Source organism: Herpailurus yagouaroundi, unplaced genomic scaffold (assembly GCF_014898765.1).
Source record: "Herpailurus yagouaroundi ecotype Mexico unplaced genomic scaffold, PumYag 140, whole genome shotgun sequence".
NCBI classification, from domain to species: domain Eukaryota; kingdom Metazoa; phylum Chordata; class Mammalia; order Carnivora; family Felidae; genus Herpailurus; species Herpailurus yagouaroundi.
The window spans coordinates 36,049,330-36,121,418 of record NW_024412395.1 but is presented as its reverse complement, the minus strand read 5'-3'; the positions used below and the strand labels follow the sequence as shown (position 1 = coordinate 36,121,418).

The 72,089-nt window shown below is 38.0% G+C and overlaps 1 protein-coding gene and 1 long non-coding RNA gene across 2 annotated transcripts; both read left to right on the top strand.

Annotated features, from left to right (window-relative positions):
* Positions 1–18,708: 18,708 nt before the first annotated feature.
* On the top strand, positions 18,709–20,050 carry RPRM (reprimo, TP53 dependent G2 arrest mediator homolog). The gene has a single exon (XM_040475108.1). It carries the CDS (start codon positions 19,134–19,136, stop codon positions 19,461–19,463), a length of 330 nt encoding a protein of 109 aa, XP_040331042.1. The 5' UTR covers positions 18,709–19,133; the 3' UTR covers positions 19,464–20,050.
* A 5,039-nt stretch (positions 20,051–25,089) lies between these two features.
* Positions 25,090–41,909, top strand: LOC121030242 (uncharacterized). The gene is made up of 3 exons (XR_005790131.1): positions 25,090–25,102; positions 35,350–35,360; positions 41,799–41,909. It is a non-coding gene; the product is annotated as an uncharacterized LOC121030242 (long non-coding RNA).
* Positions 41,910–72,089: the final 30,180 nt, after the last annotated feature.

The following is a 72,089-nucleotide window of genomic DNA, read 5'->3' as shown; positions in this document are numbered from 1 at the left end:
TTTATTTTTTCTATTATATTTTTTTATTTTGTAAATTTTTCATTTTCTATTTTACTTCCGTGATTTCATTTTATTCTATTTCGTTGTATTTATTTTCTCCAATTTTCAAAGTTTTCCTTTCCCACCCCACCCCCCTTTTTTCTCTAATCCTTTCAACAACCAGACCAAAACACGCCTAGGATCTAGCATCATTTATTTGATTTGTGTGTGTGTGTGTGTGTGTGTTGTTTTTAATGTTTTAATTTTAATATTTTTTTTACTCATTAATTCCTTTTCTTCTGCCAAAATGATGAAACAAAGGAATTCACTCCAAAACAGCAGGAAGAAATGACAGCCAGGAACTTAACACAGATACAAACAAGACGGCTGAACCAGAATTTACATCACAATAATAAGAATACTAGCTGGGGTTGAAAATAGATTAGAATCCCTTTCTGTGGAGATAAAAGAAGTAAAAGCTAGTCAGGATGAAATAAAAAATGCTATAACTGAGCTGCAATCTTAAATGGATGCCATGGTGGCAAGGAAGGATGAGGCACAGCAGCAAATCAGCAGTGTAGAGGGCAAACTTATGGCAAATAATTAAGCATAAAAAAAGAGGGGGAATAAGGCAAAAGAGCATGATTCAAGAATTAGAAAATCAGTGACTCATTAAAAAGTAACAACATCAGAATCATAGGGGTCCCAGAAGAGAAAGAGAGAAAAATAGGGGTGAAGGGTTATGTGAGCAAATCATAGCAGAATACTTTCCTAACCTGAAGAAAGACACAGACATCAAAATCCAGGAAGCACAGAGGACTCCCATTAGATCCAACAAAAACTGACCATCTACAAGGCATATCATAGTCAAATTCACAAAATACTCAGGCAAGGAAAGAATCATGAAAGCAGCAGGGGAAAAAAAAGTCCCTAACCTACAAGGGAAGACAGGTCAGGTTTGCAGCAGACCTATCCACAGAAACTTAGCAGGCCAGAAAGGAGTGGCAGGATATAGTCAATGTGCTGAATCAGAAAAATATGCAACCAAGAATTATTTATCCAACAAGGTTGTCATTCAAAATAGGGAGAGAAAAATTTCCCAGACAAACAAAAATTACAGGAGTTCGTGACCACTAAATTAGCCCTGAAAGATATTTTAAGGGGGACTCTCTGAGGGGAGAAAAGATGAAAGAAAGAAAAAAAAGCCCAAAAGCAACAAAGACTAGAAGGGACCAGAGAACAGCATCAGAAACTACAAGCATCATAATGGCAATAAATTCATATCTTTCAGTACTCACTCTAAACGTCAATGGACTCAATGCTCCAATCAAAAGATATAGGGTAACAGAATGGATAAGAAAACAAGATCCATCTATATTCTGTTTACAAGGGACCCACTTTAGACCTAAAGACACCTTCAGATTGAAAACAAAGAGATGGAGAACCATCTATCATGCTAATGGTCAACCAAAGAAAGCCGGAGTAGCCATACTTATACTGGACAATCTAGACTTTAAAATAAAATAAACACTGTATCAAGAGATGCAGAAAGGCATTATATGATAATTAAGGGGTCTATCCACCAAGACCCAACAATTGTAAACATTTATGCGCCACATGTGAGAGCACACAAATATATAAATCAATTAATCACGAACATAAACAAACTCATTGATAGTAATACCATAATAGTAGGGGACTTCAACACCCCACTCACAGCAATGGGCAGATCAACTAATCAAAAAATCAACAAGGAAACAATGGTTTTGAATGACACACTGGACCACATGGACTTAACAGATATATTCAGAACACTTCATCCTAAAGCAGGGGAATGCACATTGTTGTCAAGTGCACATGGAACTTTCTCCAGAATAGATCACATACTGGGACACAAATCAGGACTCAACAAGTACAAAAGATTGAGATTATACTGTGTATATTTTCAGACCACAACACTATGAAACTTGAAATCAACCACAATAAAAAATTTAGAGTGAAGACAAATACTTGGAGACTAACATCCTACTAAAGAATGAATGCGCTAACCAAGAAGTTAAAGAGGAAATTAAAACGTACATGGAAGCTAATGAAAATGATAACACCACAGCCCAAAACCTCTGGGATGTTGCAAAGGCGGTCATAATAAGGATGTATATAGCAATCCAGGCCTTCCTAAAGGAGGAAGAAAGGTCTCAGATATACAACCTAACCTTATACCTTAAAGAGCTGGAAAAAGAACAGTAAATGAAACCTAAAATCAGCAGAAGACAGGAAATAATAAAGATTAGTGTAGAAAGCAATGCTATTGAAACCAAAAAACTAACAAACAAACAATAAGTAAACCAGATCAATGAAACTAGATGCTGGTTCTTTGAAAGAATTAAAATTGATAAACCACTAGCCAGTTTGATCAAAAAGAGAAAGGAAAGGACCCAAATAAATAAAATCAAGAATGAAAGAGGAGAGATCACAACCAACACAACAGAAATAAAAACAAAAATAAGAGAATATTACGAACAATTATATGCCAATAAAATAGGCAATCTGGAAGAAATGGATAAATTCCTAGACACATATACACTACCAAAACTGAAACAGGAAGAAAGAGAAAATTTGAACAGACCCATAACCAGTAAAGATTTTGAATTAGTAATCAAAAATCTCCCCAAAAATAAGAGCCCAGGGCCAGATGGCTTTCCAGGGGAATTCTACCAAACTTTTAAAGAAGAGTTAACACCTATTCACTTGCAGCTATTCCAAAAAATAGCTTCCAAAACTTCCAAACTCATTCCATGAAGCCAGCATTACCTTGATTCCAAAAGCAGACAGAGACCCCACTAAAAAGGAGAACTATAGACCAATTTCCCTGATGAACATCGATGCAAAAATCCTCAACAAGATATTAGTCAACCGGATCCAACAATATATTAAAAAAATTATTCACCATGACCAAGTGGGATTTATACCTGGGATGCAGGGCTGGTTCCATATCTGCAAAACAATCAGTGTGATTCATCACATCAATAAAAGAAAGGACAGGGGCGCCTGGGTGGCGCAGTCGGTTAAGCGTCCGACTTCAACCAGGTCACGATCTCACGGTCCGTGAGTTCGAGCCCCGCGTCGGGCTCTGGGCTGATGGCTCAGAGCCTGGAGCCTGTTTCCGATTCTGTGTCTCCCTCTCTCTCTGCCCCTCGCCCGTTCATGCTCTGTCTCTCTCTGTCCCAAAAAGAAATAAACGTTGAAAAAAAAATTAAAAAAAAAAATTAAAAAAAAAAAAAGGACAAAAACCACATGATCCTTGACAAAAAAGCCAGCATCCTTTCTTGATAAAAGAAAGTAGGGTTAGAAAGCTCATACCTCGAGATCAAAAAAGCCATATATGAAAGACACACCATTAATATCATCCTCAATGTGGAAAAACTTAGAGCTTTCCCCCTAAGGTCAGGAACAAGACAGGGATGTCCACTCTTACCACTGTTATTCAACATAGTATTGGAAGTCTTAGCCTCAGCAATCAGACAACACAAAGAAATAAATGACATCCAAATTGGCCAGGAGTAGGTCAAACTCTCCCTCTTCGCAGATGACAGGATACCCTATATGGAAAACCCAAAAGATTCCACCAAAAAACTACCAGAACTGATTCATGAATTCAGCAAAGTGGCAGGATATAAAATCAATGCACAGAAATTGGTTGCATTCCTATACACCAACAATGAAATGACAGAAAGAGAAATCAAGGAATTGATCCCATTTACAGTTGCACCAAAAACCATAAAATACCTAGGAAGAAATCTAACCAAAGAGGTGAAAAATCTATATACTGAAAACTACAGAAAATTTATGAAGATAATTGAAGAAGACACAAAAAAATGGAAAAAGATCCATGCTCCTGGATAGGAAGAACAAATATTGTTAAAATGTCAATACTACCCAAAGCGATCTACATATTCAATGCAATCCCTATCAAAATAACACCAGCACTCTTCACAGAGCTACAACAAACAATCCTAAAATTTTTATGGAACCAGAAAAGACCCCGAGTAGCCAAGGCGATCTTGAAAAAGAAACCCAAAGCTGGAGGCATCACAATTCCAGACATCAAGCAGTATTACAAAGTTGTAATCATCAAGACAGTATGATACTGGCATAAAAACAGACACTCAGATCAATGGAACAGAATAGAGAACCCAGAAACGGACCCACAAACATATGGCCAACTAATCTTTGACAAAGCAGGAAAGAATATCCAATGGAATAAAGACAGTCTCTTCAGCAAGTGGTGCTGGAAAAACTGGACAGTGACATGCAGAAGAATGAACCTGGACCACTTTCTTACACCATACACAAAAATCAACTCAAAATGGATGAAAGACCTCAATGTAAGATAGGAAGCCATCAAAATCCTCGAGGAGAAAGCAGGAAAAAACTTCTTTTACCTTGGCCACAGCAATTTCTTACTCAACATATCTCCAGAGGCAAGGGAAACAAAAGCAAAAATGAACTACTGGGACCTCATCAAAATAAAAAGCTTCGGCACAGTGAAGGACACAATTAGCAAAACTAAAAGGCAACCGACAGAATGGGAGAAGATATTCACAAATGACATATCAGATAAAGGGTTGGTGTCCAAAATCTATAAAGAACTTATCAAACTCAACACCCAAAAAACAAATAATCCAGTGAAGAAATGGGCAAAAGACATGAAGAGACACTTCTCCAAAGAAGACATCCAGATGGCCAACCGACACTGAAAAAATGCTCAACATCACTCATCATCAGGGAAATAGAAATCAGAACCACAATGAGATACCACCTCACACCTGTTAGAATGGCTAACATGAACAACTCGGGCAACAACAGATGTTGGTGAGGATGTGGAGAAAGAGGATCTCTTTTGCACTGCTGATGGGAATGCAAGCTGGTGCAGCCACTCTGGAAAACAGTATAGAGTTTCCTCAAAACATTAAAAATAGAACTACCCTACGTCCTAGCAATTATACTAATAGGTATTTATCCAAGGGACACAGGTATGCTGTCTCGAAGGGGCACATGCACCCCAATGTTTAGAGCAGCACTATCAACAATAGCCAAAGTATGGAAAGAGCCCAAATATCCATTGATGGATGAATGGATAAAGGAGATGTGGCATATATATATATATATATATATACACAATGGAGTATTACTCAGCAATCAAAAAGAATGAAATCTTGCCATTTGCAACTACGTGGATGGAACTAGAGGGTATTATGCTAAGTGAAATTTGCCAGTCCGAGAAAGACAAATATCATATGACTTCACTCATGTGAGGACTTTAAGATACAAAACAGATGAACATAAAGGAAGGGAAGCAAAAATGATATAAAAACAGGGAGGGGGACAAAACAGAAGAGACTTCAATATGGAGAACAAATGGAGGGTTACTAAAGGGGCTGTGGGAGGGGGGATGGGCTAAATGGTTAAAGAACTTAAAGAGTCTACTCCTGAAATCATTGTTGCACTACATGCTAACTAACTTAGATGTAAAATTTTAAAAAATAAATTAATTAAAAAAATGGTCCATAAATGTTTCCTGAATAAATTTTCTAATTACTTGTCATAAAAATCTTGGAGGAGGAGAAACGGTTGGTGGATAATGGATTTGAGCAGTGATGTTAGTAGGTAACTTGCCCAATTACATCATCACACTGACTTTTAAAAACATCTTTAAAGATAGATTTGTCAACTGCAGAATCACAGATATGCATATAGTAAACGCTGGACTATTTGTTGCCACTCTTATCAGTGTACAAATATAAAAACAGTACCACTCCTGCTTGTTATCTGAAAATAAGTGACCTTCATTGTTTCCCTCCATAGTGTCTACGAATTTGCCAGAGACACATCTCTTCGTGAGTTTAAATACACAAGTCTAAATTCAACATGCTATGGGCAAGACTTCTTTTCCTCCTTTGCTTCCAGAATGATTTCTCCTTCATATTTTTATATAAATATTTGAGGGAAACAGCACTTGTCCTATAGAAACAGAAGATATAATCATGACTTGGAGTCACTGAGCTGAAGCTGAGAAATTGGAGAAATTGCATCTTTCATGCGTCTTTGCAGCCACCTGCTTCTCCCCATTTTCAGGCTGGTGCAAGTCCTGTTTCTTTAATGTGGGAAGGGATGCACCAGTGACACTAAAGGCTTTATGCAGCTCGGTGCTTTTTTCACTTTAAAATCTAAATCACACAGGCTTTAAAGAGTGGGCAGAAAAATCAGTATGAAATAATGACAAAAATTTCATGGAGGCAAAAATTGTCTATGCTGCACATCTAAAAATAGGATGCTATAGGTCTATAATGTATCATTCTGAAAACTTCTCCGCAAGTTCAGTGGTCAGGGCTTTTTAATCAAACTTGGGGGTGAGTTATTACATGCTTTTCCTGGACCTTTATTTCAACAACAGTAAAAAGGTATTAACAGATGAGAACATAATGGCTGCTACTCATTGTGTTCTTCCACGTGCCTGTGCACTGACAGAAAGCTCTGACTCAAAGAGGTCACCTATGTGACACAAGGACAGTGTTCACTCTCCTCCTACAGAAAGAAGTCAACAGTCACCAGATGGCATCAGGTCAGAAATCCAGGGAGTCCATTTAAATAAAAGAGGAAGACGCAAGCACTTGGTTTAATTTTTATTGTTTACTGCTGGCTGTTTTTCCTCTGAACTATAACAAAATCGATGCAAAAATCAAAAGATAAATTAGAGAGATGCAGTCTTTATACTTTAGAAACTTAAAGTTTAAATATTTTACTAAATATGAATGTTTACATATTATCTGTTGTAAAGAAATCGATACCTGAAATCTCTTATTTCAGTTCTAAACTCTAAAACTTGGTCAGTATTATTATTTACCTATTAGTGGACTACTTAAGGTAGGGGCAAACTTACCTTGTGCCAAAATAACTTCCAGATAGAGCATTGTGTTAAAGGTAAAGCAATGCCAATATTTTTAAAATGTTTAAAAAATAAAAAATAATATACAAGTATAATTCTGAATGAGGATGAACCTTCTAAGTTTAGAAGCAAAGAAAAAAATCCCTCCTTAGTCCATAGCTTTCTGAATACATAGCACATACTAGCTTTACTGATGGGAGTGATAACCCAGATAATATTTTTGGATAGGGTAAGGGGCTAATATGCAAAGCACTTCAGGCTACTTTTCCTTCTGCAGTGAATTCTGGAAGACACTCTTCTTTCAATCTCTCAGACAACTAATTCATTCTTTAAAAAAACTTTATTGAAGTGCAATTGCTATAGAAAAAACTGCACATGTTTAATGTGTACAATTTGATGAGTTTGGACATATAAAAACACCCATGATACCATCACCACAATCAAAGTAATAGACATATCCACCCCCCTCCACAGTTTTCTTGTGTCCCTTTGTTTTGGTTTTTGGTTTTTGTTTTGTGGTAAGAACACTCAATATGGGATCTATCCTCTTAGCAAATTCCCAAGTGCACATTACCATATTGCTAACTATAGGCACTATGCCTTGCCACAGATACTCATCTCACATAACTGAAATTTTGTAACTATTGAACCACTCATTTTCACCATGCCGGGTCCCCAGGCAGCTACTATTGTATTTGCTGCTTCCATAGGTTTAACTACTTTAGATACCTTGTATACATATCGTATGTGTCCTCTGTGAGTAGCTTATTTCACTTAGTCCAAGTGGGTTTTATGTATTGATAGGGTTGGCTTAACTTTGTATTTCACAGAAATTTTTTTATCTCATTTTGCTTCCTTCTTTATGCTAGGGTTTTATGGCTGACCAAAAGAATGAGAGTTAGATGTGTTTGCCAGTGTGAATGGATGATCAGCCTCCACCATCCGCTGCTCACCATTCTTTTGCAGAATTAACCAGGCAATTTACAAGGTGGATGTGAAAGGTCTCCTGGGGGGGGGTATGGGGGTGTTTTTTTCTAAATGTCTTCTGGTAGATGGGTGTATAATCTATATAATCTGAGACTCAGAACAGCTTTCCTGTAGCTGGCACCTAGTGAGGAAAAGAAAGCAATCCTGTCTGATGTTGCATGTAAAATGTAGATGTTGTATTTTATTAGGGAAACGGTTAATTTTATGATAGCAACTCGAGACTGTTTATTAGACGAAAAACTTATGGAAGAGTTTGCAACAATTTCATACCCTGGTTCAATGCCCTGACAGATGTTATGGGAGCATTCTACAAGATTAAGGCAGAGCCAGGTTGGAGTGTACATCCCCAGTGAGCAACCTACAAAAAGCAGCTGTGTTGGAGACATGTCTGAACCTGTGTCCCTAAAGTGGGTCTTATGTGAAAGAACTTTCTCTGGTAAGGTAATAAATATGTGCTTTCCCCTTTTAAAAAATTAAATAAATAAAGCAATGAAAAAAATCACAGATAAAAATGTCGATGCATGAAAATTCCACATACCCAAGAAGACTACAGCCCAATTCAAAAGGCAAATCAACTGGAAAAATATTTACAAATATTTCATATATGCAGTTAATATATTTGATACAGAAGACTTACTATAAATCAGTAAATCAATACAAATGATAAAATGTCAAATGAGAAATAGACAAAGCACCTGAATCTGAACCTGAAGATTGCAAAGTAGGACATACAGTTCCATAACACATAAGTGAAAATATTATCCGTCCACAATGAGAACATGCAATTTCAAACTTGCAATGGTAATTTAATTTTTTCAATCATAATATTTGGTGCTCAAGAACAGCATTTCCTGGGGGACTTGCTAAAAATACAAATTTATAGGATCCATCCCAGACCTACCAGAGCAAAGTCCCAGTGGAAGAATGCAGGAAGCAAGTTAAAAAAATTCTGATTCAATTGACTTGCAGTAGGACCTGGGAGTCAGAAAGTTCCCATCTCTGTCCTAGGTGATCTCAAGGCAAGTTTGAAAATATTACTCTGAGCAGTGGTTCTCAACCATGTGTGGACTATTGAATCACCTAGGGAAATTTAAGAAATACATATGCTTGGGTCCTGCCCTCAGAAATTATGAATTAATCTTTACGGATTCCATTTGGATATTAAACATTTTTAACACCTAGTATAGAGGACATGATAAATTGGTATTCATATGCTTTTCAAATGTGAGTGCAGATTGGTTACAACCATTTTTACAATTTGGTTGTGTGTTGCTTTTTAAAAAATAACATAATTTTCAGTAAAAATGGCAATTTTGTAAATTTCCTATCCTTGTAATCTAAATATAGAAGACATTTGTGAACAAAAAATGTTCCTCGTATGTAATTGGTTCAGTAACAGTATTTGAGAGTAAGGCAACTGCCCAGCTATAGGGCAATTGTTTAATAAACAAGGGTATTTTCACATAATGAAGTGCTATATGCTCATTAAAAATGTGCAAGTAATAATTTTTTAATGTCATGGGAAAATATAGGATTAAAGGGAAAAAGTAAAGTCTAAATTGCATTACCGTATGGTCAAGACTAAGTCAAAATATGCATAGTAAAGACACAGGAAGAAAAGTTGGCTTTTTTAAATACCTAAATGCATATATTTATTCTGGTGGTTTGGTGACATATTTTGCTTATTTCTGGCTTGTTTCTTATGTTCCAGGTGCTGAGTCCACTGTTATGAAAGAACATGAATGCTTACTCTTAATTTTCATATAATGTAACTTACTTTTTAAAAAAGCTTGCCCCCGGAAGATGGCGGCGTAGGAGGACGCTGGGCTCACCACAGTCCTGCTGATCACTTAGATTCCACCTACACCTGCCTAAATAACCCAGAAAACCATCAGAGGATTAGCAGAACTGAGTCCCTGGAGCCAAGCGCAGACGAGAGGCCCACAGAAGAGGGTAGGAAGGGCGGCGAGGCGGTGCGCACTCCACGGACTGGCGGGAGGGAGCAGGGGCGGAGGGGCGGCTCGCTGGCCAAGCAGAGCCCCCGAGGGTGGCTTGCAAAAAGCGGAGGGGACTGACGGACTGTGTTCCGACAGCAAGTGCAACTTAGCGTCTGGGAGGTCATAAGTTCACAGCTCTGCTCAGAAAGCGGGAAGGCTGGAGGACAAAGGGAAGGAGAGCTGCTGAGCCCCCGGACTACAGAGCTCAGTTTGGTGGGGAACAAAGGTGCTCACCAGCGCCATCTCCCCCACCCATCCCCCAGCCAAAATCCCAAAGAGAACCAGTTCCTGCCAGGGAACTTGCTCGCTCCGCGCAAACACCCAACTCTGCGCTTCTGCGGAGCCAAACCTCCGGCAGCGGATCTGACTCCCTCCTGCTGCCACAGGGCCCCTCCTGAAGTGGATCACCTAAGGAGAAGCAAGCTAAGCCTGCCCCTCCTGCCCCTGTGCACCTTGCCTACCCACCCCCGCTAAGACGCCAGATCCCCAGCATCACAAGCCTGGCAGTGTGCAAGTAGCCCAGACAGGCCACCCCACCCCACAGTGAATCCAGCCCCTAGGAGAGGGGAAGAGAAGGCACGCACCAGTCTGACTGTGGCCCCAGCGGTGGGCTGGGGGCAGACATCAGGTCTGACTGCGGCTCCGCCCACCAACTCCAGTTATACACCACAGCACAGGGGAAGTGCCCTGCAGGTCCTCACCACGCCAGGGACTATCCAAAATGACCAAGTGGAAGAATTCCCCTCAGAAGAATCTCCAGGAAATAACAACAGCTAATGAGCTGATCAAAAAGGATTTAAATAATATAACAGAAAGTGAATTTAGAATAATAGTCATAAAATTAATCGCTGGGCTTGAAAACAGTATAGCTGGCAGCAGAGAATCTCTTGCTACAGAGATCAAGGGACTAAGGAACAGTCACGAGGAGCTGAAAAACGCTTTAAATGAAATGCATAACAAAATGGAAACCACCACAGCTCGGATTGAAGAGGCAGAGGAGAGAATAGGTGAACTAGAAGATAAAGTTATGGAAAAAGAGGAAGCTGAGAAAAAGAGAGATAAGAAACTCCAGGAGTATGAGGGGAAAATTAGAGAACTAAGTGATACACTAAAAAGAAATAATATACGCATAATTGGTATCCCAGAGGAGGAAGAGAGAGGGAAAGGTGCTGAAGGGGTACTTGAAGAAATCATAGCTGAGAACTTCCCTGAAGTGGGGAAGGAAAAAGGCATTGAAATCCAAGAGGCACAGAGAACTCCCTTCAGACGTAACTTGAATCGATCTTCTGCACGACATATCATAGTGAAACTGGCAAAATACAAGGATACAGAGAAAATTCTGAAAGCAGCAAGGGGTAAACGTGCCCTCACATATAAAGGGAGACCTATAAGACTCGTGACTGATCTCTCTTTTGAAACTTGGCAGGCCAGAAAGAATTGGCACGAGATTTTCAGTTTGCTAGACAGAAAAAATATGCAGCCGAGAATCCTTTATCCAGCAAGTCTGTCATTCAGAATAGAAGGAGAGATAAAGGTCTTCCCAAACAAACAAAAACTGAAGCAATTTGTCACCACTAAACCAGCCCTACAAGAGATCCTAAGAGGGACCCTGTGAGACAAAGTACCAGAGACATTCACTACAAGCATAAAACATACAGACATCACAATGACTCTAAACCCATATCTTTCTATAATAACACTGAATGTAAATGGATTAAATGTGCCAACCAAAAGACATAGGGTATCAGAATGGATAAAAAAACAAGACCCATCTATTTGCTGTCTACAAGAGACTCATTTTAGACCTGAGGACACCTTTAGATTGAGAGTGAGGGGATGGAGAACTATTTATCATGCTACTGGAAGCCAAAAGAAAGCTGGAGTAGCCATACTTATATCAGACAAACTAGACTTTAAATTAAAGGCTGTAACAAGAGATGAAGAAGGACATTATATAATAGTGACAGGGTCTATCCATCAGGAAGAGCTAACAATTATAAATGTCTATGCGCCGAATACCGGAGCGCCCAAATATATAAAACAATTGCTCATAAACATAAGCAACCTTATTGATAAGAATGTGGTAATTGCAGGGGACTTTAACACCCCACTTACAGAAATGGATAGATCATCTAGACACATGGTCAATAAAGAAACAAGGGCCCTGAATGAGACATTGGAGCAGATGGACTTGACAGATATATTTAGAACTCTGCATCCCAAAGCAACAGAATATACTTTCTTCTCGAGTGCACATGGAACATTCTCCAAGATAGGTCATATACTGGGTCACAAAACAGCCCTTCATAAGTTTACAAGAATTGAAATCATACCATGCATACTTTCAGACCACAATGCTATGAAGCTTGAAATCAACCACAGAAAAAAGTCTGGAAAACCTCCCAAAGCATGGAGGTTAAAGAACACCCTACTAACGAATGAGTGGGTCAACCAGGCAATTCGAGAAGAAATTAAAAAATATATGGAAACAAACGAAAATGAAAATACAACAATCCAAACGCTTTGGGACGCAGCGAAGGCAGTCCTGAGAGGAAAATACATTGCAATCCAGGCCTATCTCAAGAAACAAGAAAAATCCCAAATACAAAATCGAACAGCACACCTAAAGGAAATAGAAGCAGAACAGCAAAGGCAGCCTAAACCCAGCAGAAGAAGAGAAATAATAAAGATCAGAGCAGAAATAAACAATATAGAATCTAAAAAAACTGTAGAGCAGATCAACGAAACCAAGAGTTGGTTTTTTGAAAAAATAAACAAAATTGACAAACCTCTAGCCAGGCTTCTCAAAAAGAAACGGGAGATGACCCAAATAGATAAAATCATGAATGAAAATGGAATGATTACAACCAATCCCTCAGAGATACAAACAATTATCAGGGAATACTATGAAAAATTATATGCCAACAAATTGGACAACCTGGAAGAAATGGACACATTCCTGAACACCCACACTCTTCCAAAACTCAATCAGGAGGAAATAGAAAGCTTGAACAGACCCATAACCAACGAAGAAATTGAATCGGTTATCAAAAATCTCCCAACAAATAAGAGTCCAGGACCAGATGGCTTCCCAGGGGAGTTCTACCAGATGTTTAAAGCAGAGATAATACCTATCCTTCTCAAGCTATTCCAAGAAATAGAAAGGGAAGGAAAACTTCCAGACTCATTCTATGAAGCCAGTATTACTTTGATTCCTAAACCAGACAGAGACCCAGTAAAAAAAGAGAACTACAGGCCAATATCCCTGATGAATATGGATTCAAAAACTCTCAATAAGATACTAGCAAATCGAATTCAACGGCATATAAAAAGAATTATTCACCATGATCAAGTGGGATTCATTCCTGGGATGCAGGGCTGGTTCAACATTCGCAAATCAATCAACGTGATACATCACATTAACAAAAAAAAAGAGAAGAACCATATGATCCTGTCAATCGATGCAGAAAAGGCCTTTGACAAGATCCAGCACCCTTTCTTAATAAAAACCATTGAGAAAGTCGGGATAGAAGGAACATACTTAAAGATCATAAAAGCCATTTATGGAAAGCCCACAGCTAACATCATGCTCAACGGGGAAAAACTGAGAGCTTTTTCCCTGAGATCAGGAACACGACAGGGATGCCCACTCTCACTGCTGTTGTTTACCATAGTGCTGGAAGTTCTAGCATCAGCAATCAGACAACAAAAGGAAATCAAAGGCATCAAAATTGGCAAAGATGAAGTCAAGCTTTCGCTTTTTGCAGATGACATGATATTATACATGGAAAATCTGATAGACTCCACCAAAAGTCTGCTAGAACTGATACATGAATTCAGCAAAGTTGCAGGATACAAAATCAATGTACAGAAACCAGTTGCATTCTTATACACTAACAATGAAGCAACAGAAAGACAAAAAAAGAAACTGATCCCATTCACAATTGCACCAAGAAGCATAAAATACCTAGGAATAAATCTAACCAAAGATGTAAAGGATCTGTATGCTGAAAACTATAGAAAGCTTATGAAGGTAATTGAAGAAGATTTAAAGAAATGGAAAGACATTCCCTGCTCATGGATTGGAAGAATAAATATTGTCAAAATGTCAATACTACCCAAAGCTATCTACACATTCAATGCAATCCCAATCAAAATTGCACCAGCATTCTTCTCGAAACTAGAACAAGCCATCCTAAAATTCATATGGAACCACAAAAGGCCCTGAATAGCCAAAGTAATTTTGAAGAAGAAGACCAAAGCAGGAGGCATCACAATCCCAGACTTTAGCCTCTACTACAAAGCTGTCATCATCAAGACAGCATGGTATTGGCACAAAAACAGACACATAGACCAATGGAATAGAATAGAAACCCCAGAACTAGACCCACAAACGTATGGCCAACTCATCTTTGACAAAGCAGGAAAGAACATCCAATGGAAAAAAGACAGTCTCTTTAACAAATGGTGCTGGGAGAACTGGACAGCAACATGCAGAAGGTTGAAACTAGACCACTTTCTCACACCATTCACAAAAATAAACTCAAAATGGATCAAGGACCTGAATGTGAGACAGGAAACCATCAAAACCTTAGAGGAGAAAGCAGGAAAAGACCTCTCTGACCTCAGCCGTAGCAATCTCTTACTCGACACATCCCCAAAGGCAAGGGAATTAAAAGCAAAAGTGAATTGCTGGGACCTTATGAAGACAAAAAGCTTCTGCACAGCAAAGGAAACAACCAACAAAACTAAAAGGCAACCAACGGAATGGGAAAAGATATTTGCAAATGACATATCGGACAAAGGGCTAGTCTCCAAAATCTATAAAGAGCTCACCAAACTCCACACCCGAAAAGCAAATAACCCAGTGAGGAAATGGGTAGAAAACATGAATAGACACTTCTCTAAAGAAGACATCTGGATGGCCAACAGGCACATCAAAAGATGTTCAGTGTCGCTCCTTATCAGGGAAATACAAATCAAAACCACACTCAGGTATCACCTCACACCAGAGTGGCCAAAATGAACAAATCAGGAGACTATAGATGCTGGAGAGGATGTGGAGAAACGGGAACCCTCTTGCACTGTTGGTGGGAATGCAAATTGGTGCAGCCGCTCTGGAAAGCAGTGTGGAGGTTCCTCAGAAAACTAAAAATAGACCTACCCTACGACCCAGCAATAGCACTGCTAGGAATTTATCCAAGGGACACAGGAGTACTGATGCATAGGGGCACTTGTACCCCAATGTTCATAGCAGCACTCTCAACAATAGCCAAATTATGGAAAGAGCCTAAATGTCCATCAACTGATGAATGGATAAAGAAATTGTGGTTTATATACACAATGGAATACTACGTGGCAATGAGAAAAAATGAAATATGGCCTTTTGTAGCAACGTGGATGGAACTGGAGAGTGTGATGCTAAGTGAAATAAGCCATCCAGAGAAAGACAGATACCATATGGTTTCACTCTTATGTGGATCCTGAGAAACTTAACAGGAACCCATGGGGGAGGGGAAGGAAAAAAAAAAAAAAAAAAAGGGGTTAGAGTGGGAGAGAGCCAAAGCATAAGAGACTGTTGAGAACTGAGAACAAACTAAGGGTTGATGGGGGGTGGGAGGGAGGAGAGGGTGGGTGATGGGTATTGAGGAGGGCACCTTTTGGGATGGGCACTGGGTGTTGTATGGAAACCAATTTGACAATAAATTTCATATATAAATAAAAATAAATAAATAAATAAATAAATAAATAAAAAATAAATAAATAAAAAAAATAAAAAAGCTTGCCCCCAAAAAGCAAATATCCTTTCTATGTCTGATATGCTTTTTTGAAAAATGTCTACTTAATATTTCTATAATATGCACAAATAGAGAACCAAGGAAAGGCTTTTGATATTACAATTGTCTGGTCCTACATCAAGACAATTCAACCTGTAGATCCAATGAATACTGATTACAGATGCCTATCAATATCAGCCTAGAATAGTTTTGTAAAACTTATTACATGCCATAGATATGTCTTCTGGAAAGAATAAACAAGTAAATATATTGTGAAATGCTGAGCATTTAACTTTCTGACAGTCAAAACTCTTTCCAATGAAGTAGAAGTCACTAGTTAAATAAATGTAACGGTGAGTCCTTCTATGTATCAATTTTTTTTTTTATTTAAAGTGTTCCACATCACTATCTATTTTTCTAGAAATTAGTTTTTTCTACACCCACATTTTAAAGGATTTTTTCCCAAATCTGTAAGATTTTCCTAGGAAATAGTTGAATAACAGAAGTAAAGCTGAGAGAAAAATGTTCATGCAAAATGCAAAATGGAAAGATAAATAAAAGATTTCTGCAGAAAAGCTCTAGCAGCCTAGTTCCCCTTAATTCTAATAACAATTAATATAATTTTTACCATAGCAGGTTTGTAGTTAATTTTGATCTAAATACTGCAAGCAATTTTATTCAACAAAATCTGAGTGGTGCAGGGTGGTGTGGAGGTGCAAAAACAGCCACATTCCCAGAGATCTGAACTAATTGGTGGGAATAGCTATTTTCCTCTTACTCACAATTTTGTGGCTGGTTAGTAGATAACACCAAAATAAAATAAAGTTATTTCTTTTAAGAATGTGATCTTGAAATCTAAAAGTTTGATGAGATCAAACCTCCCCTGAGCTCCAAGGTTTGATCACTTTTATACTAGCTTCTAACTAAGTAGTCTCAACAAACATACTCAAATTCTGAAAATGTTTCAATTAACATTTTAAGGAATTTTTTTTTGTAACTCAAGTCCTACTATGTGGGACCTTACAAATGTGCTATGTAACTCTATTCAGTTTTGTCACATAGAGAAGGAAGCATCCATGTCTACTCATTCACGCTCAACTTCTCCTAAACATACAATTGTGTGCAAGTTAATATCCCTGGACGTTGACCTCTGTTCAATTTTGTTCTTCTAAATTCCTACTATTTGCCTTTACTATTCATTTTAGTATCGCTTTATATTTTCTTAAATTCTTCCGTAACTTTTTCATATATGTGGTATGTTTTATTGTTAAGTACCATCCATATTAACTAAGATAGACTGTACAATGAGATTTAAATAATTTTTTTCAATCAATTAATAATACATTTGTCTAAAGAAGAAATTGTTGGGGCACCTGGGTGGCTCAGTTGTTTAAGTGTCTGACTTCAGGTCAGACTTCAGGTCATGATATCACAGTTGGTGGGTTAGAGCCCTGCTTCCGGCTCTGTGCTGACAGCTCAGAACCTGGAGCCTGCTTCAGATTCTGCATCTCCCTCTCTCTATCTGCCCTTCCCCCACTCACGCTCTGCCTCTCTCTGTTCTCAAAAATAAATACATGTTAAAAAAATTTAATAAAAAAAACAAAGGAGAAATTGTTGCGAGTATTCTTCAAGGCTAATGTAATCATGAACACTAGAGCAATAAACCAGGTGAATTACAGATAAGTCCCGGAAGTCTGGATCTTTAGCTAGTAAACTATCCTTAATATAAAAGTAGCTATTTAGAAGGATCTAAGTTTACTGAGGCGGATATATAATCAAGATCACAAAATTGAAAACTCTTTAACTAAAAAGGGAGTTCACTCTGCAAGGTGGTCATAAATTAGTAAAAAAACATTAAGGAAATCTCTGAACATGGAATAAATGATGTTTGGGGAGAGAAACATAAGTGGGTTTAACTGGCAATTAGAACAGAATTGATAATGGAGTTGAAAATGGCAAGACAGCTACTATGTTTTAATAGAAATGTAGTAAATGTATTCTGTCAAAAGTTTGGGCTGGGCTTCCCATTACTGGTTTCCACCTGTTAATAGTTGAAAGAAAAAATAGGAAGTAAGGAAGAGAGAGGGGGAGGAGGGGAGTGAGGGAGAAAAAAAAAGTAGAAGAGAGAAAAAAACCTCAAGTATTCTTCTAGAGCTTAAGAAACAACTGACAGGTTTATAACATTGCACTGAAACTACCAGAAAAAATAACAATGGGCTGAAGCCTCAGTCAGGCCCCTAAAACATCTGTAGCTTTGTTTAAAATGACTAAGATGAAACACATCAGTTTATGGAAAATGAGGAAGGCTTCCAGCAGTTGGCCAGTGTCCTAGGTGATTGATATTGATGAGCAATAAAACAACTGATCTACCGCCAAAGGAGAAAAACATTGCAAGCACATCCAAAAACCTCATCTGCGCTGAAGATTATAAGGGTGCCCACTCTGACCACCTTCCCACCCTCACCAGAGTGGTGACCCTGCTCTTGGCAACCACTTCCACACAAAGGCCACAGAAGAGCACCTCCTCCCCCTAACGCCTCAAAAATCTCTACAAACATCTTACAAAACCTTTACTCTTTATTCTTCCAATAGCTTCCTTCCTCCTTTTCTTTCCTTCCACTCTCCTTTTTCCTCCTTCTTTCTTTCCCTCCTACCTGCTTTTCTTTCTTCCTAAAATCCACACACACACACACACACACACACACACCCCTCCCAGATCATCCCTACTCCACCAGAACTCTGTCGCAGGCAAGACGGAATCAAGCACAGGCGGCTGGCCCGCGCTTTAGCAAGCACCATCTGGCACCTGCGATTCGTCGCCACTTTCCATCCGCCCAGAGGTGAGAGGGGCAGAAGGGAAAGGACGCGCGCCGAGATGGTGTGACCCAGTTCTTCGGAAACTTTCAGCTGATCGCAACCCCTCCCCCAACCGAAACTCTTTAATCATCCATCGAGCCAGAAAAGTACAGTCACTTCTGCCTCGTCTTTGGAGTTGGAAAAGAGGCGAAGCAAGGAAAGCAAGGAAAGGAGGTTCGCCCCTTTGCTTCCCCCATTGCCGAACGGCCGCGGCGCAGAGCCGCGGTGCGGCCGGAAGGGGCCGCTGTTCGCTCAGAGCAGCCACGCCGCTGCTGCCGCCGCCGCCGCACCTCCCACGGCCCCACTGGCCCAGCCCCGCCAAGTTCCAACAGCCCCCAGTCGAGCGAGCGCCGGGAACCAGCACCGCCCCGGCAGGAGCAGACGGCGCTCGGACCAGCCGAGCTGCGGCGTGCGTCGGAAAGGCTCCTGGGAAAGTCCCACGACCCGGGGACTTTGGAAAGGAGAGAGCGAGCAGCCCCGGCGCGCGCAAATCTGCAAGTGAGCGCTCCGCTCCCTGCCATTCCTCTCGCAACCCTAGCGCCTTCCCACCCCTCGGACCGGCGCATCCCCGGGCGCTCGCCGGCTCCCGCGATGAATCCAGCGCTGGACAACCAGACCGATGTGGCGGGCCTGCTCCTGGCCAACAGCAGCGAGGCGCTGGAGCGCGCCGTGCGCTGCTGCACCCAGGCGTCGGTGGTGACCGACGACGGCTTCGCCGAGGGCGGCCCGGACGAGCGCAGCCTGTACATCATGCGCGTGGTACAGATCGCCGTCATGTGTGTGCTCTCGCTCACCGTGGTCTTTGGCATCTTCTTCCTTGGCTGCAACCTTCTCATCAAGTCCGAGGGCATGATCAACTTCCTGGTGAAAGACCGGAGACCGTCTAAGGAGGTGGAGGCGGTGGTCGTGGGGCCCTACTGACCGGCCCTCCCACCTCCGCGACAGCCGCCCCAACGCCTCCCCACCTAGCCAGCCCGGCCGCGCCCCTCACCATCCGAGACTGGGCGAAGCAAACCTGTCGGAGTCAATTATTTCTCTCGACTTTTGCCTTTCGGGATGAAGCGACCCGTTTCTCGCTGGCCCTCTGAAAGCCCCCATTCCTGGCAGTAGGAGGAGAGCGCCCTGACTGGACTCAGCAGCAAGTGGCAAGAAGAGGGCAATTAGGGCGCAGAACTTTGGAAGCTGCCGCTAGCGTGGGATGCGGCGGGACCGACCCGGTCGACGGCCCTCCTCCACCGCAGGTGGGCCAAGCTCTCGGGGCAGGTGGAGAGGGCGGGCAGGGGAGAGACCCAGCGGCACCGATTGACTGGTGGCCCGAAAAGTGACCGGTGTATACGCCACGCAACAGAACTAATGGGGACACACAAATCAGTGTCAGGATTCGCGCCCATTCTCTCCCGCTCCTCCCAGCCCTGGCGGGAGAGACTATAAATACCTTTGATTGATTGTAACGTGCCGTTTTAAGGGATTTTGTGTTTGTTTGCTTGAATACAAATATTTGATAAGTCCTTTGTTGCCCTAGTGGCCTGTTTGCCTGCCTGGGGTTAGAGTTTTGTTGTCGTGGGAGAAGGGGTAGAGGGAGGGGGAGCCTGCGAATGTGAACTGGGTGATTTGTTTCTTTTATTGAATTTGCAACGGGGGGGGGGGGGGGGGGGGGGTTAGGGGGGGGGGGTGGGGAGGTGGTTAACGCCCTAGCTAGTGCCGGGGCGAAGACTTGGAATAGAACTCGTAGCTCGTGACTGCACGGTTTACGCCACAAAAGTGCTCTTGACATTCATGACACAGTTTTGAGTTTTTTCTTTCTTTTTTTTTTTTTTTTTCGTATTTAACATTTCCTTAATAAACGCAACATTTAAGTGTTTTGTTCCTGGCTTCCTGGTGGTCATTCTGGGCTCTGGGCAGAAGGGAATGCGTGGTGGTGAGGAGTCAGGTTACAGGCCCAGGGAATTCGCTTTGGAGAGCTGCAATTCAACTCGTGGATCCCGAGGAGGGACGAGGGTGTGGGCAAGACGGAGAGGCCTAGGGACTAGTCAGACGTGGCCAAGCCTCAGGCACAGGAGCCATGCTGGAGGAGCATCCTTTGTTTTCTCTAACAGTTAATATTTTATATTTCATTTAGGCTCAACTCTCTGAGCCAGGACAGACAACAGGAGGCCCCCGCGGGGAACATGACACTTCCGTGCAGGGCTCTAGTGAGAACACAGGGTTACACCGCTAATGAAGGGAAGAGATGGTTTGGCCAGCCTTCAGGGAGGGCGTCTTGCCCCTGACCAACGTCAGCAAGAGGGCGTCGGGATGCTGCCGAAGAATCAATAAATAATTAATGAATAAATGTGAGGAAAAGTAGCTGCTAAAGTACATAATGAGGCTAAGTCTCCCTGAGGTAAAACACTGTTACTAAAACACGGCATGCATTGTCTTTGCCATATTACATTTTCTAGGGAAAAGGCCTGGTTAAAAGGGGAACTCGATCTGCTTTTTTTACATTTGGAGTTCCCAACCCCAGGCCAGATAAAAAGGTTCAGAGGAGTTAGCCAAGGTCCTGAAGTCCTGTGGGGGTGGGGGTGGGGGGTGAGTATTACAACCCAAACTGGGAAGGATGGGCTGGAGTGGAACTACAGATGGTGGGAGGCACATTTAGGACTTAGAAATTGAACAGTGATGGAAAGAAGAGCCTAGAAAACGGTGAATGTGAAAGTAACCCATACAATACAAGAACTTCAAGCCTAAACTTGATAAGAGGGTTAGAGCAGCTTGTATTCACGCTTGGGGGTTAGGATCCTAAATATTTTCAAAAACATAAAGGATCCTCTACTATACTATACAATGCAAGACTTCACAACAGCAGATACAAGACTGACTAAAATTCAATAAAAATAATGTGTCCCATTTACTCAGGAAGAAGCACAACTGGTGGAAACATGTCCATTGAGTCAAAGATGGGGATCTAAAGGCTTGAGTGTCCTTTAACATCCTATCCCTATTACGTGTGGATTTCACTCTCAGATCTTGCCAGGAATTATGACTTCAAATGGTTTTTTGAATGCTGGTAGGTTGCAGGCTTGCAGAAAAGGATTGGGAAGTTTTGCCTGCTGTTCCTGTCTTTGCAGCTGGTAAGAGTTTGCTTATTTGTTTTGTTTTTGTTTTTGTTTTTTGTATCTGGGGAGGGGAGCAGAGTCAACATGTAGTTAAGGGTGAGTCATGGAAGACAGTTTACTTTTGCTAATGGATAGGACAGGAAATGCAGGCTTTTTATTTTAGTAGACAGTTTCTGTGGCACCAAGTTAATCTGCTGCCTCCATGTTTCAAAGAGAAACAAAACACAGCAACCCGTTCTCGCTGGGACAAACCAGACGTTTAAAATTAAACTCGGGTTTCTTTCGTGGCTGCCACATCTGCTGAGGGTTCCGTATTCCTACAAATTTATTAGCCCATCAGTGAATTCAGTGCTCTGGTGGAAATCGATTTGGAATCAAAAACTAATCAGCCAGAGTTTTTAGGAATCCTGCTATGTGTTCTGCTGTGCAAGGAGCATGCTTCTAGCGAGTTTCAGACAGAAAGGTTTCACACCTACGGGTCCATTTTCGCTTGTTTGTATAGAACAGACATTTCCATTGAAAGCCAAAGTCCTGAAAATTGAAAAAGGGGCCTGCCCAAGCTATTCTGTTCCTACCATCTCCCCTAGCAATACAATTTCCTTCATACTTGTTCCTCTTAATACTACTTTATACCTCTTTCCTCCTCCCTGCAAAAGAAAATTTAGTTTCTCCTTACCTCAACTATCCAAATTTATTCTCTTGCTCCCAGAAATTGTGATTGTCAGACAAACCAGAACGTGCAAAATTTAGTCCTTAGGTAAAAAAAGATATGTGAACAGAGCTATGTAATCCATGATCTATGCATTTATAGGGAAATGCACATAGTCTGAAAATATCATAGCCCTGGGGACCATTTCCTGCCAACAACTCTTCTCCACAGCCCTTAGATCCATTTGTTACTTCGAGAGATGCCAAGTGGTTCTGGTTTTTATAGATGAGGTGATGTGTGCAAGAAGCTTTTTACACTCCGTATTCCCTGATGGCCACACGGCAACCACTTTCTTTTGTCCCACACCACTCCCTGTCTCACCCTGCCTTTGGCTCCATCTCTCTCTGATTCTACAAATACATTAAATGAAACTTTTTAATCCTGCCCAGAGTGTATGGAGCATTTATCCTTTCCCACAGTCATGCTGTAAAGGCAAGTGAGTTTTAAAAGTCACTATCTGTTTTGCCTGAGAAAACAGTTTCTGCCTTAAGAGATTGGGAATTGAGACAGAAAGATGCAAACAGGCAGATTATATCATCCCACACTTAGGTCCACCATTTGGTCGGTAATTAGTGGGAAGTCCTGAGAGAGAGAGAGACGGCTTTCTGTAAAAGCTTGCTGCTTCGGACACAGTCCATGGGGAGGTATCTTATACTTCCTGAAACCCTTCTGGAAATACAGCAGGAGCAGAGAGAGGTTTTTGTGAGACTCAGCAAGTAGATTAGCAGGGTGGTAACCCCTCTCAGGCTGTGAAGACAACCGCTGATGCCACTGAGGCTGAGTGCCCTCCACCTGAGGGGCTTAGCCAATTGTTGATAAATGTTATTTTTCTTAGGATTTTAATATAGACCTTGCCACTCTCTCTGAAAATGTATTAAGAACTTGAGTTCTGGACACCTTAAGGGTGTTTGAGGGAAGTCAAAATATAAAGGTCATCCACCTGTCTTAGGTCTTGTGCATGATTATTGATTTCTGAGCCATCCTAACTTCTCCTTGGATCCAGAGTCAGTCCTGTGACTGTGTCTTCCTGCACTAATTAGAGTGGAAAGGGAAAGACATACTGGACTATGATGCAGGAAAGCTTTGTTCCAGTCTCTGAGTAGCTGAGTATCCTTATCCCTGAAATGAAAAAGATGAATTCTATAAGGACATTCCAATTCTATGGTTCTATTGAATTAGCTTGTTTAACATTTCCTTGTCCATTAAGATGTTCCATACATCTCTTTATGAGGTACCTTAGAAATATATTTTATCTTTGCAATCTTGGTCCTTTGCATAGACATGTTATTGCCCAGAGTCAAGTACTCTTTGACTCATAATGTGTTACTTGCAATAATCAAAGCAAAATTTCAGACACCCAACCAGGCCTGGGTAGACAGCAGTTTATAAACTGACGGAGCACACGTCATCTCACCAGTGCCTTAAATATTCCGGATCTCTATATTCTCACTGGATGGCACAATGAAAGCAAGCCCATCGAACAAAAACAGGAAACAACTGGCAAGCGATTTGTCTAGATCGTGCACATTCAGGATAATACGTGCTGTTGTTTACAGAAACTTCTTGGGTGTTTGAAGACAAATCAACAGCCAATTTTTCTCCCCCAAAGCATTTTTCCCCTCTGAGCCTCCGTGACAGCACACAGCAGCTGTTCCACATGCAGTTTAGAGCCTTCGTTAGCCTTGGCCTATTATCACTGCCCGGGGGGGGGGGGGCTTTGCAATGCCAGGAGAGGATTCCAGGGTTCAGTTTGTTCTGTAAGACTCAAACCTAGTTTGAAAGCCTGTTGAAGCTGCAAGTCTACAGCAATCCCCAAAACAGGAATCAACAAATCTTTTATCCACCTGCCAAATCCCATTTAGATATGTGCACAATAGCTCAAATGGGATATGTTTTAAAGTCAGTTCCAACAAGAGTAATTGTTTCCTAATCTCTGAATTTAAATTCTCAATGGTTAATTGCCTCCATGGCCAATCTCACAGTCTTCCTTTCCAAATATTTTTGTACTGCTTTAGATGCTTAAAATGTTTCAAAGTCTAGGATCAAATTTATAGCATCAGCTTAGGTTTAAAAATTCTTGGAAACTACAGTTTAGGAAAAAATAAAGTAGGTAATATTATTAGCAAGTCATGTATCATTTATGGTGATCATAATAGAATAGTCTAAATTTACTACTTATATTTGAAGAAGTCAAAAGATTTCAGAGGGAGCTTCTACAAGGACTGTTACAAAGATAACTAGATGCACTTTTAAATACGTCTCAGTAAGCTTACCAACAGTGGCTTGCTTCTAACCTAAATAATATATACTCAATGAGAATAAAAAAAAAAACATATACTCATTGACCTATTTATTATTTTTTGAAGGGCGTTTCCATCCCTAGATATATGTAAGAGTTGGCTTGCTGAAATACTTTTTGAGTGGGTAAATGCAGGCACAAAGTGATCAATACATTAAAGGTCAAGCTATCTGTGATAATGCTGGAACAAAACTCTGCCCTGCTCCCATTGTAAAACTAGTTTCCATTATACAGTAATATTTTCCAAACTCACCAGTCAAACAGATAGTGTTTGTCAAGCACTCATGTATACATGATACATTACAAGTTATTACTGAGACAATGAGATGATTCCTACTCATTTGAGCCATAAAACACAGGCACAGATAAACACACAGGAGGGAAGGCATGTGAACTACCCCAAAGAGTCAAATAATAAAGAAATTGCTCCTATTTACTATTTCTGGAATTCAGAGTGATATGAATATACATACATATTTACACTATAGCCTCCATGTTGGCACAGTTTATTACAAGGAGAAAATGTTAGTTTTTCTCATCAGATTTTTTTTCATATTTGCCTTCTGCCCTCACCAATTCCTCTTTCATTATATACTCCATCCCTCACCCACATCTAAAGATATACTGCCTTGAAAGATTCATTGATTTTTATCAGACCAAGACTCCACATGTCTGATTACTTTGGGAAAAGAATCCCTCTGGGATACGGAGTGTCTCTTTTGCTGTATTTATTTTCCTATAAATTGAGCAGGATCATGTAGTTCATATTCTAAATAGTATTGATTAAGGCAGGTGCACGTGCACTTACATACTCTGTCTCCCATATTTTATACTGATGAAACATAGCCATTCTACTGCAGACTGTAAGTAAGCATCACATATTCTCCAGCTGTTTTATACTATCTGTTTGCAATAAAATGACGCATAGAAAAGTTGCAATAGTCCCAAAATGTTGAGTGAATAAGATTTATGCAAGGTGCCTAGAGTCTTACAATACATCTCTATCTTGACATATATGTTTCAATCTTCATCTAAGAACTGGAAAGAAAAAAAGAAAACTAAAACCCCAAGGGACAGAAAAGTCAAAGATTATATATTGCACAAGCTTAAAAATCTTTAAATGCTAAGTTAAGAGAAATGAGAAAGGACCCTAAATTTGAAGAAGATCAATGAAAACAAGAAGAACCTATTAAGTCTCTAGAAATTTACAGGCGATTCTGAATTCTCAAAATGGCAACTAGGAAATTGTACATTTAGAAGACTTAAGAAAGGATCAAAGACTACCAGGTGAAAGAGCTAGGCAATGAAAGAAGAATGTGAAAAATTGTTAATTCCTCCTCCATTTCTCTCTCCTCTGCAGAGTCTCTCACTATTGCAAGCATCCTGTTATATATAGCTAGCTCAATTTTCTTATATCCAAAGGTCAAAGAAGCCTTGCCTGATCTTCTTATCTTTATCATCAATAAATATTTATTATTTAGTATCTAGTATAGGCATGCCTCTGCACTAGCTACTAACTTAGACCTTGGAAGGTGAGTGCAAAGTATCATGGAATTTAAAGAGGCCTTCTGTGATCCCATCCTGTCTTCTGCTTGATTTGTGTCTATGGAGATCTAGTTACATATGAGATACACATACTTGTGACTTTTCCCCTTACAGATGAAGTACTCTCTATTCTCTATAATTAATGTGAAGGCCTGGACTACTCAAACAACTTAATTTGACTTTTTCCCATGCCTTCAGGTAGCATACATAAGGCTCACTGTACATTATATATTCAAGCTCAAGATAAGCATGAATATGGAAGGCCTAAAGAAAGAGCTCCAAATGAATTTCTTGAGGCTACCTATATTTTTCTACAAATTCATCTTGGGAATACATGTTTTATTCATTTCCCCCACCATGAATTTTCAAGGCCTGAATAATTAACAAAAAGGATCAAGTGTGAAATTCCCTGCCTGACATTTCATAAATGAGCTAAGAAAAGAATGTATCCTTGTTCTGAGTAACATAAATATCTTCTAAATTTACAAAATGTTCAACCCAGAATGCACTACGTTAATTGAGACTCTTTGAGTTGCCATCATCATAAACCCTATTCAAGCTAAGGTTAAGTAAGATGCTGAACTTCCTGACTCAGGGGACTTGCAAGACCAAGGGTACAGCTACTTCAGCTGCACAAGAGGCTGATGTATCATGCCATTCTGATTCTTCCACAATCTCCTTCTTTCAGCAAAGCTCTTCCACCTAGAGAGAGAAGGGGAATAAAAAAAGACCCCCCCCCCCCAAGCCCACACTCACATCTTACCCGTCTAATGACTGTAGCAGAAAGAAACTCTCTTCCTGGGCGAACTCTAGCCCAGTTTGGACCATGTGTTTATCCCTGAACAAATCTCTGTGACTGGGGTGGTTGGAGGAAGCAAGGTGTCCTCGGTCACTGCCATTCCTGTGGTGAGAGGGAGAGAACACAGGGAAGAAGGGTCAGTTCTATTCAACCACAAGCCCCTGAGTCCTCACAGAAGAGATTCAGTCTGTTATCAGAAGAAGCAACAGGGCTGCTGGATATCCTAAAATGATTCTCACCTAGTTCAAAGGAACCAACACCAACTAGACACTGGTAGAGTCAAGTAATTGGACCTACAGCTCCTGACTCTTAACTTAGTATTCTTTTAAAAACCATTTATTCTATCAACTATCTTTCAGCAAGGCTCAGAAGCCTTTTTACATTTCTTTCATGATTCTGTGTCTGTGCTGATGTAGTTGCACAAGCCCTGGGTAGTAGCCTGGATTTCTGGGGCAGGCATTGCCACCACCTGGTACCCAGTGATAGGAATTTCAGCCAGTCGTCGGACATCCCCATTTGTCTATGAAAATAAAATCATTTGCCCACCCTACGTCTCGCCGGGCAGAAAAATGTCCTTAAGATGGTAAATTTTATGTTAAGAAAATCTTTACTATGATCAATTATTAAACAAAATGAACCAAATTTATTTGCTGCAGGACTTCTCTTCTAAGCTTTCTCGCTCTCTATGGGATAGATAAAATATTTAGCGTTTCCAAGTCGATCTGACAAACTCACTTTGATGGACTTTCTCTCATGACCCATCTTCCTTAGAAATGCTGTTTCTCTGTAAGTACATGTGATATTTTTATTGCCTTTCTTTGAATCCTTCTTTATTCTGTTTCTAAATTGTCCCTTATCTGAAATCATCCTAACCCAGAGAGCTGGCCCAGCTTTCTGATCCCACTTTGGGTTATAATTTCTGGGAGTTGGTATTTGGTGTGTAATTTTTTTACACCTTAACATTTGACCATTGGGGGCATACTTCATTACACGTTGGTCTACAAAATCTTGTTCTCACTCTGACACAGTAAAACATGTACTACCCTGATTTACTTGAATTGAGATCTATATTAAGGCCTGCTTGGTTTTTATTTTAAAAGAATGAAATATCTAAGTTTTTTATATCCTCTCAGTGAATAATAATTTTTTTTAATGTTCTTTTATTAAAGTTCTCTAACATTAAGAAGATTTATAAGTAGAAACTTTTAGGGATGTCAAGGCAATTAACCGTGGTAAATATAAGATACATCATTTTAAAATAATAATATATAAAGAACCAAATAGTAATATTGAAAATTTGAAAATTTACAATTGAAATGTATTCATTTTATTTTATTTTTATTTTTACTTATTTTTGAGAGAGATAAGGAGAGAAGTAGGGGAGTGAGGAGAGGAATAGGGAGAGGGAGAGAGAGAATCCCAAGAAGTCTCCATGCCCAGTGTGGAGCCCTATGCAGGGCTTGATTTCATGACCATGAGATCATGACCTGAGCTGAAATCAAGAGTCAGTCCCTTAACCTACTGAGCCATCCAGGGCCTCTGTATTCTCCATTTTAAAGGAGAATTTACTAAAATATTCCTTTGGCTTTGGGATAAACATCTACTTCAAAATTAAACCCATATTTACCTTTGTATGAGATTGCACACCTCAAATATTATAATACAGAGATTAAATTTTGCTGAATTCTTTGCATTTGTTAAATGTATTCTAATTCCCCATTCTACAAAGCAAAGACTTTACTGACTATTGAGATAAGGAAAAGCTATTCAAAGGTGGAAACTTCACTCTTTGATATGGAGTTTCATTTCATGCTTAATGTGTTGTGTAGACAAAAAAATATTAATAATGTTCCATGATTCGATGATTTTTGAGATAAAAATATTTTCAATTTTAATTCAAGGGATTCAGAAAGAGTGCTTAGACATTGGAGAAGTACTATAAGAAAGGTTTTATGACCACCAAGGGCATTGTCTTTTTAGAGCGTGGGTTACCTGTCAGGTATCAGTCGCTTAGGAAAAGTTGAATGAGGGATGCCTGGGTGGCTCAGTTGAGCATCTGACTTTGGCTCAGGTCATGATCTCACAGTTTGTGAGTTTGAGCCCCACATCAGGCTCCATGCTGTCAGCTCAGAGCCTGCTTGGAATTCCCTCTCTCTGCCCCTCCCCACTTGCATTTCTTTCTCCTCTCTCAAAAATGAATAAACATTTAAAAAAAGAGAGAGAGAGAGGTAAAAAAAGAAAGGTTGAATGAAGTTATAATTTTTTTATATTTCCACGTTTCAATGAAATTATAATGCCATAATATTAGGCCATTCTATAAGACTATCTTTCTTCTATCCTATGTTTTCAATTATGAAATGAAAAGTTATTATTTTAAGAGAATTTTGTTTCCACACTGATTCCAAAGCACGTAATCACAGTATAATATAGTCCTATTTTCTCTCTTCTCTTCTTCCTATTGTCTTCTAGTTGTATTGTATTATTGACATAGCAGATTTTCAAGTTCTGTTCATAGAAACTTGGTAGGCATCAAAAAGTTCTTGTTGATTACTGTCGTCATCATCATCCATTCATAGCAATGACTAATAGCTGCTAATATTAACCATAGTTGGTACTGTACACATGTTACTTCAAACTCCTTACATCTTTAGAAGTAATATCCCACTCCCACAAATGCAAAAATGGAGGGAATGAGGGTTGGTAGCTATTCCAAGGTCACATAGCTGAAATGTTCTTGCGCTAAGAGGTGAACCCGGATCTAAGACATCACAAACCAAGAGCACCTCCTGAATGTTATCCTGCTAATTCTTCTGGTGTCAGATTGACAGTGGGGCAAGTTTCAACTTTTTCACACACGGTGCTGTGTCATTGAAAACTTGTATCCACCCCTACAGCTTTGAGTAATGATTTCACATAGAGGAGATGCAAAGCAATTTATCATTCTGGTAGATCTAGAGTTTGCTAGTAGCAGATGGTTCTAGGAGGTGGGAATGTGGGTTTAGGAGGCAATTCAAATGAGCCTCAACTTGTCCAATTATATAGCCCTCTGACTTGGAAATGAATAGAGATTTTAAAAAACGATTTTCTCCCCTGAATTCTATAACCACCAAGGTCTCTAGTGTTCATTTATGTTGCTTAAACAATTTTTTGTTGAAACTCTGCTTATAATATAGTTGTGACTAAATTATTTTATTCTAAAACAGGGCTCATTTGCTTGATGTCAACAAATGTCCTTTAAAGTTATGAGACACTTTTGTACACTACACTAGCTTACAAAATTATAATTTACTTTATGGAGTCCTTATTACTATTTGTTCCCCTTCTAAGCACTTTTCATGTATTGGATCACACAGTCTTTACAACCATCTTATGAGGTAGTTTCTCTTCTCATTTGTGAGAAAACTGAAGAGCAGAGGGAAAATATATTGACTGACTAAACCTGGAAACTAAAAGATTCTGAGAGACTTGAGCAATGATCTGACTTTAACAAGATAAAATTTAACCTGGGAAAATACAACGTCCTGTCTTGGGTCTAAAACAGCTGTGCACGTATAGAATGGGGAAAATACAGATCACAAATACAAAAGATGTAAGCTGTTTTTCAAAAAGAAGGGCTAGACAAGTCAATGGAATATTGAGATAACCAAAAAAAAAGAAAAGAAAAACATTGAACTTAGCCTGCATTGATGGAAGTAGGGGCAGGTATGAGGCCAGCTCTATTCTGTTTCTTGATTATTCCAATCTTAGAGTGGTTCTGTCCTAATACCATTTTTTGTTAAGTTGTAAACAAACTCAATGTATTCAAAGAAAGCAACTATACTGGCAAGGGTTCTAAAATCATGTTAAATGAAAAACGGTCAAAGGAGTAGGTAGCAGTGTTTACCATTGAAGAAAAGGAGGGGGAAGCCTCAGGAATAATAGAATAGCTGTGCTCCAATATCTGAGGAACTGACATAAACAGGAAGAATTATATGTGTTTAGTATACGCCCAAGTAGGAAAATTGGCAACAGTGAGCAGAGGGAGCCACACACAGAGAGAGGTCAACTCTTAACCAGCAAGATTTTTCTAATAGCTGGAGCCTTACAAATGTAAAGTGAACTGCCTTTGGAGAGAATAAATTCCATTTTTGGATGCCCATTCAGGAGGGATATTACAAAGGAGATTCAAGAAATAGACTAGATGTTTGAGGTGCCTTCTAGTCCTGTGCTTTCATTATTCTTGACTCTTCCCTTTTGGATAGAAGACTGCAGGCACCTGGCGGGAGGCTTTGCTGTCTGGCCAGAAAGAGCAGCAGCCTGATCAGGGACTTTGGAGTTACAGGGTTTTGGCAGAAGTAGCAAGACCTGGAGTACAAATCAGAAGGCTGAGTCCTCTTTTCTCACTCGGATGCCTGCCTTTTCTTACAACTTGCCCGTTGTGCTAAAATCATCTTCTATTACATCTTGGCCATAAATATTGTTAAGTTTCTGATCTCACTTTTTAAGGCACCACTCTTAATTGGTTTGTCCAGAAGTTACACTCAAAATGACTTTGAAATTATTTTACTGAGGAAGGTGCAGACATAGCCTGTCAGCTTTCTCCAAGTTTAAAGGCTAGTTCTTACATTAAGCTCCCTGCCTCTAAAGGAAAATTAAGCTAGCTTGGGGCACATATTTATCCAAAACAAAAGGATCCCTGAGGTATGGACTCACGGATTTAACAGGATTTTGTTTCCTTACTATATAGCTAAAAAGGTGTTAACGGATAAATCATTCTTTCTAATGCAGCATAAGATGTGGTCTCTGTCACACTAAATAATCAGATATAAGAAACATTGCATTTATTCTGGGAAAGAAAACTTAATACCTTGATGTCTCAAGGCTTGAGAACACACACAGAATCCAGGCCTGTAATTATAGCATTGTGTTTCAGAATCTGCATAGCCCTGCAAAGAACACAGTCCCTGATGTGAAGGGTAGGAAGTTTTTGCCAGTGTGCTGTCAAAATTTCAAAGTGTCTTTCCACGATACCATAGTCTACCTCCTAAGGAAAAAAAATTTAATTAGTTTTCCAACAAGAGTAATGTTTTAGGCTAGATCTTTCCAGATGGGAGAGACATTCCTAGTAGACACACACACACTGGAGACACGAAGACCACCTTTCTGAAAGCAGATTGATTCTGTTCATCCCATTGGAAAGAGAGGATGTAGTAAGTTTCACTGAGAAGGAGACCACTCATACATCCTGAATCAGAATGAGCCCTGTTGGGGGTGCCTGGGTGGCTCAGTCGGTTAAGCATCCAACTTTGGCTCAGGTCATGATCTCGTGGTCTGTGAGTTTGAGCCCCGCATCAGGCTTTGTGCCATCAGCTCAGAACCTGGAGCCTGCTTTGGATTCTGTGTTTCCCTTTCTCTCTGCCCCTCCCTGACTCGCACTCTGTCTCTCTCTCTCAAAAATAAACATTTAAAAAAATTAAAAATTAAATAAAAAATAAAAAAAAAATCAGTCTCTTGGCGGGGGGGCACCTGCATGGTTCAGTGGGTTAAGCATTTGACTTCACCTCAGGTCATGATCTCACAGCTTCTGAGTTCAAGCCCCTAGTTGGGCTCTGTGCTGACAGGTCAGAGTCTGTAGCCTGCTTCGGATTCTGTGTCTCCTTCTCTCTCTGCCCCTCCTCTGCTTGCTCTCTGTCTGTCTCTATCTCTCTCTCTCAAAAATAATAAACATTAAAAAAAATTTTTTAAAGAAAATGTTATTCACTTAAAATTGGTAAAATGTCTTCTTAATGGTTTAATGCTTTAAAATAAAAGGAGAAAATTTGTGAAATCATAAGACGCAAGTTGTCTATTTCCCAGGTGACGCCACTCTTAAACTAAACACAACTTACTATTAAAAATACCCTGATCTAATTTCATACAGTCATGTGACCTCACAGTCCTGTATTCCAAAGTCACTGTATTTGGCATTCTCATCTTAGGATCTTGCTTAAATACCCCTTGCTATAATATAATTACATGCTCTGTCCTCAGAGTGGCCTTTGTTTTGAAATTCTGCCAGGAACGCCATCATCTGGGTGTTAGAGTTTGATTAAACATAGCCCCAGAGAATGTCTTTCAAAGGATACATTTCACCTGGTTTCCATTTATAAAACACAAAGTAGCATATGCTTTGAAATGACAATAAATCATCTTTAAACTTAGACTTAAAAATAACATATTATTTTGTCTTAAACTCTGATCAGGGAGAAAAATGCTTCCTAGAAGGAATCTTGTGGTTTATCTATGTCATATATCTCTGGGGCACCTGGTAGCACAGTAGTTGGTGGGAGAGGGTCCCAAATGTCTAACTAACATAGACAACTGGTGCTCATGACTTCCTCAGCTCTGCTGAATCTTCAGACCTTAACCAGACTCATTTCTGCCCAGTTTCTGAGCTGATTAGAGAGTATGATAGTGGCTTCCTGGGGACCAGCTGGTGGAATCTTATTGATCTTACAATATCTGGCATACTCAACACATTGAGAATCTTTGTCCCAAGAACCACAACCTTTCCTCTGAAGCCCACTTATTTGTCTAATCTACACAGATGGCTTCTGTCTAAATGTCTTGGCATGTGTGGTAGAGCTGGACTGATCGTTTTACACTGCCACACCTTTCCTCTCTCAGGGAACTGGAACTCTGTTCGGATATGCTCCTAGTAGTTGCTAGGACCATCTAGAATTGTGATGCCACCACCTCATTCCATAAAGCATAATGCTGCTTCGAAACTACTACTATTTTGTCCCAACATTTACAGTACATGCTTTGTGTACTCACGACAGCCAAGCTCAAACTCAAGTTAACCATACTCCTAACCTATTTGGAGGAGTCCTGGATCCCCTCATTTTGGAGTCCACGTTGCCATGGAGTTAGCTCCTCAACTCTGGTCCCTTGTTTCCTATTCCTTTCCCATTCCCCTGATGTGCTATGAAGACCCCCGTATGCTTTCAGCCCAGGTTTTATACATTATAGCATGCTGAGAGCCATGTCTGTTCAAGTGAAATGTACATTTCTGCTGCTTACTCTACCTGAGTACCCAGTGAGACTGTAGGCAACTAACAAAGTGTTCAATGAGAGGCTAAATGTTCAAACACAGAGGCCAGGAAGATGATTTAAGATGCTGTTTTGGTCCTGAACTTGAGAAACACTGGACGTGGCCACTCCTTTGACACACACTTGAATTTGGGGTGGGTCAGCTAATAAAAGCTCTTAAAAACATTACTCAGATAACATTGCATTGTTCTTCACTATGTAATGCTCCCACAATACTTCAGGGCAAGGTTAAATTACTTTTAAGTTCTTTATCATTCTGGACTCAATGGTTCACTCATCTTTCTTATTATGTAGATTAAATCAAGAGTTGATTTTTACGTGGAAGAAATTCCTAGAAGTAAAGAAGGTGAGGTTATAAATGATATTTTTAGAGAAACTTCTTTCCTCAAGATATTTAAGAATAAAAAAGAATCTTCTGTGTAGAAATATTTTATTAAATTTTATATTTAATAAAATGAGTCAGGAGAGTGAATCATAAGATTTCTGCAAAACCTTTCTAGTATCCTATGAAAAGATGTAGCTACTGTTTACATGCCAGTGATTGGGGATTATGGTTTCATGCAACAATATTCTGACTTAGCCTATTTATGAGCCAGGACCATAAGGGATGCTCCATCACTCTCATATTTACAGATAAATATGCCAGCCTCCGTTGTTTTTTTTGTTTGTTTGTTTTTTACTGCAAGACAAGTCTTCTGAACAGTGACAAATATTAAAATCCTTTGGGAGTGGAGGCTCAGTAGTGTGGCTCAGTGAGTCTAATTTGGATTCTATTTCCCTTGATTCTAGGGAATTGGGAAGGTGAGTGTGAAATGACTTTGGTTCCCGACACCAGTTGCATAGATTTATTTCAGTGATTGATTAAAAGATCACATGGTTTTGCTAAGCACTGCAACCCTGTATCAATCTTCAAGAGAGCTGAAACTGCCATTGATTCTGCCCTGCTGTCTTAGGAAGGAAATTCTGAAAGACTGCATCCAGCCGTTAATAGGCATAAGCCGAGTTAATAGTTGCTTCAATTGCTGAGCAGTGATAGGGCATGAAAAGAAGCAGGTCCAACACATTTCACTGTCTTCTTTAAACAAAAAGTCTTCATTTATTTTATTTGGTCAATTAAATTTAGATGCAGACAATATGAATGATTTTTGCAGCCAAAAATTAAAGGGATGCTTACTTTGGAAACATTTAACCTTGAATAACCAATTTGATATTTCTTTTAGGCTACTGTTTGATGCATGGGAGTGTATGTCAATTATTTTCTTTGTTATTTTTAATTACAGAAGAAGTGTGTGCCCTTGTAAAAAAAAATTCATCATAACAGAGGTTTATAAGGAAAAAAGTGAAAATCTCCACCTGCTCCATAAAAATTCTCAGGGGGTTGGGGTAACAATAGGGTTTTGGATTTAAAGAAAGTGAGAGAAGTACAAATACCATATGATTTCACTCATGTGGAATGTAAGCAACAAAAGAAATGAATAAAGGATAAAGAGACATATCAAGAAACAGATTCTTAACTATAGAGAACACACTGATGGTTCTCAGAAGGGAGTTGGGTGGGGGATGGGTGAAATAGATGATGGGGATTAAGTCCTGCCATTGTTGTGGGGCACTCAGTGGTTCAGTGGGTTAAGTATCGGACTTTGGCTGTGGCTCAGGTCATGATCTCACAGCTCCTGTGCTGACAGCTGAGCCCGGAGCCTGCTTTGGGTTTTGTGTCTATGTCTCTCTCTGTCTCTTCCCTGCTCATGCTCTCTCTCTCTCTCTCTCTCTCTCTCTCTCTCTCTCTCAAATAAATTAACATCAGAAAAATTGTTTTAAAAAGGAGCGCACTTGTTGTGATGAACACTGGGTGTTGTATGGAAGTGTTGAGTCACTCTATCGTATGCTTGAAACTAATATTACACAATAGGTTAACTATACTGGAATTAAAATAAAAACCTAATAAATAAAAGAAAATGAGACAAGACAGACATCCAGGTAAGGGCAGGTACAAATTTCGCTCTACAAATGCAAGCATACAGAAAATGGTATTTTTCTTTTTCTACAACCACTTAGCATGTTTTTTTTTTAATTTTTTAAAAAAAATTTTTAACGTTTATTTATTATTGAGAGACAGAGAGACACAGAGTATGAGCAGGGGAGGGGTAGAGAGAAGGCGAGACACAGAATCTGAAGTAGGCTCCAAGCTGTCAGCACAGAGCCCCACGCGGGGCTCTAACTCCCAAACTGTGATCTCATGACCTGAGCTAAAGGCGGTCACCTAACCAACTGAGCCACCCAGGTGCCCCAACCACTTAGCATGTTGTAGGAGCTCCCATGCTGTTGAATCAGCTCTTCTCCTTGATGAACACCTCACCTCCCTCCTCAGAGTTGAGCACATGGTTGTGACATTACACAGTGCCAAGGTTTCTTGACTCTTGTCCAACAGGATCCTGGGTGGTAGACTCATCGAGGTCCCTCCCTGCAGAGCCTCTGAAGGTTAGGTCACTTCTGGTATTAAGTTTGTGCTGTCCTTGGACTAATAATGATGAGGCTGGCACACCACACCCCACCCCACCCCAGGTGGAATATGTGTGATATTCCTGGGACACTCCTAGCTACCCAAGAACAAAGGAAAGGGGTTTAAGTGCTTGCCATGGTAATGTGGGAAACTAAGGCAAATGAAGAATTAAATTCCCTTACTGCCTATAGCCCAATGACAAGTCTTTGAGACCAGCAGAGTGAACTCCTTCTAGGAGCTCAGCTGCCTCAAGGATGACACTATGCTGGGGGCAAAAGGGAATCTTAGCTTAACATTATCCCAACTTTGAGGATCCTGTAAATCTACTTCTTTTATCTCATCTGCCCCAAGATATATGTTGGCAATCATACTCCAAGCCTATGGCCCCCAATATGCATCTGAAGGGTCTCATGACTGAGGTTTTATTGAATGGTAACAACTGGCACTTTCCCTAGCAACAGCCAGCCCCTCAAGGTCCTGGAAATCTTGTTTCCAAAATTCCTTAGAGACTTACTCAATCCCTGACTCCCTCCTGACCTGAGGGTATATAATGAGTTACCTGTCACAACCCCAGGGCAGCTCTTCCTGCCCATGGGTCCTGTCCCCATGCTTTAACAAAATCACCTTTTTGCACCAAAAACGTCATCAAGAATTGTTTCTTGGCCGTCAGCTCTGGACCCCACGAACCTCCTATCACCCCAAAACTTCATCAATAACAATTGTGAATGTCCCAGGTTGTACAAGAATCCTACCATGGTTCCTGCACCACCCTGGAAGTCCTGACTTTGTGAAGCTGACTCAAACCCATCTACCCAGACACACCACACAGCCACCTCTCTGGAGAGGGACCCTCCTTTCAGTTCTTCAAATCCCCCCCGAAGGCTGTCACTGCCCTGCCCTACTCTTATGCTGGCTTTGCCCCAGGATGGCTGAAGGATGGGATTAGGAGTCTCCTCCTCACAAACCCCCTTCTATCAACATCTCATTGTTTACCCCCAACTGTCTTCCTCCTTTCTCTTTGATAACGGAAGTGATGAAGGTGGCATCTTCTAACCTTACTGTGCCTTCCTCCAAATCTCTTCTCCATGCCTGCATCATTTCCATTTTTTCTGGCAGAGTAAACATGTGAAATTCAAACTCAACTTCTTCTTTTTTCCTCTTCTGTCCACTATGTCATCCCTTTTGAGAGGCAAGAAGGAAAAGAGAGCAGCTGGTTAGAGGAAGGGTTAAAGCATATAGAAAAATACAGTGAAGGGTAAATAACTGATAAATAACAAATATTAAGATGTGATGAATTAATTATTAAATATCTCAAAATATTTTGAAAATTATATGCAGCACATTCTGCCACATAAACAGTGGGTTTTCTGTTTCTTTTAATTTTTGGTAAAAAATAAAATCATGTTAAGTATCTGGAGACAATTCTGCAACTTACTATTTCCCTTCAGTAGTATATTATGGGTGCCCTTCAAGTGTAATTCCTACAAATATGTCCCAATTTTAAAAGCAGCTGCCTAAAATGACGTACCCATGGCTGAAATCAAGCCAGTACGCAGCAGTGTTCTTGTGCTAATTATTTATGGCCCATGTCCATTCTGACTAATTCATTCTATGTGGTCAGCACCAGTGTTGTACTAGGATTTAGTTTTGTGTTTCCTCTTCCTACTATCACCTTTGGATGCACCTTATTAACTATATAGACACTCAGGTTGTTTCTAATTTTTTTGTGACCTAAACAACATTGCAGTGAACATCTTTGCACATATTTCCACATGCATCGTTATAGTATTTCTAGTGCATAGATAGCTAAAAGTGGAATAATTGGGCTGAAATGTATGAACATTTAAAATCTTCCAAAGGTTTTTGTTTGTTTGTTTGTTTTGTTTTGTTTTGTTTTGTTTTTACCAATTACACACTTACCAAAAGTATAGGTATGCCCTGTTATCTACACCCTTGCTAGTACTGAATATTATAGATGTATTAAATTTTTACCAACTTTTTGGTAAAGAATATTAGCTCACTATTTTAATTTTTATTACTTCTATTTCTAGTATGGCAGAGGTTGTGTTTTCAGGACACTTGTACACTTCTTTCTCAAATTTACCTCTCTTCTATTTGTTTGACATTTTGTTACTGATTTATAGATGCTCTTTGTTAGTAGTAATGATTTTTTTGTTATTTTAGATATGTGTTAAATATTTTCTCTCAGCATATCACTTACGTGTCTTGCCCCATATAAAAATTTTATATTTCTGAAAAGTCATACCCATTTATCTTTCCTTTTTTAACTGTGTTAGTTAGAAAGCCTTCCATTTTGAAATTATTTTATATTTCGTTCTTACATTTAGATCTTTCATCTTTACAGAATTTCTTTGGACATGATGTAAAGTAGAATGTTAACATGCTTTCCCCAAATTATTCCAATAGCTTTTCTTTTTTTTCTTTTTTTTATTTCAAGTTTTTATTTAAATTTTAATTAGAAATTAACACATATGGTAAAATTGGTTTCAGGTGTAGAATTTAGTGATTCATCACCTACATATGACACCCAGTGTTCATCACAAGTGCCTCCTTAATACCATCACCCATTTAGCCCATCCCCCCACCCCGCTCCTTTCCAGCAATCCTGTTTCTTCTCTATAGTTAAGAGTCTCTTATGGCCCAATATCTTTTCAAAGATATTCAAATCTTATACTATTTCCACAGTGGATTTGAAATGATAATTAGAATATATTCTTCCAAATGAATCCATTTGCCTATTTAAAAAAAAATACCAAACTGCTTAAATTACTATAACTATTTCTTATACTCTGATATGTGTGAGGGCAAGTCAGAATTCATTTTTTCCCCAAATATTCTTGGCAATTCTAGAATATTTTCTCTTAGATTTGAACTTTAGAATTAGTTTTTTAGGATTATACTAAAGTCATAGAACAACTTTTGGGAGTGTCTATATTTTTTTAATGTTTGAAAGCAGCATAAATAAGTTTTCGGGTGCTTGAAGACTGGGACAAAATTCACCATAAAACCATCGGCATCAAGTGCCTTTGGTGATAGAGGTTACCTATGTTTTATTTATTTACTTTTATGTTCTTTTCATCTTATATATTTAAATGTATTTTAATTTTAAAATTGTTATATGTACAATAAATTTTCTTCTGAATATCATGTTTTTGTGATTAGTAGAGTATCCTCACATATTCCATATATTCAATTTTGTGATTTCATCTATAACTTAAGACTTATTCAGAAATTAATTCATGCATTTTCCAAATGATTTGATAACCTTTCACTATGCTATCTAGTTATTTTACTTTATTTCCACACAATGCAGCTTTAATAATATGTACTTTTAGGAAGTTATTGAAACTTCTGTTGACCTTAGCACATGAAGAACTTCTATAAATACCGCAAAGTCATTAGCAAATGATGTGAAATCTCCCTTACTGGTTAATTTCCACTTACTTTGAATATCTTTGAATGTTGCATGTGAGTGTATGTTCCTGTGTGTGTGTGTGTGTGTGTGTGTGTGTATAACCAGTTCTAGGAGTTTTAGGTTAAAGTCTCCTGAAATTATTATTATTTAATTTCTCCTTGTATTTGTCAGTTTGTACTATATTTGTGTTGATCTTTTATTATTCAGTATATGCGAATTCACAGCTGCAAGAAGTATTTGGTGGATTGGATCTTAGTCAATATAAACTATTCCTTTTTATTTACAAATAATTTTTCCTTAAGTTCCATTCCATACAACTTTCATATTTCCATCCTTAGTTCATCTGGTGGCATTCGCCTGTTACATTTTTTCTGCCTTTTTCTCTTTTCAATGTATCTTTGTGTTTTGCCATAGTCTTTCTAAACTTCCAAAGTCAGGTTCGTATAAAATTCCAAAGAGATTGATATTAATCTACCACAGTTGTTTTTTCAAACTTTTTTTTTTACCAATTTTCTAATGAGCTTTAAAAAACCCTGACATAATATTTATTTAATACCAAATCTAAACTAGCAGTATTTTATTTGTGGCACAAGATGTAGCATAAGATGGAGGAAGGCAGTAAAGTAGGTAAATCAACAGATATGTACAGTAGGACCCTTGATTTTAAGGGGCATATCTCCTTTACAAATAGAAAGAACAAGGAAATGCCAATAGTATGGAACTTACAATTTGTGTGATATTCAAAGAAGGATGATAATGCTTACTAATATAGTTGGGGCAAACTTCATGGATCTTTTTAGTAGCGTAATAAAGGAATACCATTTTAGTATTTTATATGAGAATAGCATAAAGAAAAAAACATTCATTGAATTATCCATTTGATTCAACAAACATTTAACAAGCAACTACTTTTTCCAAGAACTGAAATGGGTGTTGGGAATACAATAGCATACAAGAATGGCTCCATGAGGGGCACCTGGGTGACTCAGTTGGTTGAGCAACTGACTTCAGCTCAGGTCATGATCTCACAGTCCATGAGTTTGAGTCCCTGTGTGGGGCTCTGTGCTGACAGCTCAGGGCCTGGAGCCTGCTTCAGATTCTGTGTCTCCCTCTCTCTCTCTGCACCTCCCCTGCTTGTGCTCTGTCTCTCTCTCACTCTCTGAAAAATAAATAGACATTAAAAAAATGTTTAAGGGCTCCATGAAATGAAGCTTAGTGTTTACCAGGAGATTATATCATCTGAGTAGGTAGAAAATTACTTTCTGTAACCAAGATATGAAGCATGGGATCATCGGCAGCAGGAAAATCAGGTTAAGGGGGCTAGGAAAGGCTTTCCCAAAGTATAAAAATGAAACTGAGGTCAAAAGAAAGAGTAGGATATAACCATGCAAGTGGGTGGGAGAGAGTTTATTAGGAAGAAGGAACAGTGTGTGCAAAGGCCCTGTAGCAGGGGAAATTTAACTTGTTTTGCCTCTCTTTGAAGCAAGAGAAAGGGGTCACATGGCATGGGAAGCAGTGGGAGGTACACTAGAGCTGGTTGAGGTAGGACTTTTAAGTCAGGTTAAAGATTTTGTTCATTGTCTTCAAAGTGATGGGAAATTGCCTGTCCTCAGAGCCCAGCACTAATGCTGTGTCTTCCAGGGCCAGTGTGAATGCCCTGCAGCACCTGAAGGAGCAGCTCAGGCTGGAGGCCAAGGAGAGGATCAAGGCTGAGGGAGCTTCAACAGTACCACCTGCAGAATGCCTGCAAGGATGCCCACCTGGTAGGTGTTCCCGTTGGAAGCAACCTCTTCCCAGAGCCCAGATCCTGGGCTTTTTTCTAAAGGCTGTAGGAAAGAAGTTCATGGAGGAATTCTTTTAAGTGCAAAGTGATAAATAACTGCCTCCAAGTCTCAAGAAAACACTTTTCTACAACCAAATAGCTTTTAGATATTTCAGACCTTTCCTGTGGCCTGGTCCTATAGCCAAAATTCTATAGAAATTGATGAGTTTCTACAGAGATAAGGAAACCGGGTGAAGGAGTAGACTTTAAATAACAATGGCCTGATTCTTTTGGTACAGTGCTTTTATACTTAAGACAAACAAATGTTACCACCAAGTACACCCTTTCATAAGCAAATTACTAGTGTTTCTATACCTGGAATATTATGTTTATTTTATTAACTGGATATTTACATACTGGGAAGGAAAAGGTTTTTTGTTTTTTTTAAAAAACAATATTTGTAATTTGTTGTTCCTAAGATTTTTATACCATAACACAATTTGTTATTTTCGTTTTCTCATGAATTTACAGTTTCTATACGAGGACAAACGTGAAACTGGGGAATAATAGGCTTTATTAACCAAACGATGTCTTGATTTTTCTAAGTGAGAAGATTGTTGTATTTGTGGCATGAAACACGAGAGCTGTTTCTTAGCAAACTTGTTAGGATACATTCACATTGTGTTGTGTATTAGATTGCCCCATACTATGTAAGAAGCAGATTTTTTCCCTATCTTCTCAACCTCCTCTACTTTATAGTTGTGGTTGTATGTAAAAAAACAAAACAACAACTACGTTATTTCATGTCTTTAAAAAATGTTAAAAAATTTTTTTTAAGGTTTATTTATTTTTGAGAGAGAGTGAGAGAAAGAGAGAGGGAGGGAGGGAGAATGCGAACGGGGGAGGGGCAGAGAGAGAGGGAGACACAGAATCTGAAGCAGACTCCAGGCTCTGAGCTGTCAGCACGGAGCCCAACGCGGGGCTCGAACTCACGGACTGCGAGATCATGACCTGAGCCTGTCACACACTTAACCAACTGAACCCCTCAAGTGCCCCTTTAAAAAATGTTTACATGTGATCTTCAGAACATTGCAAATGATTAAAAACAAAATAATGTGAAATAAAAATAAAAAATAAAGTGATGGGAAACCACTGCCAAAATGTTTAAATAGAGTAAGGATTTGAGTTTACCATGCAGTGGATTGGTTTGATCAGTGTTAGCAGTTTAGGAATATCTCTCTAGCTGGAAGGAAGACTCTCCCTCTGCGAAGAATGGATTGGGGGCATTGAGAGAAGCCATGGGGAAAGAAGGTTAGTGCAGGGCTGCAAGTGAGATTTGATAGGTTTGTCTAGAATGGTAGCCATTGAAATGGAAAGAACTATTTGTAGTTGAACAATATTTAGGAGGCAGAATCAACAGTGCTTTAAGATGGATTAGACATATGATGAGGAAAGAAATGGATGTGTCAAGGAATGACTCCAGGGTTTCTGTCTCCTCAACGGGGTGTAGAACAGGGGGAAATCATAAACTTTGCCCTGGTCATGATCACAGTCATCGAGAACGGGTGTACATGCGTGCAAGTAATGACAGTGATACCATTGTGGCAAGCAGCTGAAAATGCATCAGGGAGCTGGTGCAATACAAATGAAAATTAAATCAGTTAGGAGGCAGAAAAAGGGTAACTAAAATTCAGGCCGTGATATTTAGAGTCACACACAACTAGTTTTTGTATGACGCCTTGGTGATTTTAAAAAAACACATAAGGGGCGCCTGGGTGGCGCAGTCGGTTAAGCGTCCGACTTCAGCCAGGTCACGATCTCGCGGTCCGTGAGTTCGAGCCCCGCGGCGGGCTCTGGGCTGATGGCTCAGAGCCTGGAGCCTGTTTCCAATTCTGTGTCTCCCTCTCTCTCTGCCCCTCCCGCGTTCATGCTCTGTCTCTCTCTGTCCCAAAAAAATGAATAAACGTTGAAAAAAAAAATTTAAAAAAATAAAAAAACACATAATTACCATTCAGAGTCTTGGCTTTGTCATTTTAACAGTGTAAAATCGTATGCACTCACAGGGTTCTTGTGAGAGTTAAATGGGATAATGTGGTTGAAGTGTCTAGTTCAATAAGCGCTTAATAACTTTTTTTATTTTTTAAGAGTGAAGGGAGAGAGAATGTCCCATTGTCAGCCTGAGCTGCAACCTTGTAATATTGCTCATCATAGTCGCTGTTTCAGATGTTTGGGAAAAGATAGAAGCAGATGAGATGATTTGTCTCCAAAGACCTTTATTAGTGAAGTCTGTTCTCTGAGCACTAGTCCAGCAGGCAAGCAGGCATTTTCCTCACATACTCTATAGTAGCATAAATTTTAGACTGCGATTAAAAAATTATTGACCTGCTTTATGAAAGTTGTCCAAATTGTCTCTTCACAAAACACAGGTGAATTTCCATTCGGTCTGACAACCAAATATATGGCGCTCAGGAGGCATGAAAATTCCCAGGCTGTAGCCATTTGTTTATGCCTAGGAAAGAGCCAGCTACTTGGCTATCCTGTGTCAAAATACCCAAGAAAGCAAGCCCTAACCCAAAGTAGGGCAGTAAGACCGGAACATGTAAACTCTATATATAAAGTGACCATTCTGGGTTCTGACTTCCCATAGAAAATTAGGAGATCTGACAACACCGGATCTGCCCTAGGCTCTCTGGTTCACACAGTTCCTACTACTTTCTATTTGGTACCTTACACCTGGTCCTTTGTGTTCACTTATATTAGCTTCCTGGACCCTGCATTCATCCAAGTGCATAACCCAGACATTTCTTTCACTGACATTAGTTGTTAAGCTGTCAGGAGCGAAACCACCTGGGTTCAAATCCTGGCTCTGATACTTATTATCTAACCACGGAGAGTTATGTAACCTCCCTAACCTTTAGATTTTTTTAATCTGTAAAATAGGAATATTAATATTTAATTTAAAAGTTGTCATGCAGATTAAAAACATAACGTATATAAAGCCCATAGGACAGTACCTAGCAACAGATCAGTGTTCACGGCAAGGTACGAAGGAAGTGGGTAGATACTTCTCTTAGGTGTTCTTCTGAAGGGTTTAGTACATACAAATAAATATCTTCAAGGGTCTGACTATTCTCAGAAAGCCACTCCAAGTAATCACCACACATTCCCTTGAGATTTCTTTAACCAGTGTTTATGAATTACTCAGCCACACATTATCAACACAAAACTTGAGCATTTCTAACCTGTGTTTTCCGTTTTTTTCTCCAGAGGATGGCTCAAATCTAGACTCTGGAAAAGCCTAGAGAGGGCCCACTCTAGGACTCCAGAGAAGAGGCCAGCACTTTAATGCAATTTCAGTACTTTTAAGAAGATGTTGGTACTTTGCCAGCCACCGTCCTATCTCGTTCATTTCATTTAAAGTGTTTTACTCCTATAGTTATGTTCCTTGAGTTAAAACTTTGTCCCTTGCTTGTTAATCCTTCTAAGTTATCATAATATAAATGAGTTAATTGGAATTTTAGAAGTTAAGGAAGAACTACATGTAAGGAGAAAATTCGAGCATCATATAAAACAAAGAAAAGAAACAGAAAAAATTTTTCTTCTTCATCCAACCCTTCATTCCTCTTCCCAATATAACCATATTGTCAGCTTTAGGTTATATTCTTCCAAAGAGGAAAAAAAAATGGGTTTACTCAAACATACATGTGTATGTGTTTTTTAATTATAAATGGAATCATACTAAACATGTTTTGCTATAAAACTTTACATGTAAATATATACATATTAATATTTGAATGGCTGCAGTGTATTCCATTGCATGGGATATTAGGCACACATAAATCTTTGTAACAAATCCTCTATTGCTGGGCATTACAAATAATGTTACAATGTGAACACACACACATATTTGTGTATCTTGGCATACTTTTCTTTCAAGACATGTTGAAGACCTAAGCTAAGCCAATAGCAGCTGAGATGGCAAAATGGAAGTATAGGACATTGAACATATGGGGAAATAAGAAAGTCTGGAGCAATTTCCAGATTTCTTTTTTGGACAAATGGGTATGTAGGATGATATTCACAGAACTAAGGAATACCACAGAGTAGAAAGTGGTTTGGGGGAAAGTGGGGTTTGGGGAAATGATGGCTTCAGTTTTTCACAGGTTAAGTTTCAGTTGTCCACGGAGCATCCAACCCAAGCGTCTTGTAAGTACTTCGATATAATTGTCTGAAATTCAAGAAACAAGTCTTGGCTGCCAAGTTTGTTCTGCAGCAGATTGTGAAAAAGGACAGTGTCGGAAATTAGCAGCCTGGTCAAGGAATCACTTAAAGTAGGATTCTGGATGAGTTAGAAAGAAAGAATACAGTTCCATTATGGCTTGAATGATAATACTTACAAGAGAAAAGGAGACTATATCCACGTCAAAATGACTTACTGCTGTGTAATAGCGATGTATTTCACTTATTAAGGCTAAAATAAACACATTCATATGCTATATGTGTTTTTTTGTCTGATCCACAGCACAGTTGGAGGGGAACTCTGCCGAAAAGAACAGCAAGGGCTGAAATTGCAAACCTCAAGTTATAAAATCCTCACAAAAACTTGTCAGCCAGAGATGGAAACAGTGTCTGTTATAGAAGCTTTACCAGAGATGTTGGCCTTCAGGAAATTGTCTCTCAGGTGCTCTCCAACTCTAAGTCTGATTCTGACTAATATAAAGAAGAATTCAAGTGTTTGTTTAGTCGGGAGGCAAGGGCTTATTCCAAAACCAGCCCTGAAGGCAAAGGAATCCGCCACTTAGTCTCAGGAACCCTCCATCCAGCTGGCTTCACCGGTTTGTCAATCAAAAACAAGTCACATGTTTCTGCACCTACCCAGTCACCTGGGGCCAGAACTCTAATTGGAATAAGAAGGGAAAGCAGCATTCTAACACTGCCTGGGGACATTCTTTCCCATTTCTTGCACAGCAGACTTATAATGTAGAAAATGAAATTTTCTCCCAAGCTTGGTTTTAGAACAAAAACACACAGTACACTTGAATTACAGTAAAATGTTGGTGTGGTAGAACGCATCAGAACGCATGGTTTGGATCTGAACTCTCACCTTCTCTTTCTATACTAGTTAACAGTTGGGAAAATTTCTCTTACTAAAAAGGGACAGAGGCAGTTGAATACACCTTAGTAGTCTCCAACCCAGTGTCATGCACTTGAGGAGAGCAGTTCTTTAAGTATTATTCCATAATGATAATAGGGATGAAAGGCACAATAAAGCTGAAGAAGAAAAGGGTTCTATACATTTATAAATTTGAACAGATAATTGAACTCAGTGGGTCTTTGTGACAATAGTGTCATGTATGGGTTGGTTGAGAGAGGTTACTGAGGCCAAGCCATTGCTAACTCAAGTATAAGGTAAGAAAATAATCTTATCTGTTTAGATGAAAATGTGAAAGGCAAAGGAAGGAACACTGCATTTGTTAATTAATGCTGATAATTTTAGGTCAAACCGTATTTTCTCTGGTTATAGATTATTTTTACAGTTTCAATTAAATTATTGGTAGAGTAATATTAATCACACAATACTTGTTTTAGTAGAATAAGGCTGAAAATACACAGCAATTGAGAAGAAAGTGCATCACATCACATCTCTGTATTTAGAGATTTTTGATAAATATTGAAGTATGAAATTGAATCGTAAGCAATAAACACTTTATACTTATTATTGAAATCTATAGAAAATCTTCTCTATGAGACACCTGTCAGGTCTTAATTAAAATCTTATATCATGTTTCCTGTAGCCCTTACTTGAAATATGCTATAGAAAACTCAAGGTCCTATGGAAAGAAATCATAAGTGAAGACCATATTCATACAAGTTTCCAGTGGATGTCCATCAAAGCTGCTCCTAGTCAATTGTGACTGGCTACTATTACACAAGAGAGACATTTCAGTGGCCTGTATGATACTATATTACAAGGTCAGCTTCACTCTAATAGAAAATGCTTTGGAAGACTGAACTGATATGAGTTCATCAAAATATAATAGACATCTGCAGTCAAATTCTATCCAGGGAATATTCTGGGCACAATTTAAATTGTGGGGGAAAAAAATTTAACCTAGGGATAGAGGACTCAATTATCTGTGGGAATCAGAACTCATCACTTAATATATCATCTAAAGGACCATCAGAGATCTTAAAGAAGCAATCAGAGTGACAAAATCAGTGTCTGAGTTCATGATTTCTCTGAGTCTTTCAGTAGTCAATTTTAGCATGGATCATTTGGGTTCCATCATTTTTTAAATTTAAACTGACAGATATTTATAACAAAAAAGTAAGAAGAATCTTTAAACCTGCTGTTTTGCTTTCTTAATGTATATGAGTTATGAGGAAAAAAACAAAAGAGAGACTTTAGTAGAAAGTGGGAAAGAGATTTCGCATTGCCAACGTGTTAAGTCAGAATAGATTGCAAGGAATTTCTAAATTATTACCTAAAAGACTCACTCTAATTTTTGATAGAATAAGCCTTATTATGCAAAATGTCCTTATAATAGTCAAACTCTATCCAAGAAAGTTAAAACCCTCTAGGTCTTCCCTCCAGAAAGATTTAGTGTGAAAAACTGTTTCACAGATGATTCAATCATTGAGCAACAAACAGAAGAGTAAGGTAACAGAAGGAAGCCATTTCTACCTCAAGGTAGGAGGGACGATGGCAGGTAATGTTGTCTCTCTGGAGGGAGCCAGAGCCATGGCAGAAACATCTCGGTCAGAACTGGCACCTCAGAGTGAGGGAACAAGTTACAGTGAAGCAGTCACTGCTAGAGACACCACAGATGCAGAAGTAAAGGGGCAGAACCAGTCAGACTTCTCTCTTCCGTCTTCTGCCCTTTAATCTTTGGCCAGTGCCTGTCTGTATAAGTCCCCTTGGGCGGCCATAACAAATCATCATAGACTGGGTGGCTTACAAAGTAGCCAGTTTTCTCACAGTTCTGGAGTCCAGAAGTCCAAGATCAGTATTCCTGGTGAGTTACTGGTAGATGGCTGGTAGATGACCACTTTCTTGCTCTGTCCTCACATGGCCTTTCCTCTAGGCATGAAGAATGAGAGAGAGAGAGGGAGAGAGGGAGAAAACACAAGAAAGAGCTCTCCAGTGCCTCCTGCTTATAAAAGACACTAATCCTATCACATCAAGGCCCCACCCTTATGACCTCGCTTAACCTTGATTATCTCCTTTGAGGGTCTATCTCCAACCCTAGCTACATTTGGGTCAGGGCTTCAATTACAAATTTTGAGGAGACACAAACATTCAGTCCATAACACTGCCTTTGACTGAAACACCAATGGGCATGGGACACTGGGGAATGTCCTGAGATACAGAAAAGGTGGATAAGGGGGAATATATCTGAGGGTATTAACCAGTACAATATCCTGAGTATTATATTATTTTACTTTAATTTTTGATTGAACCTAGAGAAAAACAAATAATAGAATTGAACAGACTTAAATATAACTTGGTGAAATATGTATTCTTTAATTATTATAATGGCAGATTACTATATGCCATTTAATTTAATGGCATTTAATAGTTGAGATCAAATTCTTGGCTATGGAAAATGGCTAATTTATCATCAAAAATACTTCCCTCTAAACCTGAAGGTTTATGATCACTGAAGCATTACAGAAATTTTATTTCTAGGTAACAAAAATTTGTCTGCTTGCTGAAAAAAAAAACTGTTATAAGAATAAAATGAAAATAGAATGATATTCTATAAACTGGAAAACACATAAAAATAGGTTGGCTTCAAGATTTCCTTATTAATCCCTCATCCCACTCACTCATATAGTTGCACATGCTGTTGACAAATATAAAACACTAAAATTCCTCACTTAAATAGCACCAAAAAAAACCAAAAAAGCCTACTATCATTTACGAAAGGGGTCTTTTATCCCAATCAGTATCCTAAATCTGAGAAGTCACATACAATCCAAGCATGAATGCACAAGTCTCATTTCCAGTGAATATACTGGTTTTGCAAACCTTCATTGGAGAAACTATAATTGCTCTGTCGATCAATCAAGACACTTTTAGGTAAAACTCAACAGATACTGTTTTAGGTAACAAAGGAGGAATGCAAATGGCTCATCAAAATTAATAATAGTTCATATAAGGAGCTCAATGGCCTTTAAATGTGGTTTCCTAGAATACAGAGCCTTCCCATTTAACTTCGATCTCAGTGAATAATCCAAGACCTGGCAGTATATGTCAACAGTCTTTAAAAGTTCATATATTTTGATCCGTAATTTCATTTCTGGGAATTTAAGGAAATAAAAAGTCTGGAAAAGATTTACACATAAAGGTGCTCATTAAGTCATTATTTATAATATTGCAAATTAGAAATAATCTAACATTTTGGGGAGTATAAGAATGCTTAAAGAAGCCATGCTAGGGATGTAATGGACTGCTATATAACCAAACCAAAACAAAACAAAACAAAAAAACTATGAATATAAAGAGAACTTATAACATGAAACAAATAATAAAGGGTACTATTAGAGTAATGTTATATGAAAATCTGGGGGAAAATGAAGCTAATGTTAATAGGGGTTGTTTTTGAGTTTTAGGATGATGAATGTCATTTTTCCCCCTTTGTACTTCTCTCTGCAATGCTTATTTTCCACACTGACCATCTAATACTTCAGGGCAAAAAAATAATAATAATGATCTCTCTGAAATCTCTCTGAAAATAATCATTGTTAGTATCTGACACCTTCATCTTATCTGGTATCTCTCCAATCTCTTTGACTTGGCATAGCAGTTCTGGAGGCCAAAGCTATGAGACCTCAGCTACACATTTGGCCAGATGCTCCCTGCTTCTTAGTGCTGTCCTAGCCTCAACTAAATCCACAGTTATTTTTTGAGAATCTGTTATCTGCTGAGCATTATGTTAATGCAACAGGAAATCCAAAGAAGTATGCCCTGAGGTTCAGGATTTGACAAGGGACACAAATCATATACTTGGAATAAAAATTAGGATACAAAATAGCATTTAATCCAATACTTTGGGCCAGAAACTCAAGCTACTATTGACAGAAGAAAAGTTATCCTATGAAAAACAAAGTTATAATTTTTTCTTTCACTAATTCAGAAGAATTTTTGAGTTGTTTTAAAAGACATAAATATCACTATTTGATAAGGCCATTATTTGTGTTTTTTTCAAATGTATTTTTGGATTTGCTGTATTAAAACTCTTCTAGAAGAGCCAGAAGTTACTGCATTGTTTTTGTTTTTGTTTTTAATTTTTTTAAATTCTATGTTTAGAGAGAGAGAGAGAAAGAGTACAAGCAGGGAAGAGGGACAGAGGGAGGGGGACAGAGAGAGCGAGATAGAGAGAGAAGGAGAGAATCTTAAGCAGACTCCATGCTCATCAAGGAGCCCATCAGGGACTTGATCCCATGATCCTGGGATCATGACCTCAACCCAAATCAAGACTTGGATGCTCAACCAACTAAACCACCGAGGTCCCCTTATTTTATTTATTTATTTAATTAATTTATTTTTTTGAGAGCCAGAAATTGTTAAAGCACACGAAAAATTGTTTTAATTCTTTTAAATTTAGAAAATTAAAGAAAAATTATTTTAGTAAACTCTAACTTGCCTGTTTAGGTATTCGCTAATTTGTTTTTGCAAAGAGTATGTTTCCCTCTATTATAAGAAACAAATTTAACTATTAAAATCTGAAAATTTTACTAATAAATTATGTAGAATGGTAACATTTACTTCAAAAACAATTACGAATTTATATAAAAAAGAAAACAAAAGGAAAGTATAGTTTATTCTATAAGAAAAATTATACAAAGATAAAAGAAAGTTTGCTAAAACCTAATTTGGTATGGGAAATTAATTATTAAAAGTATTGCATATAATTGTCCACTAAATTATGCTTGACATTAAACAAGGGGAGTCAGAAACACCTTAAATCATCCATTGCTGCTTTATGTAAACTAGAGAACATAGTAGATGAGACCCTCATAAGACCACAATTTATTACTTTATAAATGAGAGTAGCAAGTTTGAATCATACTTCAAATTCTCTTAAGTCAATGATGAGACTTTTTTTTTTTTTTGCTATTTCCTCTCCTCTTAGAATAAACAGTGAATCTTTTCTCTCATTCTGTAAACAAAATTTCTCTAATCACTTCAGTATTTTCTTACAGTTAATTCCTGACCCCCCAGTTTGCATTACTCAAAGGAGAGTCCTCTTGTGATACAGAAGGGAGTCTCCAGATGCTCACTGTGTGTGTGTGTGTGTGTGTGTGTGTGTGCGTGTGTGTGTGTGTGTGTGTGTGTTATGTATGTTTTGTCTTAAAAAACAAAAAAACATGGGGCGCCTGGGTGGCTCAGTTGGTTAAGCGTCCGACTTCAGCTCAGGTCACGATCTCACGGTCCGTGAGTTCGAGCCCCGCGTTGGGCTCTGGGCTGATGGCTCAGAGCCTGGAGCCTGTTTCCGATTCTGTGTCTCCCTCTCTCTCTGCCCCTTCCCCGTTCATGCTCTGTCTCTCTCTGTCTCAAAAATAAATAAACGTTAAAAAAAATTAAAAAAAAAAACAAAAAAACAAAAAACACATTACGGGAAAATAAACAGATCATTCTATCAAGTGGGATTTTATGAAACTGTCTGATAAATACAATTCTGTTTGATGGTCATTTAACATTTTTCAGAAGGAAAAATTAATCTGGGTAAGGCCGTTCTTTGCCTTATTTTTAAATCATAACAGGTGATGATTCATCCTTAGATAAAAATGAAGCAATTAAAATAAACAAAGCCTTGACGGCATGCCTTACTCACCTCCCCCCAAAACAAAACAATGAAAAGTTCTCTGTAAGAAAATGTGGGTCCAGAGAATAAAGTGACAGCAAGATCAGGTAGATGACAAGCAGCAGGGGAGGGTAAGGCAGCTTTGCCAAGCAGTAGTTGAAACTGGAAACCAGTGTGCATTAATCTAAGCCACCCATCAACTTGTAGGATCATTAACCTTGAAGAAATAAATTTACTTCCTGGTCAAATCCTTTCTGAATAGGTGCTCACAATTTAATCAATTTTCAGGACTTTGCTCAGGTCCAGATTAATTTGTGCAGCTCAAAAGTTAATTAAACCTTTTCTTCCAACAAAACAGATTCGTTCCAAACCATTTGATGCTGGCTTATGACCATTTCTCAAAAATGCTCCTGAAAAAAATCCACTGGTGATAATAGAAACTGAGAATCCTGTGGATCCCTCGCATCGTTGTTCACATAGGCTTCAGCTGCTGTCCTGTGGCTTTCAGATAAGAGTACTAAGAAATTTTCATGACACACAAGTGTACCATTGACCTCGGTTAGAATTCACTTGGGCAGTCTCAAAAGCAAAGTTGTTGATCTTATGGACATTGAAAAATCACACATAAAAATTCCTCTGTGATTTTTCCCTTTCATTTCCAGTTACCTTAATGTTTCCCAAGCCAGAAGACCAAAAAAGAAACAAAAGAAATAATTAATTATTTAAACATGCTATGCAAGAAGAAAAAAGTAGTTTGAAGTCTGAGTGTTCCTGGAGGTTTAAAATGTTCTTGCATATTTTTATAGCTTCCTAGCAGCTATTCCAGCTGCAGTGCTTGAGGGGGAAATAAATGAAGTCTGCAAGTGTCGTTCAGTATAATGTGATTGTCTTCTGGTTGTAAATCCAACTGTCTTCCGTGATTGTTGAGAAAGCAATAGTGTTATGCATGTAACTCATTAGTTTTTCATAGCCATTGCATAAGGAATATATTCGATATTTAAAATAAAATGGGGATCCCTTTAAAATATCTCTCTTAGAAAGACCTGATAAAGCAAATCTTCCCTATGACTTTGGCAGAAGCTGAAATCTGGAGAAAAACTTCCAGTCCTGTACTACTTGTCTATTCAGTAGTGCTCTTACCTGCAGCAAAAAGTGAGGGGCTAGAATCCCTAACAGAGAAGGGAGGATGACTGACATATACTGTGTCTTCTTTAATAGGATAAACATGGTCTCGGGAACCAAGGGACAAAATAACCATCATCATCTTTACTTTTGTGTGCAATCTTACTTGGATTCAGGCAGAGAGTATACATAGACAGTCTCTGTCCCTGCCCTCATATAAACTGCTACCACTTCCAAGCTCAGTGTGAGGACTAGCATTTATTGGTTGAAAGACCTCAACACATGGCGTACCTCATCGTTACCTCCGACACATTAAACCTCAAAGCCAAATAACAGTGAGCTCAGCAGAGAAAATCTGGAGCGATGCTTAAGGCCCATGACATGAAAGGGAGGATAAAAGTAGGTTATTAAGTTAAACTAGGAAATGCTAGGGTTACCTAGTTTAAGTTAATAACATCAATAAAGACTGTCCTAGTAAAATAGAATATTCTTAATTGTATCAAGACTACTAAATTATTGTTCCTCTTTAAAATCCTAAGTGGTTTAATTCTATAGAAAAATATGATACCAACTTGTCAGGATTTAAATAAGCATATTTCATTCATAAAACTTTAAGTGGTTGAGTAAATCAATCAGGGTGACCTTGTATCAAGACAATATAACTATCTTCAGGTGACTTCTCTATGCCCAAGGTCTAAGCTGTTATTGATATATTCAAATGTTTGAAGCAAGGATCATATGATGATAATGGCTACTTAGAGACTCTAATGATCTGTGACTCCCCTGAAAGTATAAGCTAGATTTAGTATCTATCTATCTGTCTACCTGTCTGTCTGCCTATTTACCTGTTTACCTATGTCCCTAGTTTTCATGAGGATCTCAGGAGAATACTATTAGTTCAGAATTTTATGAAACACATATATAAATGGTCAATCATTACAGTATTATATGCTATTTATTTCAATGTCTAATTTTGATGTTACACCAGCAGATATTATAAAGACTAAGATACTATTTCCTTAAAGTAACAGCTATAACTTTTCTCTATATATCATCACATCATCTGCACATACTGACAGTTTTACCTTTTCCTTTCCAGGAAGTTTGGATGAGTATTTACTTATTTATTTATTTAATTTTGTTTTGCCTAATTGCTTTAGCTAGGATTTCCAATACTATGTTGAATAAAAGTGGTAAGAGTTTTATTCATGATCTTAGAGGAAAGACTTTCAGCTTCTCACCTAGTGTGATGGTAGCTATGGGCTTGTCCTATATGTCCTTTACTATTGTGGTACCTTCCCCCTTCGTTGATAGTTTTCATCATAAATGAATATTGGTTTTGTTAAATGCTCTTTCTGCATCTAATGAAATGATAATATGATTTTTTATTCCTCAGATTGTTAATGTGGTACATCATCCTGACTGATTTGTAGATGTTAAACCATCCTTGCATCCGTGGAATAAACTGATCATGATATATGGTGCTTTAATGTATTGTTAAATTTGGCTGGATAACTTTTTATGGAGGATTTTGCATCTATGTAAATTAAGGATACAAGCCCTCTTTAGAGCATATTAACAGTGACATTGGGGATAGCAGCTCCATGATAGTGACCTCAGTAAGAACATAATAAATGTTACTTAATACAATTAGGAGTAATAGCAGTCTGGTTCTGTCACTAATTAGTGGGACAACCAGCAAGTCATTTGCCTCTTGTCAACAATGAATGGAGGTTTTGGACCTAAGTAAGTGTTATTCTAACTTTATAGCATGCATACAAACCGCCTAAAAAAATAACACTACAAGATAAGGAGGATAAACAGGAGAAGAAGAAATAAAGAGAAGTAAAAGTTAGCAGAAGCCAGGAAACAAATTCAGGAACTGACCTAATTTTAGTTATTTTCTTTGAAAAGCAGAGGAACATAAGATTTGTTAAGACTGGAAATCACATGATTACAAGTAAATTTGAATAATAAAAGGAATATTACTTAAGAAGTGACTTGGAAGTCCATTAGACATTCATTTGAAGGTGAATTTATACTTGTCACAAAAATCCATAAACTGTATGTGTCATTATAAATGATACATTGGGTCCCTTATATATGCCAAGGGTGTGCACAGAAGAACATCAAACCCACTGATAACTCTCCTTTTCAAGACACTGTATTCACTGTCAACCCACTACTTTTTAAAAAAAAAACAAAACAAAATTTAAAATAAAAGAGTTTTAACAAGCTTTCACTATAATATTCAAAAATAATTTTACCCTGCAGAAAAACACAGATTAAAATTGGCTATTCGTTTTGAAAATTATGTCTCTAGTTGTTTCTTGTAAGGCATGCACTCTACGATTTAAAGTATGTGAAAATTTTCTCAAACCTCAATAATCCACATTAGTGTTTCTGTATATAATTACACATCTAATGGGTCCAATCCAAAACTCAAGGTTGAAACAAGACATCTTGTACTGTGAAAAATTAATGATTCACACAATTCCAGGGACTGTGGTTCCTACTAGCAGTATAAGTGCACACAAAGGAATTTCCTGTAAGTTTTCTTATAAACCTATTCTTATATCAGTGTCTCACTCTCCTGGTGAGGATACAATTTATATTTGTTGTGATGACTTACCTTTTTTTAATATATGAAATCTGCGTGAAACATTTTGACAAAAATAGACAGTTGTAGGGCAAACTGAAGTAATATATGTCAAAAGCCTTGAATAAAGGAGGAAAATGTATTTTATAAGTGGAAAATTTCATTATTTTAGCAATAATATTAAATAGAGAAGTTTTAAATTTCAAAGTTACTTAAAAGTTTATTAAATATATTATGACATTCAAAGAGTGCTGAGTTTCAAAAAAGATAAGCAGCACTTCATTTTAATTAAGTCAGTCTATGGAAAAGAAAGCACAAAAAATTATAGTTTTCTTTAGATAAGTACCAACAGTAGGTAAATAAATAAAACTGATATCTTTTTTTTCTGTTTTCATCTAGAAATCTTAGATTAATCTTTCTCTGGGATTTTAACTAATGCTGCTGTTTATTTTTTTGTAAGGTAGCTGATATTGTAGAATAGCATTGCCAAGGTGATAAAAGTATCAGCTACTAAGAGAAAATTCACCATGCTCCTTTTTAAAGTTAGTTTCCTAAATATTTAACATGATATTTTACATATGCCAATTATTTTTGTCATATTAACATCAAACCTATAAGAAATAAACATTCTATGAAGTTAATGATATGCCTTTGTAATATATAAAAATCACATTAAAAGCTCTTCAAATTCACTGAGTCCACAATAAGTCATTGGACTTGTATTTGTTATACTTGTATGATAAACAAACTAGTAAGGTGTGAGAATCATGACATTAAAAAAAAAGATATTCTCTGATTTCTTAAAACAAACTTTGTGCTAACAAATCTTTGCTTGCATATTTCATATGTTTTCACAAAGAAAATATGTAGTAATGATTTAAACCTTCTGTCAGACTAAAATCCTTGCAATATAAAACGAAAAACAAGGAGATCAAAGATGGTGGCAGAACAGGAGGACCCTGGGCTCATCTCGTCCCATGACACAACTAGATAACTATCAAATCATCCTAAATATCCCAGAAATCAGCTCAAAGACTGACAGAACAAACTTCACAACTAGAGGGACAGAAGAGGCCACATCAAAGAACGTAGGAAGTGCCTAGACATTGCTGGGTGCTGCAGAGGGAGGGAGCCATGGTCAGGAAGAATGGTGGTAGAGAGGGGAGCACAAAGGGGAATGCACAAGGAGAACATTTCCCCAATGTCATTGGTTTGGAAAATGAGAGGGGCTGAATTTTGTGAGTTCTTGCAACCAGCAGGGCGTAAAGTCTGGAGTTTTGAAGGTCAGCAGGCTTGGCTGGAATAGAGCCTAGAGAGCACCACCCTGCTCCTGGAGAGAAGGCAGACAAACAACTCAGGGGGTGGATGATGTGGAAACAGAAATCTAAGGAATCCTGGGGCACAAAGTGAAGAAAGCATCCCTAGAAGACAACTTTCTGACTCTACAGGAACAATAGAGCTGGCCAGCACCATTTCCCTCCCCCATCCCCCAACATAAACACAGAGTCACTGGTGGGAGGCAGTGTAGCACTGACACTGGCTGCCCCACTTGCTTAGACCAGTCCTCCCCCACCCCCACCTCCCACTCTGGCAAGATGGTTCTTCTTAGTCAAGCATGCCTCAGTCTCAACACAACAGGACCTTGCCCCAGAAACTAGCACAAACCCCTGCCCACACTGTATCTCTAAAGCCTGGAGTTTTAAAGGTCAGCTGACTTGGCTGGGATAGAGCCAGGAGGGCACTGGGCTGCTCTGGAGAGAAGGCAGGCAACAACACAGAGGCAGACAGCATAGACAGCAATTTGAAAAATGTCTGGAGCACACACAGAGAAGATGATTTGCTACCCTAGGAGTACTTCCCTGAGAAGCAGCCTTTAAGAAGATGACTCTCGGGGCGCCTGGGTGGCGCAGTCAGTTAAGCGTCCGACTTCAGCCAGGTCACGATCTCGCGGTCTGTGAGTTCGAGCCCCGCGTCGGGCTCTGGGCTGATGGCTCAGAGCCTGGAGCCTGTTTCCGATTCTGTGTCTCCCTCTCTCTCTGCCCCTCGCCCGTTCATGCTCTGTCTCTCTCTGACCCAAAAATAAATAAACGTTGAAAAAAAAAATTTAAAAAAAAGAAGATGACTCTCCTCTCTGGCAACCAAGGAGCTTGCTGGCATCATTTCCTTCCCCCATCACTCAGTATTGACACAGAGGGAAGCAATTCAGCATGGCCACTGGCTGCATAACTTGCTTACATCAAGACCAACCCCCTTGTGTCATGGTAAGACTGCCATTCTCAGCCAAGCTTGCCTCAGTCCCAGTATGTTGGGCCCTTCTTCCAGAAGACCAAGCACAAACCTCTGCCCAGACATGTCTCCTGACCAAACAGTTCTTCAGGGCCTCAGTTCAGGTAGAGTTGGTGTCAGGTCTATTTCACAAGCAGACCAGAGCCCACCTAGTTAAAACTTCCTGCATTCAGGCCAGGGACCAAATACTACTCACAGTAGGCAATGAGAGCCTCTGCAGATGACTGGCCAGAAGGACAGAGCAGCCAAAACACCATAGAAGAGCACATGCATCACACACCAGAAATAGTCCCTGAAGTGCCGGGTACTGGGCACTATATGACTTCTTCTTCATAAGTCCATTACTTTTGAGAGCCAGAGACATTAACTGGCTTTTCTAACACAGAGAAGAAGGCAGAGGCTTAAACAAAATGCCAAGATGGAGGAATTTATCCTAAATGAAAGAATAAGATAAGACCACAGCCAGAGATCTAAGTGAAACAGGCATAAATAACACAGCTGATGGAGAATTTAAAGCAACTATCATAAAGATACACAATAGGCTTGAGAAAAGAATAGAAGACATCAGGGAGACTTGTACCACAAAGATAAAAGAGTTAAAAAAATCAAAGATGAAGAATGCAATAAATGAGATTGGAAAGAGGCTTAATGCAATGAACAGAAGTCTAGAAGAAGCAGAGGAACGAATTTGTGACCTAGAAGATGAAATAATGCAAAGTAATGAAGCTGAACAAAAGGAAGAAAGAAGAATTATGTAACATGAGAATAGACTTAAAGAACATAATGACTCCATCAAATGTAATAACATTCATATTACAGGAGTCCAAAAGAAGAAGAGAGAGAAAAGGGGACAGAAAATTTATTGTATTGTTTTCTCTTCTACTTCACATTTTGGTTGGTTTTTTTTTAAATGTTTATTTATTTTTGAGACAGAGACAGAGCATGAACGGGGGAGGGTCAGAGAGAGAGGGAGACACAGAATCGGAAACAGGTTCCAGGCTCTGAGCTGTCAGCAGAGAGCCCGACGCGGGGCTCGAACTCACGGACTGTGAGATCATGACCTGAGCCGAAGTCGGACGCTTAACCGACTGAGCCACCCAGGCGCCCCACATTTTGGTTTTTGAATCTTGTCTTTTTTTTTCTTAGTTAACATAAAGCATTGCAAAATTTGTTTATCTTTTTGTAATAATTGGTCATTACTTTCAATGTCATATTATTATTTATTCTGGTCTCTATTTTGTTCATTTCTGATTTTTCTTTGTCATTTCCTTCCTCTACTAAATTTCAGCTAAGTTTCTTCTTTTTCTAGTTCCTTGTGATGTAATGTTGTTTATTTGAACTTTTTTCTTTTAAATGTCTATTGATTTTGAGAGACAAAAAATAGTCTAATATCTGCAATATCATATGATTCAATCAATGTATAGGATGTAAACATTTTTTTTTAAGTTTCAAACATCCCAAACTTTTGCCCATCTTCTCCTTCTCATCTTATCAGGGAATAGATACATATCTTTTTTCCCAAGGCTAACTTCTAACTTTATCTGTTCATTTCCTTTTCCTTCACCTTTACTTGACTTTGTCTTCTTAGCTAACATCTTATTAATTGTTCTTCTTTTCCCCTAGTCGCATTTCTCCTAACCAATTTAAAGCACTTCTTCGAGAGGTTCATCTTAAACCTTTTTTTCACCATAAACCTGTACAGCTCCTACAGATCTCCACATCATTATATCCCATTGTGACCTCTTCTGTCTTTAATATTCCTAATGGAGGTATTGTTTATTACTCTCATGGTTAATATGGACTATTATTCTTTTACTTTTCCTGTGCATATTCTTTGTCACCTCCATTCTATCATAATTTCCATGATACCAACACAAGAGTCATTTATTGTTTAATCTCATCTTGGGACCTAAGTAACCATTCATAGAGTAGGTGCTCAAAAATCTTTAAAAATAAATGCATTTCCAAATGAATTAGAATTTTAAACTTTTACTTGATATTCTATAAAAGTAAATTTTGATTTTTAGCAGTACTAGTATTTTACTTCTTGAGACACCTTGGAGTTCAACAAAAGTGAGCAATACTCCTATCATTGATTAACAAACGGAAAGGCAAAAATGTAGTGAAAACATGAGTTTCCAATAAAATTTATTTTAACTTCTTTCTTCAGAATGTTTCCTATTCTATTTATTTATTTTTAATGTTTATTTATTTTTGAGACAGAGAGATAGAGTAATCAGGGTAGGGGCAGAGAGAAAGGGAAACAGAGAATCCCAAGCAGGCTCCACACTGTCAGTACAGAGCCCAATGTGGGGCTCAAACTCACAAGTTTTGAGATCATGACCTGAGCCAAAACCAAGAGTCCGATGCTCAATTGACTGAGCCATCCAGGTACCCCTGTTTGCTATTTTAAACACAAAAATACCTTCACAATGCAGGATACTATATTTAAACATTTTGAATCTGCTGAGACAGAGAAAGGAGGACTAGTTGTTATGAATTGTTTAAGCCTACACAGAATTTTGTTTCAATTCATGACACAGGCTTAACTTAAATTGTGCATGCTCACAAAGTGGATAATACATCCAAAATGTAGGCAAATGGACATCAGACTTGGATTTACAGGAAGAATTCTAGTAACAAACATAACTTTGAAGATTATAGAACAGATTACTGCTGCATGAACATGGTGTAAATAAAATTACCACTTCAGTTTCTTTTACCAAAAGCTCTCTTAGCATAGTAAAGAACCAGGACTTAACAATCAATGTTAGCTTTAATTTTCAGCACCAGATCTCCGACACACAAAACTCCAGGATCCAGGAGAACTATTGGTGAAGCTTCCCACCTTAAGTTAGCATAAAATGTGAATCTATATTATTAGCAAAATAAAAATATATGAAAATCAGTGCTCTCTGCTTGATGTTTCGAAATTCTGTGTCCAGTGGTCTTTTACTTTCAATATCTTGGTTTCATGCGTTTTCAAGACACAGAGGCTATGAAATTAAGAAAGCATCAACCTAAAACAACAATGATCTAAAAACTCAAAATCTCCAGTGCTGATTAATGGCAACAGACAGACTGGATGGAAGAAATATGAACTGGCTGTGTTTATAAAGCTTTCGACTTTAATGGAATAATGTAATGGTCAAGTTATCATTCATATTTTATCTTCACTCTCACTATTAATACCAAAGATAAACCTGTCTAATTTAGACTTAGATCTTATGTGACCTAATAAACAAAGCTGGTGTAATCCAAGGAAATCTAGGACACCAAGATGAGCTAAGAGTTCTTTTTTTTTTTTCTGTAACACCATGACCAATTAGAATAATGACTGCTGAAGGAAGATGAGATAGTAAAGCAGAATGACTCAGAAGACAAAAAAGCCAAACTCCTATTACTTAATGCCAGCAGAATGTAATGGGAGAAGTATTGATCATAAATGGCTGTCATACTTTTAAACATTTTAAATAATATAAATTTTTACACCATGGGTTAGGGCACTATTTGTCATTCTTATTAAATTATCTTTACTGTCAGGTATACCTGTGCCACTTTTCACATATGTAGCATTAATGAAAACCTACATGTAAATGATGTAAGTGTAATCTGAATAGTTTTCCCATAGACTTAATATGGGATCTCAGATGAGGTTTTTTAAAAATTTTTTTAATGTTTATTTATTTTTGAAAGAGAGACAGAGCATGAGTGGGGGAGGGGCAGAGAGAGAGGGAGACACAGAATCCAAAGCAGGCTCCAGGCTCTGTGCTGTCAGCACAGAACCCGACAAGGGGCTGGAACTCACCAACTGTGAGATCATGACCTGAGCTGAAGTCGGAAGCTTAACCGACTGAGCCACCCAGGCACCCCACAAATGTGTTTCTTTTTTGGTGTGCCAGAGAATGGAGAAGATGTCAAAAGTGAAAACTTCAATATATATTTATATGAGAATTATACCATTATCAATTTCCTGCATATATATATATATATATATATATATATATATATAATCACTTAGCACCAAATCCAAATGCGTTTTCCACACTCACTGAAACACTGAAACCCAATAGCTTGATTGTCACATGTAGTTTTCAGTGATCCTATGGAGCCAAAATGTTTAAGTGATCACAGTGTTTCATATATTCTTGGTTTAAATTATGTGATTGCTATATTTTCAATTTATATTTTAAATTGTTTGCTATTTTCATACATTAATTTCTTTGATTTTTTTAGAATATTTATCATTCTCTAGAGCTACTCTTGAACTTTCACATGTTAATAATAATAGCTACAAATGATGACAGTTTTGTTTATTCCTAATCCTTATAAATGTATTTTTCATGCTTATTTATTTAAAAGAGACTCCAGTATAATGTTGAGCAGAAAACTTAAAGACTCATTCCTGACTATAAGATAATGTTTTAACATTTATTTATGAAGTGTCTTGTTTCATGTAAGTAATATTTGGTGATGAACTTTTCAATATAGTAAATAGGGTCTCTTCTATTCCTGTTTGCAGAGTTTGCCATGAATAGGCTCTGAGTATATCGAACAATTTTCCTGCAAGTATTGAGACAATCATGTTTTGAAACTTTTAAATCTATTGTGATAAATTATATGATAGGTATTTTAATGTTGCTAAACCTGCATTCTTAAAAAAATCCTTTTGTCATAATTTATATATACATAGTTTTGTTATATTTGGTATTACTTTAATTAGGATTTTTGCATCTGTGTTTATAAAAGATAATGGCCTGAAATTCTCTTTTATTAATTGTCCTTGTCAGGTTATATCAAGATTTTGTAAATGTTACATTTGCTTTACCAAAACATAAAATTGTGGAGGAGCTTTCTTATTAATTTTTCTTTAAAATGGTATGAATAAAATAGAGATTATCTAATGCCTGATTGGTGAAATTATCCTACAAATATATTAGGATTCATGTTACTTTTGCTTATTTGTGTGATTTTTGTTTTGTTTTGTTTGCTGTTACTGGTTTTTTTTTATTGTTGTTGTTTTTCCCAATGGTTAAATTATTAACTGTTGATTTAATGTGTTTTATTTTAATAGCATCATTCTGATTTTCTATTTCTTCTTTAATCTATTCTATGAACTATGTTTTTCTAAGGAACTTATATTTTCAAAATCATTGGCAAAAATGCTACTTTGTAATTGTGGTCTAATTTTCATTATGGCTTCTTTTTTTTGCTTCATCTGCCAGAGATTTGTCTATTTCATTAGTTTCTCTAAAACATTAACTTTGGGTATTGCTTGCCCTCTTTATTGCTTCTTTATTTTCTACTTAAAAACTTTGTGTTCTTCTCCTTACTTTTTTCCTTCCTCTACTGTCTTTGGATGACTTCATTTTTGTTTTTCTATCTGTATAAATTGGAAGCTATGATTTCGAGTCTTTTTTCTTTTCTAATATACGCATTTAAGGCTTTGCTTTCTAATCGTGGCTTCAGGTAAATGCCACGCATTTTAATTTATAGTGTTTGTGTTATCATTCAGGTCTAAATATTTTTTAATTTCCATCACCATTTCTATTTGGAATGCCCCATGAGTTACTTAAATCCAGGAGTTATTTTTTAATTTATTTTATTCCCAAATATATGTTGATTCTTTTTTGCCATGTTTTCCTAATTTTTAATTTTATTGCATTGTAGTCACATGTATGATCAGTATGCTTTATTTAATACCTAAATATGTTGTCATTGGTTAATAGTTCCTTATATGTTTGAAAAAATATACTTTAATTCTTGGGTACAGGTTTCTATATATGTTATCCTGTAACTTCTTTTTATAGATTTTATATATGCCTAAAGTATACATATAATGAATATATATACATAGTCATTATATATATATAATACATATATATACATATATATACACTTAATTTGTATATGTTAGATCTGAAAATTGCATAAAGAAGTATGTTAGAATATACCATGATAATTATAGATTTGATTTTAATTTTTTGTAAATCAGTTCATTTTTGCTCCATATATTTGGGGGCAACACTGTTGAATACATATTGGTGAACTGCTCCATTAATTAATTTGGTATAACCTTCTTTTTCCTAAAGAATGCTTTTCGCTTTAAAGTCTATTTTGTTTGATATTACTATAGTGACATCAACTTTCTTTGTTTAGTATTTACCTCAAATATAATTTTCCATTCTTTTACACTCACATTTTTGTGTCTTTTATGCTTTAAGTAGGTCTCTTATAAATAAAACACAAGCAGATGGATTATTTCTTAATCTTCTCTAAGAATCCTTACCATTTAACTTGCAAATTTAGTCAATTCACTTAGAATTTATTTCTATGATTCTTTTAACTTAAGGTTTTAAAAAAACTTTTAAAACTTATTTTAACTTTTATTTTGAGATCATCAGTTATAATATATACCTTTCATTTGATTCCCCCAATGTTAATATCAGCATAGCTACAGTATAATATGTTAATCAGGAAATTGACAGTGATACAAGCCATTGACATTATTCAGTTTTCACAAGTTTTACATGTGCTTGTGTGTGTGTGTGTTTGTACATATTTAGGTGTATGAAGTTTTATCCCATGTGTGGGTGGTGTAACTACCACCACAGTCAAATACAGAACAGTTTCATCCCCAAAATTCTCATTGTTACCCACACCTATCTCCTTCTCACTCCCTTGCCTCCCAATTCTTGGAAACCATTAAACTGTTCTCCATTTCTACCATTTTGTCATTTCAAGAACATTATATAAGCGGAATAATAGAATATATATGATTTCTTTGGGTGACTTTATTATTGTTTTTCTATATGTATAAACTAGAAGCTACTTAGCTTCCAATTTCTTCACTCAGCAAAATTCATACCCTTAAGAGTCAAACAAGTTGTTGTGTATGTTAATAGTTTTTTCTTTTTATTCCAGTAGCATGGAGACAAGAAAACAGTAGACATTCTCACTCAAAAGGAGGGAAAATAATTCTTTCCCTCCATTCTTTATTTAAGCCAATTTCAAGTTCACTTTCCCCATAGTGTCTCTACCAAATCTATTGTCAAGGTCATCAATGACCTCCATATTGCTAAATACAATGATCATTTCTCAGGCTTTATTTTAACTGACTTATCTATATGCAGCATTAAAAGTAGCTGAACACTCCTTCCTTCTTGAAACACTTTCCTCATTTAGTCCCTAGGAGATGACACTGTCTCATTTCCCTACTTATTTCACTAACTGGTCCTTTCTCAGTCTCTGTACTTGTTTCCAGTTGTTGCTATAACAAATCATTGCAAATTTAGTAGTCTAAAGCAATACAAATTTATTATCCTATAGTTCTAGAGGTCAAAAGTCCAACATGGGCTCCCTTGCTACTATCAAGAAGTGAAGCCTGGGGACTCAAGAGAAGAACTGGCTCCTTGCCTTTTCCAGCTTCTAGAGGTTCTTTCATTCCTTGGCTTATGGCCTCTTTCAAAAATCACATCCCTCCAACCTCTGCTTCTGTCCAATCTCTTTCTCTGATTCTGACCTTCCTACCTCCCTCTTATAAGGACTTTTGTGATCACTTTGAACCCATCAGGATAATCCAGGAAAGATTTCCCCATCTCAAGAGCCTTAATTTAAGTCTACAAAATCTCTTTTGTCATGTAAGGTAAGATATTCACAGGTTTTGGGAAGTTGGGATATAGACATCTATGGAAGGCCATTCTTCTACTTACCACATTCTTTCTTGCTGATTCTTTCCCATCTCTGTAATCTAAACCTTGGTCCACTCCAAGAGCTCAATTTTCAGATCTTGTTTTCTTCTGTATCTGCATAGCCCTTAGGTTAGCTGATACGATGGTCCATATAGCTCACATATATCATGGTTTATAAATTCCAAGTATATGTTGATGATGTTCAAATGTGCATATCCAATCTGGACTTCTCCACTGAACCCCAATTGCACATTTGACAACCTCCACTAGTATTTCAAATGCGCATCTAAAATTCAGTATACCCCAAATGTATTTTTTCATTTATCTTATATCCACAAGCTTATTCTGAGAGAGTTACTCATCTCATTAATTTAAAATTCCAAGTTTGTTTACTCAAGATGAAACCCGCAACTCTCCTTTAAAGTCTGTCTTTTTCACAACCTATATTCCAGAAAATCTTATCATTTCTACCTTTAAGATGTATTCTGAAACAAATTACATTTCTTTATCCCCACTACTAGGCTAGTCAAAGCCACCATGATGTCTTGACTGGACACTATCCAGTCCTCAATATCTGCAATATCCTCATCCCTCTCCCTTTTCGCATCCTTTTTCTCTATGGTTTATACTTAGTGACCTGAATGAAAGCATAAGTCAAATCATTTTACCTCTAGTGACTTTCCCTCACTCAGAGATAAAAGACAAGAAAATTTACAGAGGCCTGCTCTCCCTTTCCTACAGCTTCTCTTTTGTTACCTCTGTGACTCCTTTTCCATTACTTTCTCCTGGGCTCCCTCTATTCCTGCCCCACGAAACTCCTTTTCTATCCTTGAATACAACAGGCATGCTCTCCCTGTACAGATTTGTACTTTCTCTCTTCTTTTCCTGGCATGCTTTGCCCTGGATGTTGCCTTGTCATGCTCCATTCCTTTCTATGGGTCTTTGTTAAAATTAGGTCTTCTCGGTAATTTGATCTTTTCTCACCACCCAGAAAAAGCTGTGAGATCCATTTCTGCTCTAGCACTTCCTAGCCTTCTGTTCCAGTTTATTTGCCTCCCCAGTACTCATTCTCATGTGATGTATTCAGATACCCATCATTTGCCCAGGTCCCTTCCAAGATCCTATGCCTTATTTTCTATTCTTTCTCTTTAAGACATGGGGCACCTGGGTGGCTCAGTTGCTTGAGCATTTGACTCTTTATCTTAGCTCAGGTCTTGATCTCAGGGTTGTGGGTTCAAGTCCCACATTAAGCTCTACACTGGGCAGAGACTGCTTAAAAAAAAAAAAAAAAAAAAAGATAGCCCCCAAAGTACTTAAGCTTAAGGTGATGCAAAACTTGGATCTGCTCTACTTGTTTATTGACTGTCTTCCTCTAGACGAGTGTAAGCTCAATGAGGACATGGGTTTTTGTCATTTTGGATTACTGCTGCATCTATATAGCACATAGGAGTACCTGCCATAGTATGTCATAAATATTTATTCTTTTCATTTTGTTTTGTTGTTTAAGTTTATTTATTTATTTTTGAGAGAAAGAGAGAGAGAAAGCACAAGCAGGGGAGGGGCATAGAGAGAGAGAGAGACAGAGAGACAGAGAGACAGAATCGAAACAGTTTCCAGGCTCTGAGCTGTCAGCACAGAGCCTGATGGAGGGCTCAAACCCATGAACGCGAGATCATGACCTGAGCCGAAGTCGGACACTTAACCAACTAAACCACTCAGGGGCCCCTTTTTTTGTGGTAAATATTTGTTGAATCAATAAAATCAGTAGAAAGCACAAAGAAAAAAAAACCAATGGATATGAATCTATAAAAGAAATACTTTTATATATTTTTTAAAAGTATCATAAATAGAATTGCATATTATTCAACAATATAGGAAAATATTTGCCACAACTCTGATAGGGAATGCCTTTAACAGGCCAAACAAACAAAAAACCCATGTAAATGGATAAGACAATTTTAATTATTCTATAGGAAGATATGTAAACAGTTATTTGCCAGCTTTAATAAAATGATGCTTTGTGCTCTTGGAATAAAGATTCATGTAGTTTAAAATGGAAGAAGCCAACAACTGATAGCTAAATTATTTTGCTCAGTACTTACTCTTTATTAATATCTTATGTTGGCTCTATTCCAGGATGTCTGGAACAGACCAACGAGACACTACGGACCGCTTTCATAAAACAGAAGCAGTCACAAGGCTTTGGAGTTTGTATTTTTCAAGGAGTTAATAAGTACATTTTTTTATTCTTAATATGATAGTAATTATAGGAGTATTTATTAATGTTGAATAAGAAAATGATTGGTTGTGAATCACAAGCTACAAAACCAGAGGGCTACTTTGTACTGCTGTTTTTAATTATAAACAACATGCATATACTTTTTCTAATATAAGCTCTAATTCCAGTAGAATTTGTGGTAGGGTCATTTATTTATAGCATATGTTCTTGAAACAATTACCTAGGATGGTTAAATATTCTAAAATGGATTATGTGTACACAATTTCAGATCTTTCTGTTTTTTTTTAAACATTTACTTCTTTTCTGATTATAAACATAATTCTGTTAATTCACTGTAAAATAATTATAGTATAGAGGAATATAAAGAGGAAACTTTTCCTTATTCTTACCATATAAAGTTTCTGTTTTTTAATATTTAGTTTATAATAAATTTTAAGCTATATTTTAGCAAAGCTAGGATCTTACCTTAAATACTATTTTGCTTTTTGATTTTGTAATTCAATTTTATATTGTGAGCAGTTCTCATATTGTATGTTGCTCAAAAATATAAAAACCCAGTTTTAATTTCATAAATGTGTATTTTATTTATATGATAAAACTGATCATGTACCCCATTTTCATATAGACCTAAATGGAACTAAGGTTTAACACAATAGTCTACAAGTAATCAGAATCTAAGGTTTCATTTGGATGAAATCAGAACTAAGGGCCATTTTCATTAAATTGCTTTGCCTGCAATACAAGGAGTCAGGCTGCATAACATGCATCAGTCTGTTGTTGTCTTTGGTAAGTCTGGTTCAGACTTGGATGGCTGCTTATCAAAGGTTGTACACTAATGAGCTTCCCAAATACAGTGAGATATCATGGCTCAATCAATTGGCATCTTTTTGATGATGGAATCACACACTTCCAGCCCTAGCCTTGGATAGTCCATCTGAATGAGCAAGACTATTTGCAACTTTTCTAATATCTGGAACATATTAACAAGCCAGCAGCCTTTCCAATGACTTCTGGATCTTAAAAAAAAAAATTTAGTAAGCAGAAAATATTATAGAAAGGCCAAATTGACATATTAAGAAATCAAGACCATATAATAAAATGCCAGTGCTTTCCAGAAAAGTCTGGAATTTCTTCTACCTGGGACAGCAAAACAATTCTAATAGGCTATATCTTTAAAACTCCTTCCTTGTTCCCAAAGGACATTGCCCTCTGCTTGCCAGAGTTCAGCTCCCTGATTGACCTAAAACATTTTAAAAAATACACTCATTTGTAAACATCAACAACTAGTCTAAGGAAAATGCCACATTATAACCTTTCAATAGCTACAAACACCAATTCAAAGAATAAGGATGGGAGTGTTATTTTTAAAGTTAAGAAGGACCCACTGGGTGGGTGGGGAAAAAGATAATGTATTTTTTAAGCTGTAAAAGTTAGTAAATAGGTTGTTAATTTTGAATCTCTTTCTTCTTAATCTTAAAATTTCATTCCAGTATCATTGCACGTGTAATTCCATTCAGACTCAGAACCATTAGATTGATAAGATTTTTCTTTTAGAAATAACTTGCATGTATCTCATTCAGTAGTTCTTGTCCTGACTTTACCTTTCATTTCTGTGGCAGTTGTAGAGAGTAATTAAAAAAAAAAATTCCTACCCTGTTAGTGTTCCTAACACAAATGCCCACCATTTTGTCTAATCCAATTAAAAATGACACTCTGTCACTTTTGAAAATGAAGAAATTAAGAGCTGTTTTAGATTTCTCATATGGTTTATTCCAACAGAGGAATCACTTTAAAGCTTTTTGGCTTTTTTCTCCCACTTTCCCTTATGAATTCATTATTTTTAGAATAGTCACAGAATGTATAGATTTATCCCAAGTATATGATGAAGTTATATTTTTAAACAATCTAAATCAATTGAAAGTAATGTTTAGATACTAAATTATGAGGGATTAGAATTCTCAAAAATGTCTATACTAAAATTCTGAATAAAACACTCATCATTCACTCACATATAAGCAGTGTTAGCCAAAATACATGCAATTGCTCAGAAAATTACAATTTCTTAATACTTATTTGTCTTAATGCACTTGTTTTTTTTGTCTTTTTTTTTTAATGTTTATTTATTTTTGAGACAGAGAGAGACAGAGCATGAACGGGGGAGGGTCAGAGAGAGAGGGAGACACAGAATTGGAAGCAGGCTCCAGGCTCTGAGCCATCAGCCCAGAGCACAATGCGGGGCTCGAACCCACGGACCGCGAGATCGTGACCTGAGCTGAAGTCAGACACTTAACCGACTGAGCCACCCAGGCGCCCCTTAATGCACTTGTTTTTAAAGACCAATACTGCTCACCAATTTTCCAACCAGAGACTAACTTCTGATATTTTAAGTATTTAGGGATCTGAAAGAATGTGTTTCTATGTCAGGTAGACTCAATAAATGCAGTTATATAACTGAAATTTCTACCACCCATGTTTAAAAATTGCAATTTATTGTCTACCAGTCAATGGATGAAATTAGTCAATGTCCAAACAACAGTCAGTATATATGTATGTAGAATATGCTTATATGTATATATGTATAAATATATACACACACATGTATTCTGAATATGTGGATTTTGCTTTGGAAGACAGAAATTAAAGTGTAATAAGAATACTCTATATGGCAGTGTAGTGAACATTAACTATTACATCTGCCTGAAACTCCCTGAGGCAGACAGCTTCTCCCCTCTGCTGTCTCTGCCTAAGAGGCTAACCTGTGTGAAAGGCATCAACAGATTCCTATGCCCTTGGGCTTCCATGTTGTTTTAGCCAATGGGGAGTTCTGACAGGATATGGGAGGGAAGGTATGGAAGGCGTATATATCCCAGTTCTTTCCCATGAGGTTGCCTTGGGCTGGCCATGTCCCTGAACAGAAGGTTACTGTTACTCTGAAGGCAGCCTGGGCTATCCAACTATCTCATCCTGGGCTCTAGTAAACTCTCTCTCCTCTCATCCTTAACAGTCTACAGATAGGGCTAGCCCAGTTCTACGCATAATCCCTTAGAGTTCTACAACTTGCCCACATTTTTGTGGTTAGCCACTTTTTATAGAAACCTTTCTTATCATCATTTGTGTGGCCCATGTGATTTCTGTTGAAGTCCTATTAATCTCCTTTTCAAGAATTACTCCTCTCCTGGAAGAGAGAGAATCATCTCACGCCCATATTAATACATTAACTCACCCACTGCCACAGTTGACTGGGTATGAAAAAAACACCAGAACTAAGATGAGAACTAGAAATTTGGAAACAAAACTAAGAAATCACAACTCAGTCTATTACTTTGAGCAGAAGAAATGTCAACCTTAAGCTTTTGATGAGTACAAGCACTCAGCCCTGAGGGAATGGGAAGGAAGCCAGTGTATGGATGAGAGGTGCAAGATCTTTAGTTTCCAAATCCCTGATTCCAGGTATTCCTGACACCAAGCTTAATTCTACCCCATGGCTTCTGAGATGTGCCAATGTGTTCTCACGACTGCCTCCCTTTGACTTCACACCTAGTTTAAGATGGGCTTCTGCTACTTGGAACAAAAGATCCCA

What these genes read in the sequence shown, in the direction of transcription:
- RPRM (XM_040475108.1), top strand. Translation starts at nt 19,134, where the DNA reads ATGAATCCAGCGCTGGACAACCAGACCGATGTGGCGGGCCTGCTCCTG.